The sequence below is a fragment of the Lactuca virosa genome, chromosome 7, assembly GCF_052849685.1.
Source record: "Lactuca virosa cultivar CGN04683 chromosome 7, Lactuca_virosa_CGN04683_v6, whole genome shotgun sequence".
Classification (NCBI taxonomy): domain Eukaryota; kingdom Viridiplantae; phylum Streptophyta; class Magnoliopsida; order Asterales; family Asteraceae; genus Lactuca; species Lactuca virosa.
The window spans coordinates 256,976,625-257,048,713 of NC_136432.1; the positions used below are offsets into that span (position 1 = coordinate 256,976,625).

The window sequence follows — 72,089 nt, forward strand, 5'->3', positions numbered from 1 at the left end:
GACCATAGATCCGAACAAATAATGGCATATATGGCAAACATATAACATTTAGCACATAAAAGCATTTTAGGCATCGTTCCTAAAATAAATTAGTGCTCGTGTCTAAAATATGGTAGACACTCATCTCACAATCATCACTTAGCATTCTAAGTTTAAGTCTAGAAATCCTACAATTTCTTAGTTTGCTTAAACTAATACTCTGATACCAACTGTGACATCCCCTAATTTCTCTGCCAGAAAAGACCGATTTAATTTATGCTTTTTAAAATAAAATTAAAGAAATCTTTTTAAAAGATGTTGCGGGATTGGTCCCCAATACAAAATATGATAAAAGTTTGTCAAAACCTTTCTTTAAGAAATATATAATTTCATTTCATATCAAAACCTCAGGATGTCATGTTCCGATACAGATCAAAAGCATAAACAAGACATTATAAGCCTTTCAACAGTTATTTACAACTACTGGCCTATAATCCAAAAATCTCTCATCGTCCTCCGACTATGCTCGGGGTCCACTACCTGTAACATACAAAGCTGAGTGGGTCAGGCTTGGGAGTCTGGTGAGCATATAGGGTTTTCAACCCACAGTAATAATAAACTTATTAAGTTCATCAATCAATAATAACCCTGATTACCCATTTCCCGTTATCCTCACTTTACGTCCCTAAACACTTATCACAAGGGACCTAGCCTAAAGAATATCATCGGGATGGACACTACTGCTAAGGGGTTTCTTCAGCCATACATGTCCTAAAGGCAACCATGAGGGGGATGGAGTACAGCAAATGAACACCCAAGTTCATTAACACCTACAGGTTACGTGCCTACCAGCGTTCCACTGGACTGTCTAGAAAAGTCTGTGGTCGTCATCCAAACTCCGCTAGATGACTGGATCACAATCACATCGAGGCCTGTCATCACTTTATTCCGTCACACACCAACTATCTACCCATGTTTTTCCCAACATATTTGTAGATAAAAATACATATACAGTTTAAAACTTGTATAAAACATCTATTTAACAGTCACCTCAATTAAACAATTAATATAATTACACGTAGCACGTATTTTATAGAAAATACTTCATATCTAGGTGTAAGATGAAGGTGACTATACACTCACATGATTTGATGATAATCGAGCAGCAATTCGTTTCCTAAAACGATCGTTTGTAATAAAACCGAAAGTTTTATTGAGAAATCGGGCTCTGCAAAGGTCGGGCTTCGAAACCGAAAAGATAAATTTTCCGGGCTTCTCGGGCACTTCGTGGCGTATTCCGGGGGTTATAATCGATACCGGGGCTTTGGGGGATGTTAGAATGAAGGAAATATGGAAAAAGGGGTGAAAATGGACAAATTTCCAAAAGTATCCGAGAAGGCTCGCAAGCCCTCTATTTATAGGGAGGTCCGAAGTCGGCTAAGGAATGGGGAGTCAGCAGCAAGGACACGCGGCAGCAGCTGGGCGAGGGTGCGCAGGTGGCTCGCACGTGGGCTGCGCATGCGAGGGGCTCGGTGTCGCCTCCTGATTGGACCGAGGTCTAGTCCGAGACTTCGGACGTGGCACCATATGCGAGACTCGGATGCATCATAGAAGACACGCGTCGGATCCTTAGTGGACCACTTCGGATGGCTCTCTGGTTCGGATGACTCAGCAATATTTCGGACACGTGGCATGATTTAAGCGAGGGTGACGTGGCCGAAGTCCACGTATGCGAAATTTCCCGGTTTTGACATTATTTCTCGATTTTCGCGCCAAAACTTCTAAAATCCATAACTTTCGCATACGAGCTCCGTTTTTTACGTTCTTTATATGCACGCGTAGGTAAAATTACGCTCTACAACTTTCTTTTAGACTTCGACTGCTAATTTTGACTTTCATTTTTATATTATTATTTTTAACAGACCGGGACAGGAAATCCGTTAAAAATTCATAACTTCTTCATCCGACGTCCGTTTTCGTCTGTCTTTTTACCGTTATGCTATTATTGACGAGACCTTCGATTCTCGTTTAGGTCATGTCGGCTAAAAATCACTCGATCTAAAATTCGAGTTTTTAGTTGTCTACTGCTAAGCTGAAACTTCGAAAAATCATAACTTCCTCATACGAAGTCAGATTTGGGCGTTCTTTTTATACCTACTCTCGGTTTAACGAACACTACGATTTTCGTTTAGATCACTAAGGCTAAAAAGTAGTTTATCAAAAACTCACTTTTTACGACATTCGGCACCGTGCCGGTTTTGTCGCGAAACTTCGACAGGTCATAACTTCTTCGTTATAACTCAGATTTTGGTATTCTTTATATATCTGTAATCCTTGTCACGCCCACTACAAGTTTCTTAATAGATATCGGCTTTATCTAATATTTATTTTTAACTCTCATTTTTATTCTTAATTAATTAAACCCTAATAATTAAGCATAAAACACATAATTCACATAATTCCTTTTCATTTCTTCAAAATGAGTTACAAAGGTTAACCTAGACTATAATGTCAATATTAATGCCTAGCCTAGAAACACGGGCGTTACAAAATCTTCCATAATGTGACCAAAGTCCTCGTGGTATGCACACCACTTAGACTTATCTTTCTAGGCGGTGGACTTTTCTCCCTTCCTTTGCCATCTCGCGTTGTCGCCAAGATCCTGCATAGAAAATATTAAACCTGAAACATCCACAGAAAAACAATAGTCAGTGATCTTGGGAAATTCTTCTTCATCGCCTTCATCTTTGAGGGCATTAACTCTATGATGATCAGGTTTGGATAATGGTTTGGACTTATAGGATCTTTGGACCGAGGATCCGTAGTTCTATCATAAGGCTTCATGCTAGGAGTTTGGAAGCACTTTGGGACTTCAGTATCAGATCTCACAGGAGCAAATCTCGAGATCATGTGGCTCGTGTAGGATACTTCTAGTATAGGTTGGACCACTTCGGGCACACGTAAGATCATCTTCCTTAACTACTAAAGTTCATTGGCCATGACCAGGCTCATTCCTGCATCAAGGTCCATAGAGTTAGTATTAAAAGTATTGTTATTCACGAAGTTATCAAACTCTTTGTTATTGGGGGTGATGAAGGTTTCGCCGGGATCATGGGTCATATGGGCTCGCTCGTTTGGAGTTGCACCCCAAGTAGGAGCAGGTGTGGATGTTGAGCATCCTATCTTCCTGCTGTTTCCTGGGGATCCTGTATTGTCAAAGTTCAGGATCTTGGGTTGCAAGATCGAGGGTGCTGCTTCTTGGGGTTTATGTATCTCCGCCCTCATTCTCTCTATTTCCTTTAATACTGGTATGTTGTCCTTATGATGTTGAGTAACTTGTCGTTCCAGTCTCTTCATCATAGCAAAGAGCTCGTTGTGGAAATCACTACAGGAGGATCCTAAAATCCTCGGGTAGCAACCGGAGAAGCGTTTTTCTTTGGTGCCTCGGAAGTCTTCATAGGAGCTCCGCTTAGAGGTAATGGAAGGTTTTTAGAGGAAATAGGAGGAATAGAGGAAGAGGATAAGGTTGGTTGGTAGACATGATTCTTGAACGATTGTGAACACCACGACCCCATGGTGGGCGCCAAATTGTTTTGGTCAAAAATTGATCGAATAATATTCAACCAAATTGTATGAAAGGTTGTGGTGTTTGAGGTAATGAAAGTATCGAGTATTGATCAAAGTGAGACAAGTGAGTTACAAGGAAAATCCTTGATCCTTTTTAGGATCTCTAGCATAAAACCTTGGGAGGTGATAATGATCACCTGCCTTGTTGTTTTTATTGATTTCAATGAGAAATTACATAAATTATGAAGATAATACGAGTACAAATGTAGTAATAGAGTTAATTGTGTCTATAGTGTGTGTATTACAGGTGTATTTATAGTCTAAACAAAATAACTATAAGTCTGATATTTCCGGGATCGTCTTCAATGAGAATATGCACGTTGTTTGACTTGGTATTCCCGGGTTTTAAGCTTGGTTGAAGAGATTCTTTGTTGAGAATAAGTCTCATATTGACCATTTCTACACATCTAAGAAAAAGAAATAGAAATATGACAGTTAAAAGTGCTAGGAGATAAAAATAACAATGGTTAGGATCCTGAGAAAGGTTCGGGATCCTGAAAGATCTTGAAGATCCGGGATCCTGAATAAGGTTGAGGATCTTGGCCCTAACACCTATATGGCACATCAGCTCCACCACATGTCTACCACCAAACCACTAGCCATTGGAAATGGTTACCACTCCTTTCTATTTTTTTTATTTTTTCTAAACATTAGAATAAATTAAAAAATAATTTTTAAACAAAAATATTAATTAAAAAACATTATATTAACTAAAAACACACAAACTTAAATCCTAAATTACTTAAAAACATTAAAAATTAAAACCTAAATTACTAAAAAAAACATAAAAAATATAGACTATACTACTCGTCGTCGTTGTCGTCCTCGTCATCGTCGGCCTCATTTTCATCATTAGCGTTCTTATTACCCTCGTCGTCGTCATTGTGTTGTTGGGATTGCCTTTGCTATATGTGTGTAGGGAAATTTAGGGTTTGTGGTGGAGATCTGGATACCAACTTGGATCGTGATATCACTTTCCGAACTGATATTTCTACCCTATGTCTGGGTTACAAGAAATTCAGCCTAGGATAATCCAAGAGGACACTTACGATTCTAGGTATAGAAATCGTAAGCCAATATGCTAGAGGATTCTGTGAAAGTATATTGAAAACGAGAGCTTAAGATCATCTCTCTCTTCTGAAAAGAAGAGTCGTTTATATAATAAACGATATTAGGGTTTCATTAGGGTTGGGCCGCTATGGGTTCCTTTGGAAACAAGTCAGGGTAATCCAGATTTTAATGAGGATTTAGGGTTACCAAAACTAACGAGTTTCGTTAGTTTTACTATAATCACCCTCAAGAATCGGAATAACCCCAGCCAGGGGCTCTGCCCCTTGGACCCCGCTAGGGGCGCTACCCCTAGACCCCGCCAAAGGGGCGCTGCCCCTTTGGAAACCCCGGACCCAGGGTCGCTGCCCCCGACTAGTCGTCGAACCGGCTACTAATTTGATCTTATACATGCGTGCACTCCGCACCAACCCGTACACATATTAGAAAACAAATTAAGAAGCCCCCCTTAGCTCACATTCTAATTCCAGTTACATAAAATGACATGGTGACACTAAAATCACCAACAATGTGTTAGTCAAATCATGGCGTAGATTGTGATGTGTTTCACTGCTTTGTATTTACAATAGTCTTGTGAAGTATGTCGGGTTGCCGACTTGTATTACTGCAAGTGGATTAAGTATGTCTTCCAGACTAGACATACAAATTGTCCTTTCCTCTTCTTTTTTTATCATGTTATGTAAAATAACACAATCTGCCAAAGCCTTCGTCAATTTTGTCATATCCCATGCTCGTGCCAGATGTTTGATTATGTGCCACCTTTTTTTAGGACAGTAGGACCCCAAACGCCCGTTCCACATTATTCATTGCCGATTCTTGTGCTAACTTAAACAATTTTTGTTTTTCATTGGCCGGATAGGAGTATGATTTGATAAAGGTAGCGTACTTTGGATATCACATCACCAAGGTAATACCCATAATTATATTGATGTTGATTCACAACGTATGACATGTTTGATGCTTTACCCTGCAAAATGTCGTTAAATAGCGGAGATGCTCCAAGCACATGCAGGTCGTTATTTGACCCCGCCATACTAAAGAATTCATGCCAAAACCATAGGTCCTATGAAACAACTGCCTCTAGTATAATAGTTGGCACGTAATGATCACCTCGCGTGAATTGACCTAGCCATGCATTGGGACAATTTTCTCAGTGCGTACAATCAAGGCTACCAAAAATTCCTGGAAAACCATGTTTGGCTTCATGTGCAGCATACAACTGTTCGACATCACTCCTAGTCGTATGTCGCAAGTATATGTCACCGTAAAGCTCTATAACATACTCACAAAAAAGATAGGTACATTCTCGACCCGTCCTCTAAGACATATTCAAATATTCATCCGATGTGTCTACGGCTATGTCGTATGTCAATTGTCTGAGAGCATTTGTGCATTTTTGTATTAAAACCACGTTTACCTCTAGCATCTCATCTCAATTGAAAAAACTCATAAATTTTTGCCAAATTTCTATCTATACGTAAAAAGAAATTTCTACTAATGCGAAAACGATCTTCAAATTTCGATAGATCGTATAAACTATCCGGGACAAAGTAATCACGTACCAAAAGTTCGTGTGTCATGATACGATCTCGATTAATCGAAATTCTACGCTTTTTCTCGACATTTGAACTTTCGCTTCTTTGATGCATCATGTCTTATGGCGCAGACAACGTATACAAAATCAACTCATCATCAGAGTCATCATCATCAGATGAAGAAGGAATTGGACCATAAAATTATTCATATTGCTTGAAAGTGTCTGTTTTGTTAGAAATATGTTAGTATATATATATATATATATATATATATATATATATATATATATATATACCATTCCTTCAGTTTAAACTACCACACAGACAAACAAACAACCTATATATTTAAATTGTGCACTCAACGATGCAATTGAAATTGTTGAATTAACCATGTGAAAGTAACCACATCCATACACAGTACGTAACCATGATAAAAAAAAAATAAAAGATATAGTCGTGAAATCTTGTACAATTACAATCACATAGCAAAAAAAAACACATAATATCCTCTAAGCATAGTAGTTTAAGCTTGCTTTCTTCTTAGCTTGAACTTGGATGATTCCTTCATTAAAGTCTTCATGGTTTACCTGCAACATAGAATAATATAATTTGGAATGAATTTTTATTTTCACTAAATAATAGAATAATAAAAAATTATCAAGGAATGGAATGTAGTACCTCAGTGGCATCACGACGAAGGGCTAGCATGCCTGCTTCAACACAAACAGCTTTCAACTGGGCCCCATTGAAATCATCTGTAGAGCGAGCCAGCTCTTCAAAGTTGACATCCGGGTGAACATTCATCTTTCGCGAGTGGATCTGCAAGATCCTCGCCCTCGCTTCCTCCGTTGGATGAGGAAACTCAATCTTACGATCCAACCGTCCAGATCGCATCAGAGCAGGATCTAAAATATCAGCCCGATTTGTTGCTGCTATCACCTACACTTTCTCATGTAGAGTAGAGTTATAACTAGACAATGATATGAAAAAAATAATAACAAAATTCTCTCCATTTTATAAACCAACCAAAAGCAAGATTTAACATACCTTGATCCGGTCATCACTGCTGAAACCATCTAACTGATTAAGTAATTCCAACATAGTTCGTTGCACCTCCCTATCTCCACTAACTTCACTGTAATGTTATATAATCACATAAAACTTGTATCAGAAAGACAAACTTTTTTGCATTTGCTTTTGCTATTTCTTGCATTTTTTTTGTACCATAAACAAAGTGGTATGCATACCTATCAAACCGTTTTGTACCAATAGCATCAATCTCATCAATAAAAATGATGCAAGGAGACTTCTCTTTAGCCAATTGAAACGCATCACGAACAAGTTTTGCACCATCACCAATAAACATCTAACCATAATAAAAAATTCCACAATTAGTATTTATTTATTTCCACAATAATTAAAAATATCAATATGAATAGTACCTGAACAAGCTGGGGCCCAGCTAGCTTCAAGAAAGTGGCATTGGTTTGTGCAGCACATGCACGTGCCATTAAAGTCTTTCCAGTTCCTGGAGGCCCATACAAAAGCACTCCTTTTGGTGGACGAACCCCTAATTTTTGGAACCTCTCTTTATGGGTCATTGGTAAAACGATAGCCTCAACTAGCTCTTGTATCTGTCACATTTTAATAAAAATTGTAATTTGGGTTGCAGTTATTGTAGATAAATAAAAAAAAAAGTAAAAAGTAAAAGCTTGCCTGTTTTTCAAGGCCTCCGATATCATTGTAATCTTCGGTTGGTTTTTCATCAACTTCCATGGCTTTGACTCTGGAATCATACTCAGATGGCAATGTATCCAATATTAAGTAACTATCTTTGTTTACACCAACTAAATCACCAGGTTTTAGCTTGTCTGGGTCCACTAGCCCAACCACAGGCAAGAAAATAGTCTGTAGGAGGAGGAGGAGATACAAATGTATGTAAAATAGTTGCTACAAATAGAAAGATTGATGGATATGATGATGATGATGATGTATTGTAGTGGGTTACCTGACGAGTGGATGTTTTTAGGACAACACATTTGCCCTTCCTTTGTGAGTCCAGGTCAATATTTGCACCATCTTCCTCAGCTTCATCCTCTGGGTTCATTTCCAGAATCTGAAGTACCACAGATGAACATATTAGTATAAAATCTAGGAACATAAAAATCTGACATGTAACTTCATCAGGTTTACATTATATATGAAGGCAAGTATTTCCAGATAATAATATATCTCTCTTAATCCAACAAGATCTAATTTAATTTCAAAATCAGCACAGAAAACAGAGTTCTTATCTTCGGGTTTGAGAGCTTCTTGTAGCATCTAGATAACCCTAATCTTCTACCATCAGAACTAACAAACTTAGGGTTTTGCATCTAGATGACTTTCCTTAAATTTTGAGAGCTTCTGGTAGCATCTAGATAACCCTAATCTTCTACCATCAGATGTAACAAACTTAGGGTTTTGCAACTAGATAACTTTCCTTAAGCACTCGTCAAAATAGCAAACCTACTTACTTAACAGAATCAAAGTAACAAAGTGGAAGATAAAAACAACGGAATATTAAGAGTACCTCAACGATATTTCCGACCAAGTAAGGAAGTTGCTTGTTAAGTTTGATCTTCTCCTGATTTTCCTTAATCTTCTCCTTAAACGAATCCAATTCGAGATTGGTTCTCTGCAATTCTTCCTGATAATTGCACCACAATAAACAATTTCAAATTTTAGAAAATGCTATACATTTATGGAATAACGAGAAAGAGATCCACGTCACAGAACCTTGAGGATCCGAATCTCGTTATCCAGAAGACGAGAAGCCCTCTGAATGTCTTCGGTTGACATAGATGCTAGCTGATCGTCTTCAAAGCTCGTGTCTTCTGCCATCGGCGTCGCCATCGTTAACTCAGGGAGAAAAAATAAAAGGAGGGCAGATGGGTTTTCTATAAAGCTTCCTTCTTGGAGAGAAAGCAAGCTACATATAGTCGGACTTCGGCCCCGAACCGAGTCAGATCGGTCGGGTCAAGAGCCTTTTAATTCGGGTAGAGTTAAATACACTAAATAAAAATATTAACCTTTCACTAAAAAATATTTTTATGGGTTAATGTGGCAAAATTATTATTTTCATATTTTTTTTGTTTTATCCCTCAGTTTTATATTTGCTCATTAATTGTCATTATTTAAATTTTGACTTTCTAAAAAAAGTTTGACAAACGATTTTTCAAGATAACATCATATGGATAGTTCAAAAAGATTGAATGAATGTAATATTCATTTACTTTTTTTTCTTTTGTGATAAAAAAAAAAAGAGGAACTTCGGTATTGTCGTATTTTAGCAAGAGAGTGTGTAAAATAAAAATATTATATGTGCATAATTATAGATGTTAGGGCTTAAGTGATTTTGTTAGACCGGAGGGTGTGGGATGGATGTTTCCCTCACTTTTTGTGGGCCACACCACCATTTCTTTCACTTTTCTTTTCTTCGCCTAAAACCCAAGAAATTGGTGGGAAGCTCCCCTCACTATTTTTTATATTTTTTTAAAAATATATTTCATACATATATTATACTCATTTTGTAGAGAATTAAAAACCATGAATTTTGATATATATTTTATATTTTTTTAGTAGGTATATAATTTTATAAATATTAAAAATGTTTTAAAAAAAAAGAAGAAAAAAAAGGTTGTCCAATAGAATGAGGAGAGAGAGTGCGGCACCCCCTCCCCCCACCCCTTTCCCGCGGGAAGCTCCCCTCAGCCACGGTGTGGTGTTCCAAAGTGAGGGAAGGTCTCCCGCTCCACTCCGTCCGGCCTTATGGGTGAATATGTGATGCAAGTGGCATTTGAAGGGTATATATGTCTAGTTTATTTCATATTTAGTACTCATAATCTAGTTGTAGCTTTAAGATGGGTAAAAAATGCAGTTCGTATAGCATTGTCGAACTAAATTTTGACAGTCTGTACATGTGTTTTATAAATCATAGAAAAAACATATGAACCTGAGGTTAGTGTCAATTGAAAGGTATAAGAGTATACTTTATTCCCTATTTAGAAATCATAAAAAGATTTTGAGTATAAAATGGATGTTTGATCTCTTGAAAGTGAAGATATACAGCCCAAAAGTTGTTGTCAAGCGACATTTTACAACTAAAATGGAGTATAATGAAGTATTGGGGTTGATTAAGGGGTTATATAGATGAACAAAACATGCATTAGCAGTTGAATTATTGAGGTTAAAGGTCTATCTTTTTGTTGACAACTTTGGGGGTAGACAAAAAAAAGTTAAGAAGTTTAAGACGTTTGGAGCTTATTTTACACAGATACCTCGATGTGAATAATATTTGATGTTATATTTAGGGTTATTGTCATTGTAGCCCAACAATCTTTAGTATAATGGTTTAAATGGTCTCTCATGGTTTTTTTTTTTGCCTTTAAAGGGTATCAGCTTGTATTTTATCGGTCATTTGGTATTTTTACCCCCATTAGAAGGTAACACTGCTTTGTCAAGTGCCAAGTAAGCAGATGAGTCAACAATATCCCCAAAATCTTGAAAACTTGCAACAACTACAATCAAACATGGTGTCACACTCCTCTATAAATCTATACCCACAAGTCGATCAATCAAACCCATATTCATATTCCTCATTTATATCATCAAATCTTTCCATTGTACTTCTTCGCATTTTCCGGTCAGGCTCCAACTTCATCTTCGTCTCCTTTCGACGGTCATCCAGTCTCCGAGATCTGAATCGGGGGCTTCTTGTAACCTAGCGATGATAGAGTGGCGTAGACTGCATCGATCTGAGCGAACAACATGTTATTGTAATGTAATTTGGTACCTGGATCAACGATTCCAACATTAGGTTGAAACATAACGAAATCAAGCGAAACTTGCTTCGGATCAGCTTTGTACGTGAAGAACGGATAAGCATTGATGAGGAATGGAGAACATGTTTTCAAGAGGAAATCTAAGATTGGAGCGATACATCCTTTCAGATCTTGTTGGAAATATCCCGTTGATGGTGGATACGAAGATTGAAGAATAACAACATAATGTGCAGTGGTAACAGTAACCTAACTGTCTAATTTCATATTGCCACACCCCCGTCCAAGGTGGAACATGTGGGGAATGCGACTAAGTTCATGGATCATAGATAAACTGAAAATATAACACAAGTACAACGATAAACAAAATAGCATTTGTATTTCATCATTAAGTTTGAATATAGGATTCTTACATATAATAATAGTACAATAATTGTCTTAAACAGGTAGTCAGATAACAAAAACTAGATAGCTAGGTCGTCTGCAATCCACGACTAATCTTCTATCTGAAAGCTTGTCTAATGATCGACTGAGAATACATGTAAGTTTGAGGGTCAACACAAAGGTTGGTGAGAGTCACATGTTTTCTTAAATAATAATACTTTTAATATGATCCAAAAAGTATTGCCTTTTTTGCAAGTAAAACCGTATTTGGAAATGTTTGATAAAGATAGAAATCTAAACTGTGGTTTCTAGCTATGAAATCTAGTTAAGGTTTAGAGTGACAAAGTCATACGGATAACGGATAAACAGATATATGGATATACGGATAAAGTTATCTGCCAAGGTTGTACTTAGCAACTGCAGATACGGATAAACGAATGAATAACAATTATATTTGATAAGCGTAAACATAAAAGTGTATGATACTTGTTTAAACAGTTGATAAAACTTAGGGTAGTGTACACAAGCACATATAAGAGCCTAAGTGTAACATTTCGTTTAAAATAAAATAAATAAAATAAAATAAGAAAATAAATAAGATAAACAAATAAATAAATAATAAACCCTGAAAACTCCGAGATGTATTTTATATTTTATTTTAGCCCTAAGCCGTATAAAATTAGCGGGGTGTACGCCTTGGGGGTGTTAAAAGTTATATTTTTGGATATTGAAGGTTAAATTGAAACATATGGACTTGGATTGAAAGGATTCTTGGAAGCAAGGGGCTATAGGGTAAATTATGGACTTAATTTGAAAGCGTTTTGGGATGGAGGGACTGGAATCGTCAAATGGCATGAAGTTTAAGTTATAGACGAGGACTTAAGCCTGTCACTCTCCTTGCATCTCACTCACCCGAAAAACCCTAAACCTACAACACACTCTTTCAGCCGCCACCCTTATACCCCCTCACTTCCACCCGCCGCCGTCACACTTATTGCCATTGCGAACCACCAAGAGAGTCGAGCACCACAGCTGTTGTTTCTGACGATAGCAAAGATCGACAAAGCGTGGCCGCCGCGACCTCTTCCTCTCCGGTAATGGCGCCATCCCTTCCCACTCCCATCGCTTTTCTGCTTATTCATCTCGCCATCGCCATCGCCGCTCCGGCGGTTGTCCCGTTGCTAAATCCTTCCATCAGTCGTATACCACCATGAGTGGGTGGCTGTGTGGTGTTCACGTTTGCGTGTGTGTGTGTGTGTGTGTTTTGCTACTGTAAAACCCTCTTCCCTTCTACACTTCTTCACTGAGATGCAACCGTTCGTCCGACTGTCGCCCTAACGACCTCCGACCACCGCCTGCCACCACAAGGGTGGCGGTGTTGTGTGTGTTTTTCGTGTGTGTGAGTGCATGTTTCAGTCTTGGTCGTGAGGTGTGCGTGTGTGCGTTTTTTACTGGCCGGAAAAGGAGAAGAACCACCATGGCCGCCAACCATGGTGGTTGTCGCCGTGTTGCCTTTTTCTGCCGCCACCAACCACCGTGTTGGGTGGCTGTGTGCATGAATTATGTGACAACTATCAATTCCGGATCAAGCAAAGTCAACGAGTCAACCAAGTCAACTCGACTAGTATTAGGATTTTAGGATAAGCGTTATGTTTCCTAACATTCCTAATGTACAACATACAAGTATTAATACAAACTACCGCTCTTTTCACCGATTATTGAATAAGAATTCTATTTGGGTTAACAAGTGAAATTCGAACATTTCAAGTATATATTATTATTTTTTTGGCAAAAATAATATTTATAACACAATGTGCTAACATCTTTGATGATATTGAGGTTTTTATAATAGTTTGAATTTTTATGATGCAAATTAAGTAATTATACATTATTTTACCACATATTTATAAAAAAAATAACACTCTTTTTATAAAAAGATGACAACATTTTATAAAATATAAAGAGTTGACTTTTGGTGTTAGTAGAAATCCATGACTAGACAAGTGTCGCCCTTTTCCCAAAAAAATATTTACCCAACATATATCCAAGCCATTACACAACATACATCCATGCATGCCCACCCCACCCCACCCCCATCCCCTTCCCTCTCTCTCTTTAACATCGGCCGAGAGGCCCTCCTCTCACCATCATCATCTTCATTTCATCTTCTTCTCTCAAGAAAAAGCTCCAATCTTCCATAGATTAATTCTTCCAAGTTGGTTCTTAAGTGTTTGGTAAGTATTTTCTTCATAATCTAGTGATTCTACATATTTATAACCTAGTTTCAATCCATTTACACACATTATCATGTGTTATTATCCATAGGATCTTCAAACCTTCAAGTGTTCTTCAAGTGTTATTAACTTGCATTATTCCATCTACAACCTTTATCCACTAAGAAAACACCCATAAGGTGAGTTCATACCCCATATTTTCGAGTTTTTCATGTTTTAGAGGGGGAATACAAGTAAAATGGTATAATAACACAAGTTATTATGCATGTTTCATATCTATGTTGTATATAAAGTATTATTTGCTTGAAATGAGTTTATTACTAGTTACTTGAACATTTATGTGTAGTATGTTAGTTTGAAATACAAAACTAAGAAAAATAAGTATAAACATGCTATATGTTCTTAAGAATAAGTTATAACCACAAAACTATAAAGACTAGGGTTTTTATGAATAAATATGGCTTTTCTAGTAAAAATGGTTATAACCTAGTTATTTCACCATTTTTGTGGGATATAAACCAAAATATGTTATTTGGGACATATGTCATGAAACTAGTCAAAAATATCAAAGATCTAGTTTTACAAAACGAAAAGTTAAAAATCTATCATTTTTTGTAAAAGTGGGTTTTCTAACATAAATGGTCATAACTAGGTTATGGCACCATTTTTGTGGGTTTTGACCAAAAATATGTTGTTTTAAACATATAAAGTTAACTTGACTTAAATATCTCAAGAAGGTAAAAATAAGTTTTACAAAGTTATATTCCACTATTCACCGGTTAATGTCGTTAAAAATGCCAAAAACTAGGAAAAATGGCTATGTCATACTAAATGTTCATATACTCGTGCTAGATGTAAATTATATGATATAATCTTTTTTAAAACATCTAACATGTTAATATATATATATATATATATATATATATATATATACATATATATATATATGTATATATATATACACACGGATATATATGGACACAACCAAACATTTATAATAAACTATAATGGGTATAGCTTATGGGTCATTAACACTACTTTATCATTTGGACAAAACAAATAATTATTTAAAGGTATAATTATTTTACACTATGTAACTACTATGGAAAGCTAATATTTCCACTTGCAAAAGGGGTTTTCATTATACTATACGTAAACCGATTAATACAATTTTGTGAGACATAGTCTTCACTGTACCTACCTGAGTACATACTAAAGTCCTGAATTATAACCAGAATCTCGTTAAGAGAGCGTGACACTTATGTATAGATCTATACGGGACTGAAAATCCCGCACCTAAGCTGTTAGCTATAGCTAGACCGGCTGGTCTAGGGTGACATTTGTCTAACATTCCGACGCCTGAAGAACGTCGCAGCAGGCCAACTAGTTTTAGCATGGTTATAATAACTCACATGGGGTATTAACAATACATTTGGTTTACGGGGCTAACATACTTTCAAATGGTTTTATATAAAAATAAAACTACATGATACTATTTACCAGTACAGTACTACTTACATTTTTGGTCTTAGGGTTTAAGAATTACAACTCATTTTCAACAGAAATATTGGATTTTCTGAAAGCGTACTCTATCATTTTACAAGGAAAAGTTACAGATTCTTCTCATACAAAACTCTTATGAACTCACCAACTTAATTGTTGACACTTTTTCAAAACTACTTGTATTCTCAGGAAATCGATAAACAGGTAGTCAAAAGATTTTGAGGATGGGGCGTCACAGCGTCACGTTAATTACTTTTGTCATATGTATTTGGTATTCAATCATACAATGTTTTGGATACAATGTAATCTTCTTGATTGTAACTATGATGGTTGTATGGATTTGATCACTATTATTCATTATGTTATGATATCGTACATGAAGTCATCCACCCCCCGGACGTTTCCGCCATCCTGGTTTGGGGGTGTGACAGATTGATATCATAGCATTGTTTATAGTGAACTAAGTATATCAAACCATGTAAGATATACAACTATAAATACAATGGGGCTAAAACATTCTGGCTAAAAAGTATACTTTTAAAATATAATGATATTTTTATAAAAGAATAAGTACATACATACATACTAGAATTGTGTCATAACAAGAACCATATAAAAGTATTAAGATAAGTTGGACACTACGATTAAGCCTAAATAGTTATGTAATCATATCTGGGATAAATATGGCCTAATCAACTATATTTATACGACATATGACTAACATGTGTTTGGGAATAGTCATGGTGGACAACGAATCAAAAACTTACCAACACCCCATACAAAGAAACTCTAAGAACCAAACATAAAGTTTAAAATATTATAGGAGTATTTTCTGATACTATAGAACCATGCACCCAGACTCTTTATATGTCTCTTATACTTTTATTCTTGCACAGACGTCATGGCAGGATTTCATTTACCGGGAGACCCATATTTCCCCAACCATGGGAACGGTGGTTGGATAGAGGAGGATCCTGAGGAGCAGATGGAGGAGGATCCTGAAGAGCTGATGGAGGATGATGAAGAGGCGGACGAGGAGGAGGACTCCAATGTGGAGTCCTAAGTCATCAACCCGCCCTATGTCATTTGCGTTCCTGCACACAGACTGGGTTTCCAGGGTCCGACAGCCCGATGGGAGGAGGACTTGCATAGGTGGAGCCGTGAGCAGGGCCAACGCCCTCCCTACGGCATGAGCCAGGACTTTTACGACCTCAGCCACAGGGGTCCAGCGGACAGGGCTCTCCCTATCGTGATTCATCATATCAAACGCCTCGGTGAGCAGGACAAAGCATCCACTAGCCAGATCTTGGATGTGGGTGCCACCGTCGAGGTCACTGTCGCCCGATTCCGACGACTAGACGAGGATCACGACCGGAGTCGCGGGATCATCGACAGCCTCCAGGAGGACCTCGCGACCGCTCGAGCTGGGACCAGGGAGTATAGAGACAAACACGCCGCCCTTGAGCAGAGGGTAATTGAGGTCGAGCGCCGAGCAGAGAGAGGGTTTACCAGCAGTGTACACCTTCACCCTCTGCTAGTTGACTTATGAGCCCTCCCCTCTAGGCTGACACACTTTTTAGTGATTGGGAGAACCCAAGTACTCTCTTTCGGATTCAGGAAAGAACTCTCATAGATCTTTTTTCCTTTTGGAAGGTTTTGACATCCATTTGCCATATTTCATAATCATGAAATGCAGCAATGGCTAACATAACCCTAATAGACTTGGAGGAGATACAGGCATTCATGGCTACATTCTGGGGACCACATGATACCACACGTCACGAGTAGCGCTTATACTACTCAATTTTTATTATAGATTAGGTTTTACGAGTAAGCGTTGGTGCTACTCCTGCTTGTATGTAGGTTCAACCCTACGAATAAGTGATTACACTATTCAAGGGGACGTTATGCTGTCAAAAATTTTCTTTATTTTGGTATATTGTAGACCTTCATAAAGGTCAGTTTTTCCAAAACCATGTACTAATATATGCTATTAATGAAATTGGCGTGCATTTTATTTCATTGGGTATTGCTATTAAAATTCATAAATTGTTATGCAATTGTTTACCTACTATAGTAGATTGCTATTTGTGAATTGTTTACAAGTTACAATAAAGGCGGGGCATAATATATACATAACTGAGACATTCCATTTCGATAATACCCGATTTACAACCATTATCAAGGACTTACCATCATTCCACCTTTAAAATTTATGGCAGAAGGATGCCACCACGAAGATTTATCAGATGTTTCGTCAACACATCGAAAAAACCACCCACAGATGGACTCCGCTGCCTTCCAAGCCGTTGTGGTAGCCGTCATGGCCCAAATCAGTACTAACAGCACAAACAGGAATGGAAACGGTGCCAACAGTTCTAATCATGGCGAAAGCCATGGACACCGAAAGGGATGCTGCTACAAGGATTTTTGCGAATTGCAAGCCCAATCCTTTTTATGGCACTGGAGGGGTCATTGCCTTAACCATATGGTTCGAGAAGACAGAATCGGTGTTCAAAATCTATACGTTCCCAGAGGAAAGCAAGGTCAAGTTCGCGGCCTGCACATTCGCTGACGGGGCCCTCTTATGTTGGAATGGACACGTCAAATCACTAACTCTCCCGGTGGCCAACTCTATGAGTTGGGAAGATCTAAAAATCATGATGTTGGAGGAATACAACTCGAGGGGCGAAGTTCAGAAGCTGGAACAAGAACTCTGGAACCTCACAATGATGGGCTCCGACATAACAACCTATACTGCCAAGTTCAACGACTTGGCGGTACTATGTCCCGGGATGGTTACCCCGAAAAGCAAAAAGGTGGAACGTTATATCTGGGGACTATCCCCCCAAATTCAAGGAATGGTGATAGCTGCAAACCCGTCCACATTTGACAGTGCCAAACGCTTGGTACAAAGGCTCATTGACCATGGAGTTCGTCAGGGCATTATGACCCCCATCCCCGAACAAACAAAAGGGGGAGACAACAAGAGGAAATTTTAGAACAAGAAGAAGGGCCAACTGACGCAAGAGCCCGCAAAGAAACAACAAACTGTGGCAGTCCATGCCGCTACTGTCCCTGCCGCCCCAACACCAATAAAACAACGGTTGTAACAAAAAGGGGCATACCGCCATGCAACAAGTGCAACTTCCATCACAATGGATCTTGTTGGGAAATTCATTACAACGGTTGTAACAAAAAGGGGCATACCACCCGTTTCTGTAGGGCGCCAGCCCAACAGGCCACCCAAGCCACAAATGTTGGGGTAAGCCAAGCATGCTACGGGTGCGGGGAAACGGGGAATTTCAAGAGGGAGTCCCCAAAATCCAATAACAGAAATGTTGGAGGCATGGGAAAAGTCCTAAAAATAGGACACGGAGAGGCGATGAAATACCCCGTGGTGGTTACCGATACGTTTCTCCTCAATAATACATATGCATGCATACTCTTCGATAGCAGTGCGGAGAGGAGTTCCGTGAGTCATAAATTTGAACATTTCCTCAAATAAAAACCTCAAACACTTAATGAAATATTTATCATAGAAATGGATAATGGGAAGACAGAAACCACAAACAACATATACATAGGATGCACTCTAACTCTAAACAATCATTCCTTCCAAATCGACCTAATGCCAGTTACAATAAGGAGCTTTGACGTTATTATTGGCATCGATTGGTTAAGTCCTCACCATGCTGATATCCTGTGTTACGAAAAGGTCGTTCGCCTTAACCTACCAAGTAGCGAAACTGTTGTCATCTATGGCGACAAACCCGATACGAATCTACGAATCATCTCTTGCATCAAGGCTCAAAAGTATCTACGCAAGGTGTACCACGCCTTTCTAGCCCACATTGTTGATGAGAAACAGGAAGTGAAAGACATCAAGTATATTCTAGAAGTTTGTAACTTTCCCGATGTATTCCCAGAAGACCTTCCGGGAGTACCACCCGTGCGCCAAGTCGAGTTCAGAATTGACTTGATTCCTGGAGCCACCCCCATAGAAAAATAACCATATCGATTAGCGTTGGCAGAAATGCAGGAATTGTCTAGTAAACTGAACGAACTACTGAGCAAAGGATTCATCAGACTAAGCTTCTCACCTTGGGGAGCACCGGTCTTGTTCGTAAAGAAGAAGGACGAATCATTCCACATGTGCATTGACAATCGTGAGTTGAACATGTTGGGTTTTAGTATAATACAACATCCTATGGTGCACATACAACCCTAAATACCTTGGATCTATGTTTTCACTAATTATACATGCAAAGGTGTTTCCAAGGTATTAAGCCTATAACTAGCATACAAAGATGTAAACTACACAAGATACTAGTTAGTGTAACATACCTTTTCATATGGCTGGAAGTCTTGATGCATTTGGCCTTAAGAGCTTAGCCCCAATAGTGTGGAAGCCTCAAATGAAGTCACAACACATCAAGGACAAAGGTAGGACTTGAGAGAGAATCTCCATGCACTCTAAAACCTTCATGACCTCCAAGAACATGCACACACACTAGGGTTGGCGGTTTTAGGTCATCATATATGTATTTATATGTGTTGAATTCTAAGAGTCATGGGTATAAACCAAACCCATACCCATGGGTTTTATGATCCATGTTCATATGGCCTAACTCTTTATGTATCCATACATAAACTTGGTCCAACATGGATCATAAGCCCAACACATATAAATATAACTAATTACCATAATTAGTCCCCATAGATTTAATTAGTATCTTTTGATCACTAAATTAATTCCAAATTAATTCTTGATCAACACTAATTAAAACATATGATTTCAAATTAATATATTAGAACTTATAATATATTAATAAATCATATATAACCTCTTCTCTCAAAAGTCTATCCTAACAAATTGTCCTGATGATATGCAACCCAAATGGATCATGCTACTATCGGGTCGAATACATACCGATAATAGTTATGGGCTTAGACATCTAATCCAACAGAACAAACTCACTATCAAGAACCGTTATCCCTTACCTCGAATCGATGACCTTTTCAATCAACTGCAAGGATCGAGCTACTTCTCAAAAAATGATCTAAGGTCGGGGTACCGTCAGCTGTGAGTCCATGAGGGAGATATCCCTAAAACGGCATTTAGAACTCGCTACGGTCGCTATGAGTTTGTAGTGATGCCCTTCAGGTTGAATAATACGCCCGCTGTGTTCATGGACCTGATGAACCGTGTATACCGACCTTACTTAGATAAATTCGTGATAGTATTCATCGATGACATACTCATCTATTCACGAAGTAAGGAAGAACATAGTCAGCACCTACGACAAGTCTTGGAGACGTTAAGGGTGGAGAAACTGTATGCGAAATTTTTGAAATGCGAATTCTGGATTTGAAGGGTGGACTTCTTGGGACACGTGGTCAGCGAGGAATGAATACATGTGGATCCCTCCAAAATCAAGGCAATTGAAAACTGGGCAGCACCAAGAACACCGACATAAATCCGCCAGTTTTTGGGTCTTGCAGGCTACTACCGAAGATTCATACATAATTTTTTCTAAAATCGCAAAGCCACTCACTACCTTGACTTAGAAAGGAGTAACCTTCAACTAGGAGGATAAAGAAGAAACTGCCTTCCAAAAGTTAAAACAAGCCATATGCAGTGCTTCAATCTTGTCTCTCCCAGAAGGGACGGAAGACTTTGTGGTCTACTACGATACGTCCAAGCAGGGCCTAGGTTGCATACTCATGCAACGAGGAAAGGTCATTGTCTATGCCTCGATACAACTTAAGACTCACGAAGTCAACTATACCATACATGACCTCGAATTAGGAGCAGTAGTATTTGCCCTAAAGATTTGGAGACAATACATTTATGGCACAAAGTGCACAATCTTCACTGATCATAAGAGTCTCCAGCACATTCTCAATCAAAATGAGCTCAACATGAGACAACGACGATGGGTAGAGCTACTAAATGACTACGAATGCGAAATTCATTATAATCCAGGCAAGGCCAACGCAGTAGCGGATTCCCTAAGTCGAAAAGAATACTCGGGCCGCCGAGTAAAATCATTGACCATGACCATCCATTCACACCTGTCTATGCAGATCAAAGAGGCACAACTTGAAGCCTTGAAACCTGAAAACGTCGCAAGTGAAGCCTTGCGGGGAATGGATAAAAACCTTGAGGTCAAGGGTGACGGGGCTTATTATCTCATGAATCGAATCTGGACACCGAAATTTGGAGGGTACAGAGATGTTGTCATGAACGAGGCTCACATGAACAAATACTCCGTTCATCCCGGTTCAGACAAGATGTATCTGCACCTCAAGAAACTTTAATGGTGGCCAAACATGAAGGTACAAATCGCTACCTATATGGGCAAGTTCCTAACTTGCGCCAAGGTCAAGGTAGAATACCAAAAGCCCTTGGGTTTGCTACAACAAGCGGATATACCCGAGTAGAAGTGGGAGCGGATAACCATGGGCTTCATAACCAAGTTACCCAAGACGACGGGTGGACTTGACACCATTTGGGTAATCGTCGATAGATTAACCAAATCCAAGCATTTCCTGCCAATAAAGGAGACTGACAAAATGGAGAAACTAACAAGGACGTACATCAAGGAGATTGTATGATTACATGGTGTGCCAATATTCATTATCTCTGACAGAGATAGTAGATTTACCTCACGGTTTTGGTAATCACTACAAAATTCCTTGGGAACCAGACTCAACATGAGTACAGCTTATCATCCTCAAACCGACGGGCAGAGCGAGAGAACCATTCAGACGCTGGAAGACATGTTGAGAGCTTGTGTGATAGACTTCGGTAAAGCCTGGGATGTCCATTTACCGCTCATCGAATTCTCATACAATAACAGTTATCACGCTAGCATTAAGGTTGCCCCATTCGAAGCCCTATATGGGCGCAAGTGCAGATAACCTCTGTGATGGGTTGAGGTGGGTGACACGCAGCTAGAAAGGGGACAAGTGCCTAATAGCACACTCACTAGACCTAAGATCATACGGGAAACTACAGAGAAGATCGTTCAGATCCGTGAACGACTAAAAGCATCCCGAGATCGACAAAAGAGCTATGCGGATAACCGATGCAAACCCTTGGAATTCCAGGTGGGTGACCGCGTGCTGTTAAAGGTCTCGCCCTGGAAGGGAATGATACGTTTTGGAAAACATGGGAAACTGAATCCAAGGTATATCGGGTCATTTGAGATCCTTGACAGGATCGGCCCGGTAGCTTACAAACTTCGACGATCGCAAGAACTCAGTAACGTACACCCCACCTTCCATGTGTCTAACTTGAAGAAGTGCTTGTCTGATGAGACTCTTGTCATTCCGCTTGACGAAATTGAAGTAAATGAGAACCTCCACATCGTCGAGGAACCTGTGGAAATCATGGACATGGAGGTCAAAAGAACGAAACAAAGTCGCATACCCATAGTGAAGGTCCATTAGAACGCCAAGCAAGGGCCTGAATTCACTTGGGAACGATAGGACCAAATGAACAGAAATACCCACATCTTTTCCCTAGCTCGTGAGAACCTACCCAAGGTGCAAATTTTGGGACGGAATTCCTTCTAACTGGGGGATGATGTGACAACTGTCAATTCGGGATCAAACAAAGTCAACGAGTCAACCAAGTCAACTCGACTAAAAGTCGAAAATATGTTGTCTGGGGGTCCAACTCGTCGAGTGTATGGACTCGTCGAGTCACTCCCTGGACTCGTCGAGTCAGCTGTCCAGACAGCAAAAAACTTCGATTTTCAGCCTTAAAAAGCAAGTATAACATGAAAACAACCCATGGCTCTGATACCACTGTTGGTTTTTAGTATAATACAACATCCTATGGTGCACATACAACCCTAAATACCTTGGATCTATGTTTTCACTAATTATACATGCAAAGGTGTTTCCAAGGTATTAAGCCTATAACTAGCATACAAAGATGTAAACTACACAAGATACTAGTTAGTGTAACATACCTTTTCATATGGCTGGAAGTCTTGATGCATTTGGCCTTAAGAGCTTAGCCCCAATAGTGTGGAAGCCTCAAATGAAGTCACAACACATCAAGGACAAAGGTAGGACTTGAGAGAGAATCCCCATACACTCTAAAACCTTCATGAACTCCAAGAACATGCACACACACTAGGGTTGGCGGTTTTAGGTCATCATATATGTATTTATATGTGTTGAATTCTAAGAGTCATGGGTATAACCCAAACCCATACCCATGGGTTTTATGATCCATGGTTCATATGACCCAACTCTTTATGTATCCATACATAAACTTGGTCCAACATGGATCATAAGCCCAACACATATAAATATAACTAATTACCATAATTAGTCCCCATAGATTTAATTAGTATCTTTTGATCACTAAATTAATTCCAAATTAATTCTTGATCAACACTAATTAAAACATATGATTTCATATTAATATATTAGAACTTATAATATATTAATAAATCATATATAACCTCTTCTCTCAAAAGTCCATCCTAACAAATTGTCCTGATGATATGCAACCCAAATGGACCATGCTACTATCGGGTCGAATACATACCGATAATAGTTATGGGCTTAGACATCTAATCCAACAGTCTCCCACTAGGATAAGTCTAAAACTATTATTGCGTATGACTCCAAGATCGCGACTAGAAATCGTAGCTCTTAAAAGCCGTTGTCGAACTCTGACCAAGTCAATGACATGTCCATTAGATAATGGATCATATATTCCTCCATTCTAGATATCATATGGACTGAGACATGGATTATAATCATTATCTCTGTCCATTTGTTGTTTCCCGATTTTTGATTTATGACGACTGACTAATTGAACAAATCAAATCAGTCTAGGCCCGACCGAGCACTTACGTTTGTCATCACTAATCATCGAGGGGCCCACAGATATCGCTTTTATCCCTCCAAGGGTAAAAGGAATGGATAAACTTCGACTCATATGCTTGTACTAACTACTTGTTGAATCATACACAAAGGCACGTTTTATAACATCAAGTTACTGATGCGTTTTCGTATAATCAATGTACAACCAACTCATAGTCAATAACTCATATCTCTAGGTTTGAAGAATATAAGATATTATCATCTCATGATCACTCGTGATAAAATCCATCAAGTGAGTCAAATGAGCGTGGGTTTAATCCAATACCCAGAAATTATGAGCACTCATGAATGTTGTAGCAACTCTTTGCTATGTCCAACACCTTAGACATCTACAACCAACTTCATGACAGTCTTGATTCATACCTACTTCCAACATATGACCGACTGTGGATAATTTGAATAACTTAGTCATTCGGAAAGAATAACCTAGCTATTTTGGAAGTCAAAACATGCAAAGTGAAACACAAGAATAATACTAATCACTCTATGGTCCCAATAACCTTTGAGAGTAAATAAAACACCTTTTATTTAAACACCATATTGATTACTCCTTATTCATTGTATAATGTTTCAAATAATCAACTTTATACTTGAATCAAAACAATAGTCATGACATGCTCCAAGCATACACGCTATGTTTGTCTATGATCCTTACTGTGTGAAATAGACCAATTGAACATGATTCCAATGATGCTCATCTCACAATCCCAAATCCTTATTGTAAATGTAAGAATTCCAAATTCCTGCCACTTACCAAAATCTGTTAGATTCTAAACTTATATGCATTGATCCCCTTGTAATGACTATGCACAAAGTCACAAAGACTTGCCAACAGACATTACAGAGTATTCCAATGGAGAGCAATTCCATGGAAACGAAGTCTCAAATTCAAAGTACATTGCTTTGAACATCCTTCTTGCATTAAGTTTTTCTAATCTTCCACAGATTTAATGGATAACTTCCACCTATGGAAACATTTGCATATTCCCATTTTGACTATCACTTCTGAACAAGAGTTGCCTATTTTCAAAATATGTCAATATGGTCCTTTCCAAAAATTTAACACTATACTTCCAATTGTCCATGAGCAACCAATCTTTGGAAACCTTTGATTGTCCTCGACAATTGCTTAATCATTTTAGTCATATCCAATTCTAGATCTTTTCCCCTCTTAATGCCTTAGGCATTCGGAAAATTTAGAAAGGATAAATATTATAGCACATGTAATCGATCCTATATCTGAAGCATACGGGACATGATTCATGATGTCTCATATAAAGACGTGATCATAGACCAATCTTTTGCTACAATATATTTTTTATTTGCCATGTTTTCAAAATTTGACTATGAAGAGGGATGCCGTAATCATAATCAAATTTTGAGAACGCAATATAGATAGAGAATTTCCTTATGTTGAACCATTCCAACATAAAATTCATATATATATATTCTTGACTAAAGATGATCAAAATCTCAATCTAAGCTTTTAGAATTGAAATGAAGTATAATTTCCTCTCCCTTAATTATAGCAAAACAACTTTTCCCAATTGAAACTTTTGTTTTCTATAATTAACACTTAACATAATAATCATGCTCCCACTTACATGATAATTATTAGCGTAACACTTATGCTCCCACTAGCTTTGACATGTATCCAGAAATCAGCTGGACTTCTAGAAATCAATACTTTATTGACTTTCTTACCAAAGTTCAGATTTCTGATACAAGATGCTTTGATGAAACTTTATCAAAATCATACACTTTTCCTTAGACAGCTCATATGAGTGTCTAAACAATTTTTAGAACTATGAAAAGGGATGTCGTAATCATAGTCTTAATTGTTTAGACCTTTGCCATTTCTCACAAGTCCATGTTAGCGTGCCGGTTAACCACACACGCTCCACTAACGACTTTAAGAATGCAAATATCACAATTGCTATCTACTTAAAATCTATTTAGTGAAAGCGTTTCCTCACCATCATTTTTATGAATCGAAGGGAAACCTTATGACACTTAGATTTTTTTTTATGGTGTATGTGTTCCTATCCATTTGAATTTGTCATAACCACAAGGGAAGGTTAGTGACAAATCCAAACTCATATGGACCAAACTTGTGCAATCTTAACTTCTGGCCACTTGGCAGCACAAGGGCCTACCATTGCTTCCAGGTTGTTATGCAAACAATTGAGAACTCACAGAACTCACATGCATAGTCAACTTTAACTGGAATGAGCATAGAAATAAGAATATGTCAACACGATAGGTTACAAGCCTCAAGTCGTGAGCTAGTGATAAATAATAGGTTTCACCCTTGATTAGTTTTTGAAACTTTCAAGACCTTTAAGACTCCCACTGTCCTCTTGACATATAAGATTCTCTTGTCAAGAACCATTCCTTGAAAAAACAAATATTCAAGAGTTAGTGCGGATTCTTATCAAGAAAAACACTTCACACAATTAGTCTTAGTTGGTCTTTGTCTTATCCAAGTCATCACAACTTGCCAATTTCAAATGTACAATAATAAGAACCATCTCATTCTACATTTGACAAGTGTTTTAAACCTTTCTTAAGATTTTGTCACTCAAATTACAATCTTGGAGTATTACTTTATGACTCAATTTTGGAACGAAGTATGATTCATCTTTTGATTTAACCATTTCAACAATTCACGATTCCTCTTCTTAGTCAAACAAATGCACTAAGATGCCCTTAGAGAATCAATTGTGATATGATTTCATAATCACTAAGATAATCATAAAACAAGATACTCAAGTACTCTCCCATCTTTTCAGATTGGAGAAACTTTTATCTTTCTGCCTAATTTGATTCTTCTCATTCATTCTGCCTTACATTGAAACTTTTCCAATGTTTCAGAATTACACTTAAACTTGTAATCATAACCATATTTACTAAACTTTAGTAAATCATGACGAATAGTCTTATCGTTCTATGTGGTGGACCTGACCAGAGCACACTCAAGTGTTCCCGATCCCCTAATCCTTCATTTGACTCACATATACATGTGCTCAAGGAATTAGTCTTAATTTTCTAAAGATGAAAATTATCATTCATCATACAATAAAAGTTGCATGATTCCAAGTTTCTATCCAACTGAAACTTGGGTGATGAGAATCTTTCCTTATTTGATAAATTATGACACTACCACAAACGAAAGAATCAAATACATTTTTCCAATATTGCTATCAATGGAATCATATAAACAACAATTTTTTTTCCTCACAAATACCATTGTAAGGATATTTAAAATAAATAAAATTAAAACTTTTTTCTTTTATTTTAAAACTTGCGGAAAAACTTATCCTTACAACGCAAATGCATATGAAGAACATGTTGTTATTTATTCCTAAGAAATCTATCACAACTCTTAAGCAACAGATCAAAATTCTGATCACCGAACCATGCGATCGAAATCCATCTTCGTGATCAGAATCAGCATATTCTTCCTTTAAGCTTCCTCTTTTCTTTGATTCTTAAAACATCAACATGTGTCTTAGTCACATCATGTAATACGAATCTCAGAATAGTAACTTAATAGAGTTATATAGCGGACTTTACCTGAAGAAGAGTCAAACCTTTTTGACTTTACCAACCTTATGATCTTTCAGGTAAACAGGGCAGCTTCACAACCAATGCCCCTTCCTTTGGCAATAGAAACATATGGACTCTTTGGGAATGGTACACGGGACTATCTCAGACTTATCCTTTCTCTTTACCATTTGGTCAACCGAGTTGACTATGGCCGATCTCTTTCCATTGGGAAGAGAAAGCTTTTCTGGATTTCCAAAGTTACCATTGTCAATGTCCATGGAAGTTTGTGAAGTCGATCTTCCAATCAAATTTGCTTTACCTGTGCTCCAAATCATTGCTGATTCAGAAGCATCAAGCAAATAGGTAAGATCATTAAGGGTCATGTCATGGTCCTAAAGGAACTCTCTATGTGACTTAGAAAGTGACTGAAGAACCCAGTCAACAACCAACTTCCTCAAGACCTTGACACCCAACTCTCCCGGCTTGTCAATAAGTGACTTCATCTTCAAGATGTGAGCATTCATAGACTTTGCTTGCCAATAGGGCTTGAGTGACCTTGAACTATTCAAGAACTTGTGGGTTAGGGAGAATAATTGGAGGAGATGGAGAAAACGTGTTCGAAGAGATTTGGGAAGATCATAGTTGTCTGAACTAGACATCTACAATGGGAGATATTCAAGTTAGTTGATTTAGGTCATTAATATAACACCCAATATGAAATATTAAGGCTAGGACCCAACACAATATTTTATAACTTGGAAGAGGGATGCCGTAATCCAAGCTATAAAATATTTGAAGGTAGGCGAATGACGATTCACCAATTTCCACCATGAAAAACGAAATAGGTATTAGGTTTTAATTGGTTTGAAACTCCTAGATCTTTTGAGATTCATTGAACTCTTCAATGGCATGTTTAAATCTCGATTGTGCCCTTCAAGTTTTGTGACTGGGATGCCGAGGATCACAAAACAAGGTAATTAACTTGGTACCCTTAATTTTATCACCTAATCGATGTGCCGGTTAACCACACGCGCTCCACCGATCTATAATAAACATTAAGTTACCCTTCACCACTCTTAATAGTCCATGTTAGTGTGCCGGTTAACCACACACGCTCCACTAACGACTTGGTAAGGTACAAAGTGTAAATTTCATGGGTTAGCACCAAATTCACATTTTCCTAAAGTAACTAAGATTGGGAATTTATAAAACATTTAGTTACTTTATAATAAACATTATACTTTTAATGAGAATTAAAGTCATTGTCCTACCCGTTCGGCTAACGACCCTCCACCAGTCAAGGAAGTGGTGGGTGAGAGTGGACACCCATTAAACTGTCATTTTATAGTCAGTAACCTTATACCCCCCTTATAGACCGGCTTCGTGAATGAGGCCTACTAACGGTAAGACGACATTGTTCTTATACATATATATATATATATATATATATATATATATATATATATATATATATATATATATACATATTAACCATTAATATTATAATAGTATAAGTGTTGAATTTTAAACTTTAAAATTCTAAGGGTCTAACTTGGAATTAAAGTATACATGGGGGGTAACTTTACAAATTCCAAAACTTGAGGGCGAGTTTTGAACAATTCAAAAACTTTTCAATTCCATAACATATGAGTTTAATGAAGGACTTAAAAAACTTTTAATGAAGAGACTCTTGAACATCCATAAATTGAGGACAAGTTATGGAGTTCATAAAACAATTTATGACAAAAGAACTCTTCCAATGTGTAACCTATGGTTTTTAATGAAAACTTAACACAAAACTTTTGGTTTTCCATAACTTGAGGACAAGTTATGGAATCCATTAAAAACACATTAAGATCATCAATTCAACTAACAAACATGTCAAGAAACTATGATATAGATTAAACTCATATGAACAAGATAATTCAAATCAATCAACTTTCATGTAATTAGCCTAACCATTAAACTAATACAAAACATGAATTTTATGACAATTATCTTTTGAATTGGATTAGAATGATCATTACCACATCAAAAACAGGTTTATAAGTTCAAAAACAGCTTAGGGTAATGATTCTAGTCCAATTCCAGCCTTAAAAGTCGAAAATATGTTGTCTGGGGGTCCAACTCGTCGAGTGCATGAACCAACTCGACGAGTTGGATGATTGTGTGCACTTTTTAGGCATGGACTCATCGAGTCAGCTGTCCAGACAGCAAAAAACTTCGATTTTCAGCCTTAAAAAGCAAGTATAACATGAAAACAACCCATGGCTCTGATACCACTGTTGGTTTTTAGTATAATACAACATCCTATGGTGCAAATACAACCCTAAATACCTTGGATATATGCTTTCACTAATTATACATGCAAAGGTATTTCCAAGGTATTAAGCCTATAACTAGCATACAAAGATGTAAACTACACAAGATACTAGTTAGTGTAACATACCTTTTCATATGGCTGGAAGTCTTGATGCATTTGGCCTTAAGAGCTTAGCCCCAATAGTGTGGAAGCCTCAAATGAAGTCACAACACATCAAGGACAAAGGTAGGACTTGAGAGAGAATCTCCATGCACTCTAAAACCTTCATGAACTCCAAGAACATGCACACACACTAGGGTTGGCGGTTTTAGGTCATCGTATATGTATTTATATGTGTTGAATTCTAAGAGTCATGGATATAACCCAAACCCATACCCATGGGTTTTATGATCCATGGTTCATATGGCCCAACTCTTTATGTATCCATACATAAACTTGGTCCAACATGGATCATAAGCCCAACACATATAAATATAACTAAGTACCATAATTAGTCCCCAAAGATTTAATTAGTATCTTTTGATCACTAAATTAATTCCAAATTAATTCTTGATCAACACTAATTAAAACATATGATTTCATATTAATATATTAGAACTTATAATATATTAATAAATCATATATAACCTCTTCTCTCAAAAGTCCATACTAACAAATTGTCCTGATGATATGCAACCCAAATGGACCATGCTACTATCGGGTCGAATACATACCGATAATAGTTATGGGCTTAGACATCTAATCCAACGGAACAAACTCACTATCAAGAACCGTTATCCCCTACCTAGAATCGACGACCTTTTCGATCAACTGCAAGGATCGAGCTACTTCTCAAAAAATGATCTAAGGTCGGGGTACCGTCAGCTGTGAGTCCAGGAGGGAGATATCCCTAAAACGACATTTAGAACTCGCTACGGTCGCTATGAGTTTGTAGTGATGCCCTTCAGGTTGACTAATACACCCGTTGTGTTCATGGACCTGATGAACCGTGTATACCGACCTTACTTAGATAAATTCGTGATAGTATTCATCGATGACATACTCATCTATTCACGAAGTAAGGAAGAACATAGTCAGCACCTACGACAAGTCTTGGAGACGTTAAGGGCGGAGAAACTGTATGCGAAATTTTTGAAATGCGAATTCTGGATTTGAAGGGTGGACTTCTTGGGACACGTGGTCAGCGAGGAATGAATACATGTGGATCCCTCCAAAATCAAGGCAATTGAAAACTGGGCAGCACCAAGAACACCGACATAAATCCGCCAGTTTTTGGGTCTTGCAGGCTACTACCGAAGATTCATACATAATTTTTCTAAAATCGCAAAGCCACTCACTACCTTGACTTAGAAAGGAGTAACCTTCAACTGGGAGGATAAAGAAGAAACTGCCTTCCAAACGTTAAAACAAGCCCTATGTAGTGCTCCAATCTTGTCTCTCCCAGAAGGGACGGAAGACTTTGTGGTCTACTACGGTGCGTCCAAGCAGGGCCTAGGTTGCATACTCATGCAACGAGGAAAGGTCATTGTCTATGCCTCGATACAACTTAAGACTCACGAAGTCAACTATACCACACATGACCTCGAATTAGGAGCATTAGTATTTGCCCTAAAGATTTGGAGACAATACCTTTATGGCACAAAGTGCACAATCTTCACTGATCATAAGAGTCTCCAGCACATTCTCAATCAAAATGAGCTCAACATGAGACAACGACGATGGGTAGAGCTACTAAATGACTACGAATGCGATATTCGTTATAATCCAGGCAAGGCCAACGTAGTAGCGGATTCCCTAAGTCGAAAAGAATACTCGGGCCGCCGAGTAAAATCATTGACCATGACCATCCATTCACACCTGTCCATGCAGATCAAAGAGGCACAACTTGAAGCCTTGAAACCTGAAAACGTCGCAAGTGAAGCCTTGTGGGGAATGGATAAAAACCTTGAGGTCAAGGGTGACGGGGCTTATTATCTCATGAATCGAATCTGGACACCGAAATTTGGAGGGTACAGAGATGTTGTCATGAATGAGGCTCATACGAACAAATACTCCATTCATCCTGGTTCAGACAAGATGTATCTGCACCTCAAGAAACTTTAATGGTGGCCAAACATGAAGGTAGAAATCGCTACCTATGTGGGCAAGTGCTTAACTTGCGCCAAGGTCAAGGTAGAATACCAAAAGCCCTTGGGTTTGCTACAACAACCAGATATACCCGAGTGGAAGTGGGAGCAGATAACCATGGGCTTCATAACCAAGTTACCCAAGACGATGGGTAGACTTGACACCATTTGGGTAATCGTCGATAGATTAACCAAATCCACGCATTTCCGGTCAATAAAGGAGACTGACAAAATGGAGAAACTAACAAGGACGTACATCAAGGAGATTGTACGGTTACATGGTGTGCCAATATTCATTATCTCTGACAGAGATAGTAGATTTACCTCACGGTTTTGGTAATCACTACAAAATTCCTTGGGAACCAGACTCAACATGAGTACAACTTATCATCCTCAAACCGACGGGCAGAGCGAGAGAACCATTCAGACACTGGAAGACATGTTGAGAGCTTGTGTGATAGACTTCGGTAAAGCCTGGGATGTCCATTTACCGCTCATCGAATTCTCATACAATAACAGTTATCACGCTAGCATTAAGGTTGCCCCATTCGAAGCCCTATATGGGCGCAAGTGCAGATCACCTCTGTGAGGGGATGAGGTGGGTGACACGCAGCTAGAAAGGGGACAAGTGCCTAATAGCACACTCACTAGTCCTAAGATCATACGGAAAACTACAGAGAAGATCGTTCAGATCCGTGAACGACTAAAAGCTGATGGGTTTTTGAGCATTCTAACACTTCCTAAGTGTGCATGCAACCCTAATAACCTTGAATCTATGTTTTCTCTATATACATGCAAATTTCTTTTTCAAGGTTATTTCCTAACTAGCATGGCATGGGGATTACATAAAACATAAAACTAGTAGAAATACATACCTTGTTGTTGCTTGGATTCCTTCAAGACTTTGTGAGCCTAGCACCCCAAATGTTGTGCCTCAAATGCTTCACACAACACCACAAGACTTGGAATAACTTGAGAGAATACTTCTAGCACTCAAATTTGGTTATGCCCTCTCTAGTAACACTATGTCCACTAGGTCCACTTTTTGCTAGCCATAGGGTTCCTTTTATAGTGTTGTCACAATTAGGGTTTACACATGAATGCCCTTAATTGTCATGACTCTTGATTTCCCATGACCCATGGATTTGTAACTCCCATGGACTATCCATGGAGCTCCATATGGTTACATCCATAACCCATAAACCATGGATCATTAATCCACCATAAAAGAATTGATGATTGTCATAATCAACCCTATATATTTAATTAGTCTCACTTTGATCACCAAATTAATACTAGATTAATACTTGATCAATACTAATTAAATAATACTATTATTAATATATTAGAACTTATAATATATTAATAATCATAAGTGCCTTATTCTCTCATTTAGTCTATCCAAGTATTGCAATGCCATGCAACCCAAATGGACCATGCCGGGTCGGGTCAAGTACATACCAAATAAAGTTATGGACTTAGACACTATATCCAACAGTCTCCCACTTGGATAAGTCTAATAACTATATTTGCGAATATGACTTCAAAATCCGACTAGCAATCGTAGCTCTTTCAAAGTCTCTCGGAACTGAGATGATGATGATACGCCATTTAAGATAAGTGATCATATAATCCTCTGTTCTCATGATATCAGCCGGACAAACACATGGAACATGGTCTTACTTATTGTCCAGCATTTGTTTCTCGATCTCTGATTTGTTTCGACATAGAACTAAATTGAACACATCAATTAGGTTCTGACCGGGCCCGGTACATAGGTCAAAACCAAATCATCGAGGGGCCCAGATATCGCTTCTATTTCTAGAAGGAACAGATAAACTTCGACTGATATGCTTGTACTAACTACTTGTTGAATTATTCACAAAGGCACGTTTTATAACATCGAGTTACCAATGCGTTTTCGTACAATCAATGAATAACCAACTCATAGTCAACAACTCATATCTCTAGGTTTGAAGATTTATATGATATTACCGTCTCACGATCACTTGAGATAAATTCCATGAAGTGATGCAAGTGAGCGTGGGTTGGATCCAATACTCAACCCTTATGAGTACTCATGAATGTTGTAGCAACCATTGCATTGTCCAAAGCACTTTTAGACAAATCATACAAGCCAAATTCATGACAGTCTTAAATCAATACTTACTTCCAAAGTTTGACTGACTGTGGATAGTTTGAATAATAACATAATTATTCTGGAAGTAAAAACATGCAAAATTGAAACATAGTAAACAATCAACACAAGATAGTAACACCTTACTCATAAATAAATAACAACTTTTATTTATCATCAAATGTCAATTACATTTTACAAGTTTCAGGAATCTAATTATTGAAACTAATATCATCCCTCAGCCCAATGCGCCTCGCATGCTGTAAATGCTTAACCCTGCTCAGTCCCTTCGTGAGGGGATCTGCCGGGTTCTCATTTGATGATACCCTCTTAGCCACGAGGAGTCCTTCTTCTATTCGATGTCTGATGAAATGGTATTTTTTGTCAATGTGCCTAGATCTCCCGTGATCTCTTGGTTCCTTAGCCAAAGCAACCGCACTTTCGTTGTCACAGAAAATTTCCATTGGCTCTTTTATAGCTGGTACAACTCCAAGGTCTCCGATGAAGTTCTTTAGCCATATCGCCTCCTTAGCTGCTTCACTTGCTGCTATGTACTCTGATTCACAAGTAGAATCAGCTACTGTCTCCTGCTTGGAACTTTTCCAAGTAATTGCCCCTCCATTTAGGATAAAGACCCAGCCCGACTGAGAGCGGAAATTATCCCTATCAGTCTGGAAGCTAGCATCGCTATACCCTTCCACTCTCAAGTCATCACTGCCTCCGAGGGTAAGGACCCAATCCTTAGTCCTCCGCAGATACTTGAGAATGTTCTTTACCGCTGTACAGTGTGCCTTGTCAGGGTTCCCTTGATATCTACTGACCATGCTCAAAGCAAAGGCCACATCAGGGCGAGTACAAGTCATAGCATACATGATCGAGCCCACAGCGGAAGCATATGGTATATGACTCATTTCAGCTATCTCAGCCTCTGTACTCGGACTCCGAGTCTTACTCAGCTTGGCATTACTCTGGATTGGTAATTCTCCTTTCTTGGAATCTTGCATATTGAACCTCTTCAGTACCTTATCCACATAAGTACTTTGACTAAGTCCAATTAGTCTCTTACTCCTATCTCTCAATATCCTTATCCCTAGGATATAGGCCGCTTCCCCAAGGTCCTTCATAGCGAAACACTTCCCAAGCCAGGACTTAACCTCCTGCAAGGCTGGGACGTCGTTTCCTATGAGAAGTATGTCATCCACATACAACACCAAGAAGCTAACTATGCTCCCACTAGCCCTGACATACACACAAGACTCATCCTCACTCCTAGAAAAGCCAAACTCTTTGACTTTCTCATCAAAGCAAAGATTCCATCTGCGAGATGCTTGTTTCAATCCATAAATGGATTTATCAAGCTTACACACTCTATTAGGGTATCTTATATCGACAAAACTCTCTGGTTGAGCCATGTAAACATCCTCAGCCAACTTTCCATTAAGGAAAGCGGTTTTGACATCCATTTGCCATATTTCATAATCATGAAATGCAGCTATGGCTAACAATACTCTAATAGACTTAATCTTAGCTACTGGTGAGAAGGTCTCATCATAGTCAACTCCCGGAGTTTGAGTAAAGCCCTTCGCAACCAGTCGCGCTTTATAAGTGTGTACCTTCCCATCCATGTCGGTCTTCTTCTTGAAGATCCATTTGCACCCAACTGTCTTACGACCTGGTACATTGTCAACCAAGTTCCAAACTTGATTGTCATACATGGACTGAATCTCGCTGTCCATAGCCTCCTTCCATTTGGCAGACTCAGGGCCTGCCATGGCTTCCCTGTAGTTATTAGGTTCATCCAAATCTATTAGTGTACTATCACTAATAAACATATCACCTTCAGTGGTGATGTGATAACCATAATAAAAATCAGGTGTGTTCCTCACCCTAGTGGAACGTCTTGGAGGTACAGACTCACCTATCGGATCAACAGGAGTTTCCTCCTCAGGTTGGTCGATAGCATTTGAGGTTCCTTCACCGCTTGACTCTTGAAGCTCTTCAAGGTCAATTTGCCTCCCACTGTCCCCTTGGCTTATCAATTCTCTCTCACGAAAGACTCCTCTTCTTGCTACAAAAACCACATTATCACTGGGTCTGCAGAAGAGGTAACCAAAGGATCTCTGTGGGTAGCCGATGAAAATACACCTCTCACTTCGAGGTTCAAGCTTATCATGAGTCTCACGCCTCACGAAAGCTTCACAACCCCAAATCTTGATGTGGTCCAAATTGGGAACTTTCCCAGTCCACATCTCGTGAGGTGTTTTGGCAACCTTTTTAGTAGGGACTAGATTAAGGATATGGGCGGCAGTCTCTAAGTCATACCCCCAGAAAGAGATTGGTAACGAAGCTCGACTCATCATGGAACGAACCATATCCAACAAGGTTCGATTGCGCCTCTCAGCTACACCATTCAACTGTGGTGTTCTGGGAGGTGTCAATTGTGAGACAATCCCACATTCCTTAAGATAGTCAAGGAACTCAATGCTAAGATACTCTCCTCCCCGATCGGATCGGAGCATCTTGATGTTCCTGCCCAATTGATTCTCCACTTCCTGCTTAAACTCTTTGAACTTTTCAAAGGTTTCTGACTTATGCTTGATCAAGTAAATATATCCATATCTACTGTAATCATCAGTAAAAGTCACATAATAGCGATTAGCATCCCTTGTAGCAACTCTGAAGGGCCCACACACATCCGTGTGTACAAGGTCCAACAAACCTTCACCCCTATCACAAGTACCTGTGAAGGGTGACTTTGTCATTTTTCCAAGTAAACAAGACTCGCAACTATCATCTGACTTGAGGTCAAATGATTCCAAGACTCCAGCCTTTTGGAGTTGGCCTATGCGCTTCTTGTTAACATGTCCAAGACGACAATGCCACAAGGATGCTTTATCCAAGCTATCTGAAGAATCAATATACAACACATTATTTCCTAGATTGTCTACAACATTCACGGCTTCATATACACCATCACAAGGTAATGCTTTAAAGTGAAATACATCATTGTAATAAACATTAACAGCACTATTTTTATTATCAAATGAAAATGAAAAACCTTGTTTGTACAAGCCATGAAAAGAAATAATATTTCTCGCCATTTCGGGCGAGTAACAACACTTATTCAAATATAACATTAACCCATTATTAAGCAATAAAGAATAAACTCCTATCTTGGTAACAGGTGATGCTTTCCTGTTGCCCATGACTAAGTTTATCTTCCCGTGCTCCACTTGCTCACTTCTTCTTAGTGCCTGCAAATCAGTACAAATGTGAATACCACAACCTGTATCAAGCACCCAAGAATTAGCATTAGATGAGTTATTAGACAATATTGTGTAAATACCTGCATGGGTGGGTTTAACCTTCCCATCCTTTAGATCTTGCAGATATTTGGGGCAGCTTCGCTTGAAGTGTACCTTATCCTGGCAATAGAAGCACTGTGCTTCCTTTGGGTTTGAAGAAGGAGTAATGGGACCTTTCTTTGTCCCACTTGAAGAGGAACCATCAAGAGTCTTACCCTTGGTACCCTTCGAAGGGCTTTTCCTCTTCTTACCCTTTCCCTGCCCAATAGCCAGAACAGGGGCTGTTGAAGGAGTAGAAGTAGCAACCGCTTTACCCTTAAGGCCATTTTCAGCTGTCCTTAAGAGTCCTTGAAGTTTGCTAAGTGTGACTTCCTCCTTGTTCATGTGATAAGTCATACGAAACTGATCATAACTTGGAGGTAAGGAATGGAGAATGATGTCAATCGCCATTTCCTCAGGAAAGTCAACATTTAGCTTCAGCAACCGGTCAACGAACCTTTGCATCTTCTGCAAGTGACCGGTGATGGGTTCACCATCCTTCATCCTTGCGGTTATCATGGAGGAGATGATTTCATACCTCTCCTGACGCGCACTCTGATGGTACCTTTCCATCAGATCCAGGTGCATCTCATAGGGGTAGAAATCTTCATAGGATTTTTGAAGTTCAGGAGTCATGGTGGCCATCATGATGCATGCTACTTTAGTAGCATCCTTTTCATGTGCAACAAACTCCGCAAACTCTTCAGGAGTAGCAGTGGCTTCACTCACAACCTTAAGCTCCCTATCGAGGACATATTCTTTGTCCTCATAGCGGGTAATCATTCTGATGTTTCTGATCCACTCATTGAAATTGGATCCATCAAAGATGACCTTACCACACAAGTTCATAAGGGAAAAGGAGCCTGTTGGGTTTGAGCCAGAAGCATTGTTGGAAGACATCTGAAAGGAAAGAAAGACAAGTTTCATTAGATTAGGAATCCTTAATAATTCACCCAAATGAAATATTAAGGATAGGACCCAACAAACTATTTATAGTTGGAAGAGGGATGCCGTAATCCATACTATAAAATATTTGAAGGTAGGTAAATGACGATTTACCAATTTCCACCATAAGAACGAAATATTTTATTATTAGGTTTTATTGGTTTTGAAACTCCTAGATCTTTTGAGATACATTGAACTTTTCAATGGCATGTTTGAATCTCGATTGTGCCCTCTCAAGTTTGTGACTGGGATGCCGAGGATCACAAACAAGGTGTGAATAACCATACAAATTGACTTGGTACCCTTAACAATATTACCTAATCGATGTGCCGGTTAACCACACACGCTCCACCGATCTATAATAAGGTCAAGTTACCCTTTGCCACTCTTACTAGTCCATGTTAGTGTGCCGGTTAACCACACACGCTCCACTAACGACTTGGTAAGGTACAAAGTGTAATTTTATGGGCTAGCACCAATTTCACATTTTCCTAAAGTAACTAAGATTAGGAATTTATAATGTATAGTTACTTTATAATTCATTATACTTTTAACAAGTATTTAAAGTCGTATCCTACCCGTTCGGCTAACGACCCTCCACCGATCAAGGAAGCGGTGGGTGAGAGTGGACACCCATTAAGTCACCATTTTATAGGCAACAACCTTATACCCCCTTATAGACCGGCTTCGTGAATGAGGCCTACTAACGGTAAGAATGACATATTCTTATACATATCTATATAATAAAATTATAATAATAGTATAAGTGTTGATTTTTAAACTTTTTAAAAATCTAAGGTTTAATTTGGAATTAAAGTATTAAAGTGTAAGACTTTTCAAATTCCAAAACTTGAGGGCAAGATTTGAAACTATTCCAAGTCTCTTCAATTTGTAACTTATGAGTTTTAATGGTTCATAAAATGAAGACTCTTCATTTTATGAAACCTCTTTAGTTCTTTAATCACAATTAAAGGAAGTGACTTTTGGTTATCCATAACTTGAGGACAAGTTATGGACACCATCATAGCCATTAAGATCATGAATTAAACACACATGGTGGTTACACATAATTCCTATGATCTTCTAAAAACTCATAAGAACACAAATTCATGTCAAGCAATTTCAAGAAATCATATAAACATATACAATACTTGAAAATTGATAAAAGTCATGTAAAATGGGTTAACATAATCATTATCATTTTGAAAAACAGATTTTACAAGTCCAAAACAGATTGGGATAATGATCTTAATCCATTTCCAGCAACAAAACTCGAAAAAACTGCCCAACACGCTCCTACTCGCCGAGTGCATTATTCTACTCGGCGAGTAGAATGAATTTGTTCATGGACTCGGCGAGTCCTCCCCATGGACTCGGCGAGTCCAGTCGTCAGAATGCAGAATTTTCGATTTTTAAGCAGTTTTGCATCAAGTATACAGAAAACAATCCTAGGCTCTGATACCACTGATGGGTTTTTGAGCATTCTAACACTTCCTAAGTGTACATGCAACCCTAATAACCTTGAATCTATGTTTTCTCTATATACATGCAAATTTCTTTTTCAAGGTTATTTCCTAACTAGCATGGCATGGGGATTACATAAAACATAAAACTAGTAGAAATACATACCTTGTTGTTGCTTGGATTCCTTCAAGACTTTGTGAGCCTAGCACCCTAAATGTTGTGCCTCAAATGCTTCACACAACACCACAAGACTTGGAATAACTTGAGAGAATACTTCTAGCACTCAAATTTGGTTATGCCCTCTCTAGTAACACTATGTCCACTAGGTCCACTTTTTGCTAGCCATAGGGTTCCTTTTATAGTGTTGTCACAATTAGGGTTTACACATGAATGCCCTTAATTGTCATGACTCTTGATTTCCCATGACCCATGGATTTGTAACTCCCATGGACTATCCATGGAGCTCCATATGGTTACATCCATAACCCATAAACCATGGATCATTAATCCACCATAAAAGAATTGATGATTGTCATAATCAACCCTATATATTTAATTAGTCTCACTTTGATCACCAAATTAATACTAGATTAATACTTGATCAATACTAATTAAATAATACTATTATTAATATATTAGAACTTATAATATATTAATAATCATAAGTGCCTTATTCTCTCATTTAGTCTATCCAAGTATTGCAATGCCATGCAACCCAAATGGACCATGCCGGGTCGGGTCAAGTACATACCAAATAAAGTTATGGACTTAGACACTATATCCAACAAAAGCATCCCAGGATCGACAAAAGAGCTATGCAGATAACCGACGCAAACCCTTGGAATTCCAGGTGGGTGACCGCGTGCTGTTAAAGGTCTCACCCTGGAAGGGAATGATACGTTTTTGAAAACGTGGGAAACTGAATCCAAGGTATATCGGGCCATTTGAGATCCTTGACAGGATCGACCCGGTAGCTTACAAACTTCGACTACCGTAAGAACTCAGTAACGTACACCCCACCTTCCATGTGTCCAACTTGAAGAAGTGCTTGTCTGATGAGACTCTCGTCATTCCGCTTGACGAAATTGAAGTAAATGAGAGCCTCCACATCGTCGAGGAACCTGTGGAAATCATGGACATGGATGTCAAAAGAACGAAACAAAGTCGCATACCCATAATGAAGCTCCGTTGGAACGCCAAGCAAGGGCCTAAATTCACTTGGGAACAGGAGGACCAATTGAACAGAAATACCCACATCTTTTCCCTAGCTCGTGAGAACCTACCCAAGGTGCAAATTTCGGGACGAAATTCCTTCTAACGGGGGGATGATGTGACAACTGTCAATTCGGGATCAAGCAAAGTCAACGAGTCAACCAAGTCAACTCGACTAATATTAGGATTTTAGGATAAGCACTATGTTTCCTAACATTCCTATTGTACAACATACAAGTATTTATACAAAGTACCGCTCTTTTCACCAATTATTGAATAAGAATTCTATTTGGGTTAACAAGTGAAATTCGAATATTTCAAGTATATATTATTATTTTTTTGGCAAAAATAATATTTATTACACAATGTGCTAACATCTTTGATGATATTGAGGTTTTTATAATAGTTTGAATTTTTATGATTCAAATTAAGTAATTATAAATTATTTTACCACAAATTTATAAAAAAGTAACACTCTTTTTATAAAAAGATGCCAACATTTTTATAAAATGTAAAGAGTTGACTTTTGGTGTTAGTAGAAATCCATGACTAGACTAGTGTCACCCTTTTCCCAACAAAATCTTTACCCAACATATATCCAAGCCATTACACAACATACATCCATCCATGCCCACCCCACCCCTACCCCCTTCCCTCTTTCTCTTTAACATCGGCCGAGAGGCCCTCCTCTCACCATCATCATCTTCATTTCATCTTCTTCTCTCAATAAAAAGCTCCAATCTTCCATAGATTAATTCTTCCAATTTGGTTCTTAAGTGTTTGGCAAGTATTTTCTTCATAATCTATTGATTCTACACATTTATAACCTAGTTTCAATCCATTTACACACATTATCATGTGTTATTATCCATAAGATCTTCACACCTTCAAGTGTTCTTGCCTTGGATTCTTCCATCTACAACCTTTATCCACCAAGAAAACACCCATAAGGTGAATTCATACCCCATATTTTCGAGATTTTCATGTTTTAGGGGGGGGGGGGGGGATACAAGTAAAATGGTATAATAACACAAGTTATTATGCATGTTTTATATCTATGTTGTATATAAAGTATTATTTGATTGAAATGAGTTTATTACGAGTTACTTGAACATTTATGTGTGGTATGTTAGTTTGAAATAAAAAACTAAGAAAAATAAGTATAAACATGCTATAAGTTCTTAAGAATAAGTTATAACCACAAAACTATAAAGACTGGGGTTTTTATGAACAAAATATGGCTTTTCTAGTAAAAATGGTTATAACCTAGTTATTTCACTATTTTTGTGGGATATAAACCAAAATATGTTATTTGAGACATATGTCATGAAACTAGTCAAAAATATCAAAGATTTAGTTTTACAAAAAGAAAACTTAAAAATCTATCATTTTATGTAAAAGTGGGTTTTCTAACAAAAATGGTCATAACTAGGTTATGGCACCATTTTTGTGGGTTTTGACCAAAAATATGTTGTTTTAAACATATAAGGTTAACTTTACTTAAATATCTCAAGAAGGTAAAAATAAGTTTTACAAAGTTATATTTCACTATTTACCGGTCGTTAAAAATGCCAAAAACTAGGAAAAATGGCTATGTCATACTAAATGTTCATATACTTGTGCTAGATGTAAATTATATGATATAATCTTTTTTAAAACATCTAACATTTGAATTTATATATATATATATATATATATATATATATATATATGTATGTATATATATATATATATATATATATATATATATATATATATGGACACAACGAAACATTTATAATAAACTATAATGAGTATAGCTTATGAGTCGTTAACACAACTTTATCATTTTGGACAAAACAAATAATTATTTAAAGGTATAATTATTTTACACTATGTAACTACTATGGAAAACTAATATTTCCACTTGCAAAAAAGGTTTTTCATTATACTATACGTAAACCGGTTAATACAATTTTGTGAGACATAGTCTTCACTGTACCTACCTGAGTACATACTAAAGTCCTGAATTATAACTAGAATCTCGGTAAGAGAGCGTGACACTTGTGTATAGATCTATACGGGACTGAAAATCCCGCACCTAAGCTTTTAGCTACAGCTAGACCGGCTGGTCTAGGGTGACATTTGTCTAACATTCCGACGCCTGAAGAATGTCGCAGCAGGCCAACTAGTTTTAGCATGGTTGTAATAACTCACATGGGGTATTAACAATACATTTGGTTTACGGGGCTAACATACTTTCAAATGGTTTTATATAAAAATAAAACTACATGATACTATTTACTAGTACATTACTACTTACATTTTTGGTCTTAGGGTTTAAGACTTACAACTCATTTTCAACGGAAATATTGAATTTTCTGAAAGCGCACTCTATCATTTTACAAGGAAAAGTTACAGATTCTTCTCATACAAAACTCTTATGAACTCACCAACTTAATTGTTGACACTTTTTCAAAACTACTTGTATTCTCAGGAAATCAGTAAACAGGTAGTCAAAAGATTTTGAGGATTGGGCGTCACAGCGTCACGTTAATTACTTTTGTCATATGTATTTGGCATTGAATCATACAATGTTTTGGATACAATGTAATCTTCGTAATTATAACTATGATGGTTGTATGGCTTTGATCACTATTATTCATTATGTTATGATACTGTACATGAAGTCATCCACCACCGTACGTTTCCGCAATCCTGGTTTGGGGGTGTGACAAATTAATGTGTGTACATGTGTGTTTTCTGCATAAAGTAATGTTTTGGGTGCTTGTTGTCGGATTTTGACTCGAAAACAACCATCACCGCCGTGAGGTGGTGGCTGCCGCCGTAGACCGCCGCCGATCACCATTGCCCGAGGTGGCAGTTGGTGGTGCCTAATTTATAAACACACACACACACACACACACACACATATATATATATATATATATATATATATATATATATATATATATAACTAATTATGTAACTTAGGAGTTGGAAACCCTAATTAGGGTTTAGAAAACCCTAATGACAAGAAACCCTAGTCTTGGAGTTGGTCGGGACCCGCATTAAAACTATTAATTAAACTTAAAATAATAATTAATGATCCTCTACAATTAACTGAATGCAATATTGGAATTAATGGATTAAGTCCTTAAAGGGTTAAGTGTGGAACACTAACCCTAGTTATCATTTTATGTGAAAAACCCTAGAATCGGGAAGCTCTATTTTGGACAATGACCGGGCACGTATTTGGGCTATTGATTGGATTATTATTACACCCGAGAATGACTAAGTCGAACCCTAATCAGTCATACCCTTAATTGATTAAGTCCTTAATGGGTTAAGTGTTCTCACTTAACCCTAATCGTCATTTTATGTGAAACTTTAATCGTCATTTCATGTGAGGTGGTCAATGTTGCAAGTGACCATGACCTGTGATCGGGTATTGACTCAAGCATCTTCCTGTAGGTAATTGGAAGCGAGTCAAAGTTGGTAGAGTTTTTTGTTGCTACAGTGATTAACTGCACGCATATCGAGGTGAGTCTCCTCACTGTTCTATGGGTCAAAGGCAACAATGTCGGCCCATTAGGTTTGTGTATTAGAGGAAGACCAGGGGGTGTCCCTTGGCAATCTGTATGCAAGACCAGAGTCTGAACTCTGGCAATTAATTGGTTAGTAATGGTAGAATTGTATGCTAGTTGTCTTTGTGATGCTTGCATGGAAGACCAGGAGGTGGCTCCTGGCACTTGTCTGTAAGACTCAGGGTTGTGGCCCCCGGCCTAGCAAGGGAGACCACGAGGCGGATCGTGGCATAATGGCAAGACTATGCTTGGCTTATAGCACTCCGATTGATTATGTTTTGTGTGATATGTATGGCTCATGATTATGTATGTTATGTAAGGCTCGTTTGATATGTATGTTATATGGTATTTGGGGAACTCACTAAGCTTCGTGCTTACAGTTTGTGGTTTTGGTTTCAGGTATTTCCAGTCCAGAAGCGTAGGGCCCGGCTTGATCGCAGTGCATACACTCGTGTTTTCCATAATATGTGATTTTGGGATTTAACTCTGATAATTGTGTTACTTAGAAATGTTTTTAAATGTTTGGATCAAGTTACATCTATGTTTTGAATATAATAAAATGAAATTTGTATCCTTGATTTTTGGGATGTTACACTAAGATACAAGTTCTATAACTTGTATAAATATATAAATCTATATTTTTTTTTGTATGTACGAGGTACATTGAAACTACCAAGTTGATAACCGTCTAAACAGTCATAGCACATTTGTAGACGGAAGGTATATGTTATTTTTATTAGTTGTATTATTTTAACAACATAACATATGTAAATAATGATGTCACCGGAGGGCAGGACCATTTTAGCATTTAAGCCGTTCTGAAATCCAACAACCTTATGCGGCCCTTCAAACCAGATTCCCCGTACCATAAGTAGTAGAGTAGTAAATAATACTTTTGTATGATTTATATCGCATAAAAATGATAACGTTGTTTGTATAAACAAAACATTTAGACACATGTATATATATATATATATATATATATATATATATATATATATATAATATAGTACAAGTAGTACATGTACCCCCCCCCCCCCCGAAAATATGTAAAAGTGTGACCGTAACACTCACCTTAAAGTGCGATTGACGATTTGTTATGAGAATGGATGCGAGAATGTCGGGATGTATTGTCGTGAGTGCGGTATCCCGAGATAATTTAGTTTCCTAATGAAATAATATCATAAATTAATATGTGAAATGATTGGGTATTTTTGACTAAGTATAACGACTTATCAATTTTTCTAAGTTTTATTATCTCAAAATTTTATTTAAATAATTAAATAAATTTTATCTAAAAAAATATTTATTTAAATAATTAAATAAATTTTATCTAAAAAATATTTATTTTAATGTTTTCCAAAATTGGTAAATAAATCCAAGATTAATTAAATTCAAAGTATAGTTAATATTTTGTAAAAAATAATAATTCAATATTTTATTTAATCTAAAATAGCTAACTAAATAAATAAATAAAGTATATAAAAATTTTATAAATAAATTTATATTAAAATTGGGTTAAATTGAAAGGATTTTCCAAACTGGGGGTATTTTTTGTAACTTTTTAACTTAAGTTTTATTAATTTAGGATTGGCTTTGAAAACAACTTTAATGGGGAGGGACTAAACCTGGGCAATGTCATAGATGGGGCCTGCATGTATCAAAATTGTATATAATTTTGATCAAGAACAAGTGACATCACCCTCCTGTTCGTCGAGTGTCTTACGCAAAGAAAAAAAAATAAAAACAAGTTGAATGGTCTGGTGATCTTCGGTAATTTACGATAGCAGCAACAACAACACAAAGGGAGGTGGCAAGATAAGGGACTTACGCAGAAGGAGGGCAGCAACAACGGTGGAGTGGGGGTGGTGGCAGTGTACCGTTGGTGATAGCAGGTGGCCGACAACCTCCTGCTGCCGGTTTTTCTAGCTTTTTCTGGTGAATTTGAAGGTTGGGGGAGGTAGAGAGGGCCTTTAGGGATCGAAACAGCAACAACCAAGGGATGGAGGTGGGTTTTCCTGGTGGTGGCAGTGGGGGTTTTGATGGTGACAGGAGGGTGGCCGTTGGTGGCTGCCCTCAATTTTCTTCCTTCTTTTGAACTGATAATGGTGGGGGGAGGGGGATGAGGGATTTTAATGACCATAAGGGGTTATAAGGGGGTGCTTTGGGTGGTAGAGGAGTGGTTTAGGGTGGTAAACCGGGAATGGAAGGTGGAGGATTTAGAGAGAGGTTTATGAGAGATTTTTGAGGAAGAGATGTTGGATGAAGATTTAGGTGTTGAATGGAGTTTTCCAAGCCTCCTTTTTATGGCTAAAACACACACACACAACCCACATGAGGACATACCTCGAACTCATTCTTGTACCTTTTGGTAAAGCTTGTACACAAAGAAGGAGAATGGCATGAGGACATACCTCGAACTCATTCTTGTACCTTTTGGTAAAGCTTGTACACAAAGAAGGAGAATGGTATGGGGAAAGAAAACATGGAAGGCAAGAGGAGAAGAAGGAATCAAATTTTTTTGAGTCTCTTAAGTCATATGTGGGCCCCACATGGGGTTATACCCCCCATTAAATGCCAAAAACACTCCAAACCGGGTGCATTGGGATCCGAAATTCGAGAAATTTTTTTGAAAGTACCGTTAGATAGAGTTTAATTCAAGGATTCCAGAACATCAAACATATTAATTTTTGGAGTTACGGAACTCCGGGAAATTACGTTTGAAGTTTTGCGTCTAAACGGCTCGCGATGTCTGTTTTTGCGACTTTCGTAAATACTTTTGAGAAAAATATTTTGAGTGTGAAATTAAATAATAGACTATAGTCTTATTCCAAAAACGTTCTCGTAAATCCCGTCGGCAATGCGTAAGTACCTCAATGGATCGATTCGGTTTTACGCGATTAAAGAAAAACAATGTTTTATTGTCTGTTTTCTTAAAACTGTCGTATATGTTGCATACAAACTCCGTTTTGAACGTTCTATATATTTTCGGAAATAGGGGAACCATTATATATATATATATATATATATATATATATATATATATATATATATATATATATATATATATATATATTCTCAAAACTGCTTAATGCAAAATTTCAGTTTTTCGAACGCATTAATTAGCGTTGTCGTTTAAGCGGTTTGATTCGGTTGACAGTTTACACATTTGGAAGTAAGGTATCATCTGACATCATATAATAATTAAAATAAATTTATTTATTTTACTTTAGATGCACTAAAACTCAATAAGTCAGATTATCACGAGATTCACAGTGAATTGGCTGACTATAATTTTTGCCCTAAATTTCAGGATGTCACACATATTCACAAGAGCAGTATGTACACTCTGCATCCCCGGACGCAAACATCCAGACAAAGAAGTATCATTGAATGTCAATACTTCATTCCCGATGGCAATGGAGATGATTTTAGTCGCCGGTAAGTAACACTGAACATTAGCCTTCACCTAAGCTTGAGCATTAGTTGGATCTGTCATCTTTGAAAGGTACTCATTACCTAACCCCACAATAAACTCAACCCCAGTGTTTACAAAAGCTTTAAGCACCTTAGGATCGACATCATAGAGCTTCACTCTGGTGGCACCAATGGCTTTTAGCAACAGAACCACATGCTCTGGTGAAGGAATATTGTTGGCGATCTGTCCATAGTTTATCCCTACCGAAGCCACTAACACATGTAATAAAAACCCTACACGAAACAATAACCAAAATCAACAAAATAGAATGGAAAATTGGGAGAAAACACAATAATTTAAAGATCACATTACCAGTAAATAGAGGAGCAAGTTTTGAATCTTCCATGGGTGAAAGAGGTAGAGAATATGGATGCGGTTTTGGTTATGTGTATGATTGAAAGGTAGGGAGAGTGACAACAGTAGTAGTAGCATAAGTGTTTGATTCTAGAACGTTTCTTCTTTATAATCAATCATCGTTGTAGGTTGAGGTCGAATATGCAAAACCTTGGCCAAGGTACGAGCCGATCTACTCTTTCTTCGGGTCACAGCTGATCGATTAACTAAATCCATCTGAAAGAAACAACCTGAAACTGTTTATAAGCCTATATCTCTATGTATAGAACTTCAGAAGCAAAACCAATAGGAAAAGATGTGAAGACGAAGCTGTGATTGTGTATCTGAGGGAATAGGCAAAGACCTTTGACTTTTGAAATTCAATGTGGGTTGAGGAAACTGATGAATAGGATGAGGGAAACCAACGTGGCATATGCAAAATGATGATTATTCAAATTTTTCCATAATGACCTTTTAAAACCTAAAAACACAAGTTCGTACCCTTCAAAGGCAAAAAAAATCATGAGGGACCATTTAAACCATTATACTAAAGATTGTCGGGCTACATTGACAAATGACAATAACACTTATATTCATTGTATACAAGTATACAATCTTTTAGAGTGATGTTCTAGGGCGTGTGAGGTGTCTAATACTCGAGAAAAAACAAAAGATGTGTCTAAATTCGAGAGAGACACAAAAGGTTTTTTAAGAATATATAAGTCATCATTAATATTTTAATGACGCACGAGATGTCTAAAGGCGCAAGATGTGTCTTCAAATCATTTAACGACATATGAGGTGTCAAGGGCACAAGATGTGCTCTTCGATCCATAAAGGGGACAAATCTAGAGATTTGGGTTATTAAATGTGACAACCGGAAAAAATTTCGTCAACAACTATCACTAGAGATTAGCATCGACAAATGGTAACAATAGAGTTTTTCATATTTCGGGCAAATATGATCAGATATGCTATGATTTTTAAGCAATAAAAAGCTTAATATAGTCAAAAATAAGTGATCAAAAGTTATATCGATATTAATAATAGTTAGTGTATTTGGAAAGTACACAATAACGTGATCCCAAGGATATAAATTTTGTAAAAATCTGACTCCGATTGGAGGAGTTGTGATTTTATAAAAAGTAAAAATCAATTGTGTTATTAACGTAATCAACATCAAAATAGTATAAAGAAATCGGTTGAGTTTTGGCTTAAGTCATTAAAAGGAAAATCATAATATTCTGAGATATAAGAACTCAGAAAGGAAAAAGGTCAAAAACGAAGTCCATATAAAGAAGATACGATTTTTAGAAAAATATAAAATATGGGTTAAAAATAAAAGTTAAAATTTGACAACGCAACCTTAAGGAAAGTTGTAGTACCAGTGGATAGCTACACAAATACATAAAGAGGGTAAGAAACAAGATTCATATAAGGAAGATATAAATGTTGAGGAATTAAGTTTGGAAGTTGTTTTGAAGTCGATTGTCGTGAAGTTTGAATCGATTTCACATCTGGAATCGAAAAGTCAAACAAAAGTCAAAATTGAGATGCAATTGAATTTTTTTTGGAACGAAAGCAAATGATGTGTAGTTGAAAATTGATGTTCACTGAGGCTCAAGTGATATTCGATATGAATTTCAATTGAAAGGTTTAACTCAATTTTGAGATTGATTTCGTTACGAAGGTTAATCGAGAAATTGTAATACCTGATAACGAACGCTTGAAAGTCAAAATCGAATCGAAAGTCTAATGACGATGGGAGAATGATATTTCGATTATGGTTTGCTTCGGGATCGACATCAGATATAGGAAGTGATGAAATCGACTTGTAGATGTCGATGCCTGTAATCTAATTTTGAAGGCCTTGGTCAATGTTGGTTTGTTGCTTGGTATCGACTGGGAAGCAAAATGGTTATGAAAAGCGAAGCATTAAGTCTTGTGTTTCGATGTCATGGAATCGTGATTTGAACTGAGAAGTGATGTCGATTTTGGGAGTCTAAGTTGATCTTAATTTCGAAGGGTTGTACATGGTTGTATGTTGGTAACGAAGGCATAAAATCATGATTTTGATGGTCGTTGATGTCGATGACATAGGTTGACTGATTTCGAAGGCTTTGAATTCAATTGGGAAGAATGACCGAGTTTAGATTTGGGAAGGGCTGTTAATGATGAAGATTCGAAGCCTTGTTGGGTGATGTTCAAAGGGTCGATGTGCGAAGGGTATGGTGTGTTGGAGTCGACATCGACAAGAAGATGGTCGAGTAACGAATCATAGATGCTCGAAACGGGTCTTAAGCTATTTTTGGCAAAACGGGTCCCTGTAGAATTCAGAAAGTGTCAATTTTTGCCCGGATTTTGGAAAATCTTTCAACTCTCACGCAAAAGTCGAAAATTTTCACAAATTGGAAATTTTTCAAGGCTTTTTCGTGATTGTTTTTCCATGTAAGTTTTTTGGTTTTTCATTTTTAGCACACATCAAGGGGGAGTTTTATGAAGATTAATCCTCGGGCGCTTCTCACCCTTAATGAGTTTTATAATCATTTTTTTATTATAAAAAGGGGGGGAATAAAGAGTGGGTATTCGAAGCTTCGGGTATTCATTTGCGGATTTGAAGACCGGTATCATTTCGAGAGGGAGTTTGGTCTTGATCGCGCGAGCTCGTTGGATATTGAAGCCAGGACATCCAATCCTAACTATGAGGGGGAGAATGTTAGGGTGCAAAGTCACGCTTGGATGTGGAGTGTTATGGCTTACCATCTTGTATGTGTAAAGAGGTTGAGTCTTTCCTATGATTAGGAAGTGAGTGACTCCCATTATGTAAAGAACCATTTTCAGAGCATTGGTTTTAGAGAGAGAAACTAGCATACCCATTTGTACTCTTTCTAATTCAACTAATGAGAGCTTAAAAGATTTATTTACTCCATGTGTTCATGATTTGTATGATGATTCACTAGATCTTTTCTTATTCTGCACATGTCATCATAATCAACACCACTACAATTAATTTTATAGAAAATTTCACGCCAAGTGCGCACCATGATCGACAAGCACATCTTTCACTCGGATTCGTCGAGATTGGAGAGACGTGGACCACCAGAAGTGTGACACGTGACAAGCCTTGGATGGAGCCACGAATTGTGTGCACGACACACATGAAGTGCACTACGTGCATATGCACTATAAATAGAGGTGCTCATCTTTCTCTGATCTATCTCTGAAATCCTCCCAATGGCGCGAAGCTTCAGATGCTGTAGCAAGGAAATCCATGGTCTCGCTACTAAGGTGATTTCACGACCCCATTTTACTATTTTCAAAGTTTTAAGGGGGGAATACATGATTATCAAACTGTTTTATCAAAATATATTTTCTATATGTCATAGTTACATTAAGCATGAAACCTTAGGATAATATACCCATAGATACCCTGCCTAATTCTAAGCTATGATATTATGCCTAAGAGTGATGATACCCGATAGTCTAGAAAAAGATTTTACCAAGATGTTATATTGGCTAATTTCCTAGGGTAACATAGTACTTAGAAGTAATGTTGTTCAATTATAGGGATATGCACTGTACCTAGTCGTTACTCTGCCCAAATATCACGTTTTCAAATCAACCATAATTAGGGTATATATATATATATATATATATATATATATATATATATATATATATAAAGATAATTATGAGATCTATAGATTATAATTATCAAATATAAAGTAAAGAAGTTATATAATAATAATTATAAGATTTATTAAAAAGGAATTAAAGAAAAGATAAAACACCTAACGTTAAATGTGTTAATGAGCTTTTATTATTCATCCAATAGTCTTGATTGAATTCGGCTACCCCGAACCTATAATCATTAATCTTGCGAGAGCCAGAAAGATATGTATAGATCTATACGGGGTTGACACCCCCACCTGCAAATTGTTAGCTACAATCCCGACATGATAAGTTTCTTTATATAAAGGTATTATTATTCGACATTCGATGAAGTGTCGTGTTGGGGAACACTACAAACAAAATGACATTTAGTGGCACAAAGTTTTAGTGGCATATTTATTATGTGCCACTATATTATGTCATTTAGTGTCATTTAAAATTTAATGCCACTAATGTAAATTTTTCTTAAAAAGATATTCAAAGCGTTTTCCAAACTTTTCAATTTCCATCGGTCTCCCGCCTCCACTTTCGTAACACTTGAATTTGGTATGTTCCCTTTCAACCCTTCTTATTTCTAAGCAATTCACTTTTGGTCATTGAGGTTAGTACGTGGGGAGTACCATAGGGTACGCTTAGCGTACTAGCTGAGAGGCTAGTACGCGGGGCGTACCATGTGTGTACGCTTAACGTACTAGTTGAGAAATTGGATTGCGTCTTCGGACCACGTACGCGGGGCGTACGCTTGTGTACGCATGGTGTATGGGGGATTAAGTGAAACCCTAATTTTAGGGTGTTGCACCCTACATAATCCATGTGATAGCCTCTTTTGGACATGTTTACTCAGCATCCTTACCCTTGAAACCCTAATTCCGTCCCTTAGCCTTGTGTGTTGCCTTTGGAGCTCTTGTGAAGCATTTTTGGTGTGTTTTGTGCATTTTGAATAGGAAGGAGAAGGTTGAAGACTCATCTTTTGGAGAAGAGCCTTCAGATCCAACTTTAGCATCTTCATTTCATGGCTTTTGAGGTATAAAGTTCAAAGCTTGTCACCTTATTTCATAGATCTATTCCTTGGCTTGCTTTTGGCTTCTTGGTCCCTTTTTGGTTGGTTTATGAGCTAAGGTCGTTTTTGGAGCTTATCCTTGTAGATCTAGACATATCAAGGGTTTCTTAAGCATAAAGGTGCAAACTTTATGTTGGTTTTGGTCTCATGCATGTGTTAAGTCATTTATTAAGCTCTTTTGAGCTCTAAAGCCCCATTAAGCCATGCATGCACATAAAGTTGGCAACTTTATGTGATAAACCACCTTAGGGAAGTCAGATCTAGGTTTTGGGTCGAAGTCTTAACCACGTAAGTGTTGAATGAAGAAAGTTGGCCAAACTGGGAGTACGCTGGGCGTACAAGCTGGTACGCTGCACGTACAAGCGCTATAGCGAGTACGCTTAGCGTACAAGCTGAGTACGCCCCACGTACTCAGCAATGGGCTTTTCGGTATTGGGCCTATTTTGAGCCTTAGGAGTCTAGGGCTTTATTTTAGGCCATCGGAATATTATTTTGGGCTAAGAATGTTTTTGGACCTCGGATTAAGGCCCATAAAGGGGTTTGGGCCCAATTTGGAAAATTGGGCCATATTTGGGCTTTGGGTGATTATTTTGGAATTTGGGCTTTTGGACAATTAACTTGGGCCTTGGCTTTGGGCCAAGTTGGGTAAAGGGTAAGAAGGTATTTTACCATAGTTTGGACTCTTAGTGTGAATTGGGATCCAATTATTAATTGGATGTTATTTGTGATTGATAACGTGGGGATTCTAGCGGGCCAGCAACCAGAGATTTATCTGTGAGATTCAGCAGTGTGAGGTGAGTTTCATCACTGTATTAAGTGGGTCGAAGACACCAATGTCGGCCCATGGTTTTGTTATGTTAAGATGCTAGATTTTTGTGTGACTCTTGCATGTGTTATGTGCTTGTACGCTTACCGGGCGGGGCCCAATGACCATTCTGTATGATATGTATCTTTGTGGTTATGGTCCATTCATTACTATACTTCCAACTACCAATATGGAAACATTTCCATATTTTCCATATGACAACTCATTTTTAATAGAATCATATCTAATCATAATAATGTCATTATGGTCCATTCATTACTATACTTCCAACTGCTCACAACCGACCAATCCTTAGCGAACCTTAGATTGTCCTTGACAATTGTTTAATTATTTTAGTCGAATCCGGTTCTGGTCCTTTTTCCCTCTTAATGCCCTAGGCATTTGGAAAATTTAGAACGTTCGAATATTACAGCATATGCGATCGATCCTATACCAAAAGCGTATGGGACACGATTCATAATGAAAAACGTGATACTTTACCAGTCTTCTGCTATAATATTTCCATATATAGAATTCCTTTATGTTGAATCTTTTCAACATAACATCCATATATGTCCTTTGACTAAATTGATTAAAATTTCTCGATCTAAGCTTTTAGATATTGAAACGAAGTATAATATTCTCTCCCTTAATTATAGCAAACAACTTTTCAACCCCTGCAACTTTGCAAACTGAAACTTTTGTTTTCTATAATTAATATTGCTAACTTGCAATACTTAAAATAATAATCATGCTCCCACTAACATGATAATTATTACTTTTACTAGCATAACACTTATGCTCCCATTAGCTTTGACATGTACTCAGAAAACAGCTGAACTTCTAGAAATCAATACTTATTGACTTCCAAAGTTCATGTTTCTAATACGATATGCTTTGATAAGCCTTCATCTAAGCTTCTCAAACTCACACACTTTTCCTTAGATAGCTCATATGTATGTCTAAACTAATTCAAAACTTATAGTAATAAGTCCTAAGTGTTTAAACTAATTGCCAAATCTCACAATTCGAACTATGAAGAGGGATGCCGTAATCATAATCGAATTCGAGAATGCAATTTATACAATCGCTATCTCCTTAAAATCTTCCTAGTGAAAGCGTTTCCTCACAATCATTTTCATGAAGGAGAGAAACCTTATGACACTTAGATTTTATGGTGTATGTGTTCCTATCCATGTGAATTTGTCATAACCATAATCATAAGATAATGTTTGTGACAAATCCAAACTCTTATGGACAGAACTTGTTCATTCTTAATTTCTTGCCATCAAGGGTCCCACCATTGCTTAGAAGTCTTTGAGCAACTCACCCCTACCTATCAATGTACTTTCCATTGATCAGGGTGCCTTGCCTCTATGAAATCAATTGAGAACTCATACAACTCACATGCATAGTTGACTAAACTGGAATGGCACAGAAACAAAAAAATATGTCAACACGATAGGTTATAAACCTCAAGTTGTGTGCTAGTGATTAACAATAGGTTTACCCTTGATTAGTTCTTGAAACTTTTCAAGATCATTTAGACTCCCACTGACCTCTTGACATATAAGTTTCTCTTGTCAAGAAACATTTCTTGACAAAAGAAATATTCAAGAGTTAGTGTAGGTCCTTATCAAGGAAAACACTACACGCAATTGGTCTTAGTTGGTCTTTGTCTTATCCAAGACATCACAACTTACCAATTTCAAACGTGCAAGATTAAGAAAAACATTTTCTTCCACTCCACATTTGATGAGTGTGTTAAAACTTCTTAAGATGTGTCACTCAAGTCACAATCTTGGAGTATGACTCTAAGACTTGATTTTGGAACGAAGTATGATTCACCTTTTGATTTAACCATTTCAACAATTTCTGATTCCTCTTCTTAGCCATACTAGTGTACTAAGGTGTCCTTAGAGGATCAATTGTGACATGGTTATATAATCACTAAGTTAATCATAAAACAGATACTTAAGTACTCTCCCATCTTTTCAGATTGGAGAAACTTTTATCTTTCTGCTTAATTGATTCTTCTTATTCGTTCTGCTATTCATTGAAAATTTTCCAATGATTGAGAATCATACTTAATCTTTTAAGTATAACCACATTTACTAATCTTTTAGCAAATTATGACGAATATTTTATCGTTCTTTGTGGTGGACTCGACCAGTGCACAACATTGTGTACCCGATCTCCTAGTCCTTCACTTGACTAACATATTTATGTGAACAAGGAATTAGTCTCAATTTACCAAATACGAAGATTCTCATTCATCACACAATACCAGTTGCATGATTCCAAGTTTCTGTCCAATTGAAACTTGGGCGATGAGAATCTTTCCTTATTTGGTAAATTTTTGACATTACCACAAAAAACATAACTAAGAATCAAATCCATTCACAATATTGCTAACAATAGAAACATTCAAACACCAATTTTCATAAAATCCATCGCAAGGAAACATAAATAAGACAAAATCAAAATTTATTTTATTGCGAAAAATCTTGTCCTTATAATGCGATTACAAATGAAAACTATATAAATATTATTTAGCAATCTATCCTAACTCTAAAGTAGCAGCTAAAAAATCCGATCTTTGAATCATGCGATCGAAATCCATTTCTTCATGACCAGATTCAACTCACTTTTTTCCTTTAAACTTCCTTTTTCTTCGATCCTACAAAACACCAAATGTAATCTTATCACATCATGTATTAAGAATCTAAAAGGAACTTAATAGAGTTAGATAGTGGATTTTACCTGAAGTAGAGTCATACATCTTGACTCTCCCATCTCTTAGATCTTTCAGGTAGTCAGGACAGCTTCGTGACCAATGCCCCTTCTCTTGGCAGTAGAAACACACAGATTCTTTGGGAATGACACAAGGGACTATTTCAGACTTAGCCTTTCTCTTGCGTGGAGAATACTTTTCTGGACTTCCAATGTTGCCATTTTCCATAGAAGGTTGAGACATTGATTTACCAGACAAATTTGCTTGACCAGTCCGCCAGATCATTTCTGATTCAGCAGCAACAAGCAAATAAGTCAAATCAATGAGGGTCACGTCTCGGTCCATCATATAGTACTCTCTAATGAACTCACTATATGAGTCAGGAAGTGATTGAAGAACCAAGTCAACAGCCAGCTTCCTTGAGACATCGACACCCAACATTCCCAATTTATCAATATGCAACTTCATATCCAAGACATGAGCACATACAGACTTTCCATCTTCGTGTTTGCTTGCCAATAGGGCTTGAGTGACCTTGAACTTTTCAAGTCTTTGAACATGTGGGTCAGGGAGAGTTATTGGATGAGGTGGAGGAAGTGAAGCATGATTTCCATTTCCACAATCCAATCGTGGAACACCATCTTCAAGTGGAAAACTTTTTCCAATTGATTCAGGAAGACCATAGTTGTCAGACTTTGACATCTACAAAACGGGAGAAATTCAAATTAGTTGATTGGGTCCTTAATAAAACACCCAAATGAGATATTAAGGCTAGGACCCAACACAATATTCTACAACTTGGAAGAGGGATGTCGTAATCCAAATTGCAGAACATTTTAAGGTAGGTAAATGACGATTTACCAATTTCCACCATGAAAAACGAAAATTGAAGGTTTAAGTTTTAAATGAATTGAAACTCCTAGATCCTTTGAGATTCATTGAACTTTTCAATGGCATGTTTAATCTCGATTATGCCCTTCATTTGTGACTGGGATGCCGAGGATCACAAATAAGGTGTGAATAACTATGTGAATGTACGTGGTGCCCTCAATGTTACAGTCACCTAATCGACGTGCCGGTTAACCACACACGCTCCATCGATCTATGACAAACATCGAGTCACCCTTTGCCACCAGTGCCAATACCAACTTCGTGTGCCGGTTAACCACACACGCTCCATTAATTGTCTCGGCAATGGTACAAAGTGTAATTCCATGGAATTGCATCAAATTCACTTTTTCCTAAAGTAACTAAGATTTGGGAATTTATAAAAGCGTTTAGTTACTTTGTACTTCATTATACTTATAATGGAAGGATGCGTCATATCCTACCCGTTCGGCTAACGACCCTCCACTAGTCAAGAGTGTGGTGGGTAAGAGTGGATACCCAATGCCCGTCATTTTATAGGCTGCTTCCTTAAACAACCCTTATAGACCAGCTTCGTGAATGAGGCCTACTAACGGTAAGACTGACTCTTTACCCATACATATATAATATTAGACCTTTAATTTCATATATAGTATAAGGGTGTATTTTATACTTTTAAAATACTAGGTGGTCTAATTTAATAAATTATACTTTTAATTTAATTAAATATAAACCAAATCATTATTGATTTATTAACTCTCTTTCAATTATACACTTAATTAACTTAATAAAACCATAATGGTGTAATTTGAACTTTTCAAAACTAGGGTTTCAGACTTTAATATTTCAAAATTAAACTTATAATCAAAATATTCAAATTCCAAAACTTGAGGGCAAGTTTTAAAACTTTTCAAAACTATCTAGATCAAATTACAACTAATTAAAATTAATCAAATAAATATCTAAATTTGACCTAATTTAATTTTCACGAGATAATCAAATCTTTATCTAATAAAACAAGTTATTATCTTAATTTTGACAATTATCTTTTATTTTGGTAAGGATAATTACACCAAATCAATAAAAATCGGATTTTATTAATAAAAAACGTTTTTGGTAATTATCCCACAGCAAAATAGCTCAAAAACCCAAAAAATTTGGCATCTGATACTCCGACTCGTCGAGCCAACATTGGACTCGTCAAGTTGCCTATGGACTCGGCAAGTTCACATATGGACTCGGCGAGTCCAGCCTCCAGATCCAAAAAATTTTGATTTCCAGCTTTGTATAATCATGTAAAGCATCAAATACATCAAACAAATAGCCTAGGCTCTGATACCACTGATAGGTTTTGAGCACTAGATCAATCCTATGGTGTACATGCAAACCCTAAAGCTTTGGATCTAATTTGTCTAATATACATGCAATAATCATCCAAAGCTCATAAACTCTATATCTAGCATATGATAAATGATATTAACATAAGAATAGGGTTTAGATCTTACCTTGATTGTTATATAGCAATAACAATCTCAAAACCTTCTTGATCTTGACTTCTGAAAGCTTAGTGCCTCAAATGTTGCACCTCTAATGGAGTCACAAACACCACTAGCAATAAGGATGAAGAAGAAGGAGAAGGAGGAGGCACAAAAACGTTCTAGGGTTCTCTCAAAGAGTTGGACACGTTTTTGGAGGCCTAAGGGTTCCTTTTATACTTAGGCTATTAGGGTTTTCAACCAGGAAACCCTAATCTAACTGCTTAGGCCCTAAGCAGCCCATGGACTCCCTCCTTAGAGGCCTTGGGCGAATTCTAATGGATTTCCCCATAGATTTCGTCCACTCCAACTTCTATGGAGTCCATTAGCCCAATTTATGCAATTATTTTATAATTACAGTATCAGTCCCCTTTATTTAGTTAATCTCTTTTAGCCACAAAATTAATTATCAATTAATTCTTGACTAATATTAATTAAACAATATAATTTCTCTTTTAATATATTATTCATATAATATATTAATAAATCATAATTAATCCTCTTTCTCCTTAATTCATCCTATCAGTTGCTATGGTGAAGGCAACCCAAAAGGACCATGCTCGTAATCAGGTCAAGTACATACCAAAATAGTTATGGGATTAGACACCTAATCCAACAAACCTAGGATGAGATCTAGTATTGGGAGCCTTATCTTGATGAGGGTTAATTGTATGAATATAAGGTGACTTGGTGGATTCAAGGCAATCCTTGAGGAAAGTATGGATAGATGTGGAAGGTAGTATGGGCCCGTACTACTGGAAGCAGAGGATCTGTACTCGAGTCAAGGAGAGTTGCGATGAAACCAGGAAGCTTGTAGAATTTGTGATCCCTCGATATATTTTGATGCTTATTCTGATGGTTTATATGGTATATTTTCAGTACGGTGACTCTGCGGGGCAGACCTGTTGGCAGTACTGGTGCTGGAGAGGGCTCAGGCTTAGGTTTTGGATTCGGACAGTTGGATGATCAAACGAAGGAGTTCATTTCGTCTGATATTACGCGTTGCATTCTTGAGCAGACTCCTTTGATCTTTGGTACGGTCAAGGAGGGCATCTTGGATATTTTGGATGAGCGGTTGAGTGCCTTTCGTTCTGAGATGGTGGCCTTGGTAAGGGTGAGTTCATTGACCTTCATGGAGTTTCGGGCATGTGGAGCTCCGGACTATCATGGGGCGAAGGACCCGATAGCGAGCAGGATATGGTTAGAGGATGTTTCTAACGCCTTCCGTACCAGCAGTTGCCCCGATGGGGTCAAAGGTTAGACTTGCATCTTGTCTTCTGAAGGACAGAGCACGAGATTGGTGGGAGGAGGTGGGATGCACAGTTGGTGACCAGGTTTTTGATACGATGATATGGGATGATTTTGTGACCAGGTTCAGGTCTGATTTTACACCGATGATCGAGGTGCATCAGTTGGCGCGAGAGTTTCAGGACCTCTGCCAGACTACTGAGACGGTGGCTGAGATCACCTTGATGTTTCGAGATAGGGCACTTTTAGTTCTGTAGTATGTGGAGGACGAGGAGATGAAGAAGGTGCGGTATCACTAGATGTTGAGGATAGATATTCGGCAGTTTGTGTGTGTGTGTGCGTGTGTGTGTGTGTGTTCTGATGGTTTGAGTGGTCTATTTTTAGTATGGTGGTCACTCGAGGAGGATATGGTAGTGGTTCTGGTACCGATGATAGTTCGGGTTCGGGCTCTAGGGCAGGACATATGGATGATCTGATGTGGGAGTTCTATTCATCAGAGATTACCCGTAGTATTCTTGAACAAACTCCTATGATCTTCGATATGATCAAAGAGGGTATCATGGAGATTTTGGATGATCGCTTGGGCGCTTTTCATTCTAAGCTGGTGGTGATGAAGGGAGCTCGCACTTTGACTTTCTGTGAGTTCCAGGCATGTGGGGCTATGGAGTTCTTCAGGAAGAAGGACTCGATTGTGAGCAGGTGTTGGTTAGAGGATGTCACAAACACCTTCCATACTAGTTGTTGCCCCGAGGGGGCAAATGTCAGACTTGCATCCTGTCTTCTAAAAGACAGAGCTCGAGATTGGTGTGAGGATGCTGGACACGCCTTGGGAGGTGAGGCGGTTGATTCGATGACTTGGGGGGATTTGTGACGAGGTTTCGGGCTGAGTTTGCACCTGTGATTGAGGTCCAGCAGTTGGCAAGGGAGTTTTAGGGCCTTCGCCAGACTACTGAGACCGTGGCAGAGATCACCGCTATGTTTCGTGAGATGGAGTTGTTGGTTTTGCAGTATGTGGCGGACGAGGAGATGAAGAAGGTGAGATACCACAAGATGTTGAGGAGCGATATCAGGCAGTTTGTAAGCAGATCCAGTTGCAAGACACTGGATGATATGGTGGCGTGATCCAGAGAGAGGGAAATTGACTTGGAGATGGAGAAAAGAGGAAGTCATATCAGGTTCAGGGTTCTGAGGGTTCGGGCAAGAGGCCCAAGGTTTTTTATTCGAGATCGAGGGGCCAACAGGTCTGGGGCCATTGTGGCAAGTGCAACAAGATGCGCGATGGAGCTTGCAGGGGAGGTGGTTCAAGCTTCTACAAGTGCGACAAAACTAGGCACTTTAATCGGGATTGCACAACCACCACCTATGGATCAAGTCTTATTTGCTTTCATTGCAATCAGAGGGGCTATAAAAAGGTCGATTGTCCAAGTTTAGCAGTGGCAGGACCAGTTGCAGCACCCGTTTCGGTGACCCTGCGAATTATAGATGTCCGTTCGGGCAAGGCGGAGGCGCCTGTTGTAAGGATCAGGGCATTTCAGCTGACAACCGAGGAGGCTCGTGCAGCACCTGATGTGGTGAAAAATATGTATCTTCTCCCTATCTATTATTTATGTTGGTTTTTCGTACTTATATCTGTGTGTTTTGTTTTTAGGATCGTTCCTTGTGAACGATATCTCTGCTTTGGTTTTGTTTGATTCAGAGGCTACCCGATCCTTTGTATCTCTTACGCTCAGCAAGAGGTTTGCCGATGCTCCAGGGGAGATGGATTGTCCATTAGACGTTGAGATTGTTGATGATCATCATGTGTGGGTATCGGGGGTTCATCAGGGATGTATATTGGAGTTGTTTAGTGAGCGGTACCCGATTGATTTGGTTCATATTCCTCTGCGTGAGAGCAAGGTTATTGTGGGGATGGATTGGTTGAGCCCCAATGGGGTTATTATTGATTGTGAGCATCAGATGGTGCGTATTCGGACCCCAAGTAGGGTAGAGTTAGTGATTTAGGGAGAGGGTGTTCAGCGTGGGTTGGCTCTATGTTCAGCAGCTAGGGCCAAACGATATCTTCGACAGGGTTGTTCTGGATTTGTTGCCTATGTGATGGATACCCGGGAGAAGGCTAAGGAATATGGACGATGTACCAATTGTTCGAGAGTACCCGGATGTGTTTCCGGAGGATTTTCCTGGAGTGCCTCCGGAGCAGCAGGTGGAGTTTTAGATTGACTTGGTTCCTGGTGCGGCTCCGATAGCCAAAGCACCTTATCGGTTAGAACCTCCAAATATGCAGGAGTTGTCTACACAACTACATGATCCATTAGACAAAGGATTTATGTGGCCGAGTAGTTCGCCATGGGGAGCACTGATCTTGTTCGTGAAGAAGAAGGATGGCTCGCATCGGATGTGTATCGGCTACTGGGAGCTGAATAAGCTAACGGTGAAGAACCGTTACCCACTCCTAAGAATTAACGATTTATTTTACCAACTTCAGGGTGCATCTTCGTTTTCCAAGATTGATCTGCGTTCAGGTTACCATCAGATGAGGATGAGAAAGGAGGATACACAGAAGACAGCCTTCCGAACTCGTTATGGTCATTATGAGTTCGTGGTGATGCCTTTCGAGCTCACTAATGCTCCAGCCGCATTCATGGATCTCATGAATCGCGTATTCGGTCTGATGCTATATCGATCGATGATTGTGTTTATTGATGACATCCTGGTCTATTCCAAGACCCAGGAGCAGCATGAGGAGCATCTGAGGGAGGTATTAGAGACTTTGAGGAGGGAGAGATTGTATGCAAAGTTCTCCAAGTGTGAGTTCTGGTTGCACGAGGTGCAGTTTTTAGGTCACCTTGTCAACCAGAATGGTATTCTGGTCGATATGGCCAAGGTCGAGGTGGTGATGAGGTGGGAAGTTCTGAGGTCTCCATCTGAGATTCGGAGATTCATTCAAGATTTCTCCAAGATAGCGGTTCCTTTAACCCGGTTGACGAAGAAGACCTTCACGTTTCGTTGGGGGCCTGAGCAGCAGGCAACTTTTGAGACTCTGAGGCGGAGATTGTGAGAGGCGCCGATTCTGACCCTGCCATAGGGTGTTGAGGATTTTGTGGTGTACTACGATGCATCAATCATGTGTTTGGGTGCAGTGTTGATGCAGCGGGGTCATATGATTGCTTACATTTCGAGGCAGCTGAAGCCTGATGAGGCGAATTATCCTACACATGATTTAGAGTTGGGGGCTGTAGTGTTCGCCCTCAAGATTTGGCGACATTAACTCTATGGGTTTTGTTGTACTATCTACACGGATCACAAGAGTCTGAGGTATTTGATAGATCATCCAAATCTTAATATGAGGCAACATAGATGGTTGGATGTGGTGAAGGATTATTATTGTGAGATCCTTTATCACCCGGGGAAGGCCAACTTGGTGGCCGGTGCTCTCAGCCGCAAGGCAGTCGCGACTCTGATCAAGGATGTGTGCTTGAGGATGACAGTGATTACCCCACTTCTAGAGCAGATTCAAAAGGCTTGGGATGAGGCGATGAAGGAAGAGCACCGGAAGAGTGAACACATATTGGGTTAGGTGGCTTCCTTTGATTATGATAGTCATGGATTATTGACTCTTCACCGGAGGGTGTGGGTTCCATATTGGGGTGGTGTACATCAAGTATTGATGGAGGAGGCGCACAAGTCGAGATTCTCTATTAATCCCATAGCGACAAAGATGTATAGGGATATCTGGCTTGACTATTGGTAGCCATGCATGAAGCGAGATGTGGCCTGGTATGTGGAGAGGTGCTTGACTTGCAGGAAATTCAAGGCCGAGCATCAGCGACCCCACGAAAAAATGGAGTCGTTGGAAGTTCCCGTTTGAAAATGGGAAGAGATTACGATGGATTTTATCATGAAGTTGCCTCGGACGGCGCGTGGAGTGGATTCAATATGGGCTATCGTAGATCGATTGACCAAGAGTGTGCATTTCATTCTGATTCAAGAGAGTATTTCGACGAAGAAGCTGGCCGATGTCTACATTCAGGAGGTGGTAGCGCGGCATTGGGTGCCGGTTTATATGGTCTCTGATAGGGATGTTCGGTTTACTTCCAGGTTTTGGAAGAGATTCCATGAGGAGTTGGGTACTCGTCTGCATTTCAACACGACTTTTCACCCACATAATGATGGTCAGAGTGAGCGGACTATTCAGACTTTAAAAGATATGTTGTAGGCATGTGTTCTGGATTTTGGCAGTAGTTGGGATACATATCTTCCTTTGGTGTAATTTTTGTATAACAACGGTTATCACGCTAGCTTGATTGGCCTCCTTTTGAGACGTTCCACGGGAGGAAGTGTAGGACCCTAATATGTTGGGGAGAGGTCGGTCAGTGGGTCATGGGGAGTACAAAGATGGTACTTAATATGACGGAGTTGATTCAACAGATCTGCAGCAGACTTCAGACGACATAGAGTCGACAAAAGAGCTATGCAGAAAGACGTCGATCAGATTTGGAGTTTCGGGTTGGAGATATGGTATTCTTGAAGGTGTCACCTTGGAAAGGTGTCATCCGATTCAGGAAGCGGGGTAAAATGGGCCCCGGGTATATTGGTCCTTTCAGAATTTTAGCCCAGGTGGGCAGAGTGGCGTATCGTTTGGATCTGCCAGAGGAGCTTAGTCAGATTAATAACACTTTTCAAAGTTGATGATTTTGTAGTGGTTTCATTGGAGGACATTCAGGTGGATGATCACCTAAATTATATAGAGAGACCAGTGGCGATCCTTGACAGGAGGACGAAGACTCTACGAAACAAGGTGGTAGATCTGGTGAACGTGCAATGGCAACACCGAAAGGGTTTTGAATGGACGTGGGAGCCTGAGGACGAGATGAGGGAGCATTACCCGGAGTTATTTGCGGCAGCGTACTTCGAGGGCGAAGTCTAATTCAAGTGGGGAAGAATTATAACCCCCGATTCAAGGTACTTTTCATTTTTACCTTAGTGTGTAAATAATTTGCAAATTTGGTCCTAATGGGTGTGAAGTGTAACTTTGAGGGAAGCGTGTGTATGTTGGGTGTACGTCGTCCGGGGACAAACCCTAATTTTTAGGGTTTGGACCCTATTTAAGCATCATTATGCCCCATAATCCCCTCATTTCTCAGCTTCCATTACCCTTTGAGCCTCATTTCGAAACCCTAACCCCTCTAGAGAAGATTTGACCCTCTTTGTGTGTGTTTTAGTGTATGTTGGTGAGTCTTGAGGAAGAAGAGTCTTGAAGAAGGAACTTTGACCAAGGGAGAGCTTATACATACAAATTCCACTCATTATTTCCAGCTTCATTGAGGTATAAAGCTTGGAACTTGCTCATTGTATGCTTAGATCTAATTCTATGGAGTTTTGTTCACTTTTTACTCCCATGAATGAGATCTAGTGGGATTCTTCCACACCAGAAGTTAGGAATTGCTTCTATTGATGTTTCTGAGGTCCCTAGTCCATAAAGTTAGCATCTTGATGGTTGAGGATCAACCATGCATGTGTTTACGTCCATTTGGTGAAAGTAGGATGCTAAATCTAGGGTTTGAGTTCATTTGAGCAATGCAAAGGCTCCAAGTTAGTAACTTTATGGATTAAGACGTTCCCCAAGGCTTGGATCTAAAGTTAGGATGTCTGGTTGTAAGCATTAAGTGCTTAATGGAAAAAAAATGCTTATTGGGTGCGTACGTTGAGCGTACACATTCGAGTCGCCGATCAAGCAAGCTGCCTATTATGTCAGACATACTTCTGGTACGCGCAACTTATTGGGCCTTGTTACGGGCTTTGTAGTTTAGGTTATATTTAGACTATTAGGGTTTTTGGCCTTGTTGGTCCACTAGCCTTTCTGAATTTGGGTCATTGTTAGGCTTTCTGACTTCTTATATTTGGGCTCATTTTGGGGCTTGGGTGTCCTTAAGGAATTGGGCCACTATTGAGCTTTTAGTTCCATTGAGTTTGGGCCTCGGTTATTGGGCCAAGTAAGGAAAGGGTAAAATGGTTTTTTACCCTGGGTGTTGATCAAATGAACTAGATTCTCGATTATGGTTTATGGCCCAATTATTAATTGGGGTTTTAGTTGATTGATTAGCGTGGGGATTCTTCGGTTCAACAACCCGAGCATCTATTTGACTAACAACAGAATGAGGTGAGTCTGCTCACTATACTATAGGACACTAGGATATGTTATGCGCTTGTAGTCTTTGTGACTCCTATTGTATGTGTTGTATGCATGTGTGTCTGTTTGCTATATGTATGTGGGGTGAAATGGACCCGGTACAGCCTTGTGCTGACATATAAATTGAAATAGACTCAAGGGTGAAATAGACCCGGTAAGGCATTGGGCCGATGCATGAGTTGAAATAGACTCGGGGGTGAAATAGATCCGACCCAACCTTGAGCTGGCAGATATGTATGGTATGCGGTATATTGGGGAACTCACTAACCTTTGTGCTTACGGTTTTCAGTTAATGTTTCAGGTACTTCCGAATCGAAGGGGAAGAGCTCGGGATGATCGCATCGCACACACCATGACTTTTCACTTACTTGACTTTAATGTGTTTTAGATGATTATGAATACATTATGATTTTCCTTTGGTTTTGATAAACACGTTTGGTTGATGTTTTATTTAATATGACAACAAAAATTTTTGGTTTTAAATGTTGGGACGTTACATAAGTAGCCCTTAGACTAAAAGTCAAACCATGTCAAAAAGTCAACAGCCAAGATCAACAGTCAAAGTCAACTCCAGTTGCCTTCCACTTCATGGCCAACCAACGGCCACGTCGTGGTCATTCAACTTAATCCCGATCAAAACCGCTTACCACATCGTGGAAGACATGCTACTACATTGTGGCAGAATCCAGACAACATAATGTCTACCATACCAGTCTATACATCGTTGCAAGCAAGTTGACACACCGTGGAAACTGTACAGAGACAACTTAATGGATTAAGCTCTTAACTCCTAATCCTAAGAGCTCCAAACCCCATATTTGAATCCCTACAAGGTCTTGATAGATAAATTTTCCAAATTTATCCATTAAGACACCCCAATAAGTCGAGATCTCTAATCCAAAATTCTTAATGATTGCATTAAAGGCATAAAAACCGAAATGATTCATGCAAGACCATTTTCCAACCAATACCATGGTCTAGAAGCCAAAATATAAACCCAAAGGCTCTGGAGTACACTTAAGCTCCAAGGACAAGAAGATTGGGACTAAAAAACTCATAAAAGACCTAGAACAAGATCTAGAGAAAGGAGCAAGGTTGAGACTTTATAGTTTATACATCCATAAGGTCTTAAATATGATGAACATGTTGGATCTAAGCTGGAACCAAGCTAACAAACCACAAGATGAGCTTCTCCTTCCTTCAAACTTCATAAAGATGTCTTCACACACTCAAAACACACACAAATATGTTAGGGTTTGGGATGGGGATCGATTTCAGAGGATGGAGGTTGTCAAATGAGGCAACCCTAGGAGTTAGTGCACTTAAATAAGGCACAAACAGGGTTTGCACCAAAATGGCCACTATGTCGTGGCACTACGCAGCTCCGCATTGTTAAACAGACAACTGCCACACCGTAGCGCCTTAGCCACCATGCCGTGGCCCACCCAAAACCTTCACAAATAATAACTAAAATAATTAACTTGAGAATATCATATTACTTATTCCAGAAAACATAGTCCATAATCCATTTTGTCAGTCCGAAAAGTACGATTATCAGATTCCGGACCCAATACCTACCGACCACCTCCAACTCCAGAATAAACATAACTACTTTGGATACGATAAAAAATTATAACGTAGTTAAAATGCCCGTTTATATGATTTAGATTACTTATTTCTTTTTATTATTATTATTAAATGCTTAATTTAGTATTATTATTTTTTTTAAGTAAAAGTTCGTTTGCGCTAGGTGAGACCAAATTACAAAAAGTCGTATCGTTGTTTGAACTCGCCATAGCAGCTGGAATTTGGAAACGAAAGGGAAAGTAGGTTTATCATAAAACCTCGGCAACACACCCCAAAAACCTAATAAGCGACAACAGTCCCACCCACAGGTACCGAGAATGGCGAGCGAAGAGGAAAGCGCAGTTAAGGAGCCTCTGGATCTGATTAGGCTCAGTCTTGATGAGCGTATCTACGTCAAGCTTCGTTCTGATCGCGAACTCCGTGGCAAGCTCCATGTATGCCTCTTTCACTTACACTCCAATTTAATTTTTGCTTCAAACTAATATCTTCCATCTCTGAGCGGATTTGGTTTACACTCAAAGTTAAATTAGGGTTTTGAACTTTTACACTTAGCAGTATTAGAATACTTTCGATTAATCTTTCTTCTGTTATTCCGATTTGAACAGTTTAATTGTCTACCGTGGAAATTCCTCATAGTTGCTTTTGAACCCTAATTTCCCAATTATCCTAATCACTTGTTGAGGATATTGTGAAAATACAAAATTTCTTGTCTTATTGTATAAGATAGAAATAAGCCCTAATTCTGCTGTTTGACATGGGGGTTTGGTCCTCTTAGACTTGTCAAATTCAGCAGTGATTTTGTATTTTTATTTGCATTATCATTTTTGTATGTAGATGTAGCACTTTCTTCCTTGTTTTATTTTTGCTATCTAGAGAGCTTTTTGAATGGTTTGTTTTATTCTTTGACTTTTAGGCTTACGATCAGCATTTGAACATGATTCTTGGTGATGTTGAAGAGATTGTTACAACTGTTGAAATTGATGATGAAACATATGAAGAGATTGTCCGGGTATGTTGTGAATTTTTTTATTTACTTTGAAAAACTGTACCCAATTATAGCAACTGGATAGAATTTTCAAGTGCAATGTCTTAATAAGAAAAAAAAAGCAGAAAGTTTTTTTCAGATTGAAAGGAAAATATGATGCTATGATAAACCAGTTAATAAAAGTATGTTGCTGTTTCTTGCAGAGCACAAGGCGGACTGTTCCATTTCTTTTTGTTAGAGGAGATGGTGTGATATTGGTGTCTCCTCCACTAAGAACTGCTTGAGGTCCTCTACAAATGGTGTCACATATATTTGGTCCTGTGATATCTCTCTCTCTCTCTCATTAGATTTGGGGACATTTGAAAGTTTTTACATTGTAATGTAATTGATGGTGGTTTTTGTGGATGGAAAGAGAATCAACAAACTTTCATTTGTGTTGCTTTAAGGGATGCAAGAAATAGCATTGTACTTTTATTATATTTTGAAAAATCTATCAAATTATGGCATTGAAATTTGCTTTTTATTTGGATAATATTGCAATAACAACTTTGTAATAGGAAAAAAAATGCTAATTATAATTGTGTTTAACCTTTGCTTTAACTATCATCCTTTACTAGATATGTTTGCGGTGTCTTTCGATTGAATGTCGTGTTTTTCATGAATATATTGATTGAAAAAAGTTTGAATATACTTATCACATTGATAATGCTCACATGATCATACAAAATCCTTTATCTTGCTGTTATAAATTTCCGTGTTCTCTTGTTCCATCTCAATCATCTATGTTAAATGATAAAATTGTTGAATTAAGAAGCAGATGCAGATTGTCAAAAAAAAACCTAAAGCTATCCGTGTCGCCTTTAACGATTCTTCCCATTGGCCTAAATCCAAAAACAGACTGTAAGATATCTGTTTTTAGCCCCTAAAAATAAATTCTATTCAGAATGTGTTTTTATTTTATTTTATTATTTCGGTTTTTTCTTTTTTGGCTATTTGTTGTAATACTAAAAAACAAAAACGTATACATGTTAAAATATTAAAACAACATAAAACCACCCAAAAAAATAGTAGAAATAATATCAAAAACAACATAATATATAATTTGGTATGTACAACAGAAATACCTCAAACCGATTAAAAATTACAAAGCAACACAAAGTTTAAAGAATATGCTAATTATTCTAACATCTACACAAACATACAATCATGTTTTCGATGTATATATATTATAAAAAAAATCCAAACCTCATCTCCTTTTTTGTCTTGAAAAACTAGGAGACCCGTAAACCCTGCTTGGAGAAGAGTCTACTGGGCCTCTAAACGAACCATAACCTGGTTTGGGCACTACAACCGGACCAGATTCCAATGGAAGCGACTCACCAAAACATGCTGTGTTGATCTCAGTCCTTTTTAGCTCTAATTGCAGTAGCTCACTGCTACATTGTTGGGCAAGTGCCTAACAACATAAACACAAAAACATAAATCAAATTTACTAAAAACATCCTCGATTTGTTTTGTTTTGTTTTATTACGCAAAACAAAATGCACTGTGTTTTGTGTGCATTTACAATTTTTTGTCCCACCCAAGAAGATGGAATGGAATGGAACAAGGTGTGCAAAAGACGAAAATGCCCTTCAGGCTGGCGTTCATTACACATGACGAGGTTGTTTCTGATTACGAGGAGGGTATTTTCGTCTTTTGCATAGAAAATTAGAGTCTCTTACGATTAGCTCATCTGGAGACACGGTCCCTTGTCTATCATCTGCAATCATATCATCACTTCCACGTGTTACACGGCGACGATGCTTTGGAGTATCATTGGGTTCGGAGGAACTTTCGGTGGCTTTTTCCAATAATACCCCTTGTAGTGATTTCAGAGATTCACTTGCATCCGGACTCAAATACTGGTTTAATATCGTCTCAAAGTATTCAAGCTGCATGCATAACCCATGTCAATTGTCAATATGGATTTTTATAAAAGAAAGAAATACATCCTATTTCTATTACTGCATTGTGATGTGATGTTTTTCTTATTAGGATGTGAGGATAGCTTTCTACTTAAATGGCATTGCTGTAATTGTGTAGGATTTTTGTGGATTTGTAAGAAGAAAAAGAATCATATAATCATAAATTTTACCTCAAGCATAAGCTGGCAGAACCCATTTGCATCCAATGTTCTTACATCCGTGTCTTTATGTTCATGAAAAAGGCTAAGTAATGTGTCAATTAAGCCTTCAATCAGAATCCTAAGTATCTTGTCAAGCAAAGGCTTACAACCAGCAGAAACCTGCAATCAAGTTTTAGGGTTTAGGGTTTAGAGTTTAGGGTTTTCAGGTTTAGGGTAAATACCTCTGCATGTACAGCTACAAGAGTGTGGAGTAACTCAACAGAAGCATCCCTTACACCCTGCAAAGTAAAGTTAAATGTAACATAAGCATAATACTTGGGGGACTAAACATGTAAATATAAGTCAAGTCCTCACTTTCACTGCAGGTGCTCCACCCCAGTGTACTCCAGCATCCAACAAATAGTTGACAGCAGCTGTTCTAACATGATTTGCCTGAGACAAAAAAAAAAAAAAAAAGAACCATGGTTTAGTTCCTTATAGCTTAAAGATGATTATACTTAAATAAAATCTATTAATTATTTAATTTAAGACTGATTTGTTGTATATACCTTTGCAATTGTATACTGTGAAAGAACTTTTTCTTCCAGCCCAGAGAAAGACCTAACCAAATCTCCCACATCATTGTCCTCATCATCTTTCTCCCTGAAATATAATTAATTCACCACATAATCATCAAACCTATTTCAATTATATATATGACTTATCAAACCACATCAAACAAAATTAAACGTACCTGGATTG

General features: G+C 38.2%; 3 protein-coding genes and 1 pseudogene across 4 annotated transcripts in view; 1 reads left to right on the forward strand and 3 right to left on the reverse strand.

Moving 5' to 3' along the window:
- Positions 1–6,551: 6,551 nt before the first annotated feature.
- LOC145124604 (26S proteasome regulatory subunit 6A homolog) lies at positions 6,552–9,164 on the reverse strand. Its single transcript, XM_079060015.1, has 9 exons — positions 8,988–9,164; positions 8,782–8,898; positions 8,218–8,325; positions 7,926–8,117; positions 7,652–7,843; positions 7,457–7,575; positions 7,257–7,344; positions 6,888–7,148; positions 6,552–6,796 (listed from the first exon to the last, which is right to left on the reverse strand). The coding sequence occupies exons 1-9, from the start codon at positions 9,102–9,104 to the stop codon at positions 6,719–6,721; spliced, it is 1,272 nt and encodes a 423-aa protein (XP_078916141.1). The 5' UTR covers positions 9,105–9,164; the 3' UTR covers positions 6,552–6,718.
- Positions 9,165–10,858: 1,694 nt separating this feature from the next.
- On the reverse strand, positions 10,859–48,553 carry LOC145127729 (glucan endo-1,3-beta-glucosidase 11-like; annotated as a pseudogene).
- Positions 48,554–68,428: 19,875 nt separating this feature from the next.
- On the forward strand, positions 68,429–69,745 carry LOC145123517 (sm-like protein LSM3B). The gene is made up of 3 exons (XM_079058726.1): positions 68,429–68,669; positions 69,149–69,244; positions 69,424–69,745. The coding sequence occupies exons 1-3, from the start codon at positions 68,553–68,555 to the stop codon at positions 69,502–69,504; spliced, it is 294 nt and encodes a 97-aa protein (XP_078914852.1). The 5' UTR covers positions 68,429–68,552; the 3' UTR covers positions 69,505–69,745.
- Positions 69,746–70,294: 549 nt separating this feature from the next.
- Positions 70,295–72,089, reverse strand: part of LOC145124026 (exocyst complex component SEC5A-like) — a 7,392-nt gene continuing 5,597 nt past the window's right edge. For both annotated transcript variants that reach the window (XM_079059238.1, XM_079059237.1), the window contains 7 exons: positions 72,082–72,089; positions 71,897–71,990; positions 71,703–71,780; positions 71,570–71,626; positions 71,358–71,507; positions 70,945–71,154; positions 70,295–70,676 (listed from right to left, as the gene is read on the reverse strand). The exon at positions 72,082–72,089 is cut by the window's right edge and continues 230 nt beyond it. In XM_079059238.1, coding sequence (XP_078915364.1) covers positions 70,467–70,676; positions 70,945–71,154; positions 71,358–71,507; positions 71,570–71,626; positions 71,703–71,780; positions 71,897–71,990; positions 72,082–72,089 — 807 coding nt within the window. In that variant the 3' untranslated portion in view covers positions 70,295–70,466. The remainder of the gene's footprint in view (positions 70,677–70,944; positions 71,155–71,357; positions 71,508–71,569; positions 71,627–71,702; positions 71,781–71,896; positions 71,991–72,081) is intronic.

Excerpts from the sequence above, each read along its gene's own strand:
- LOC145124604 (XM_079060015.1), bottom strand. The coding sequence starts at position 9,104 with ATGGCGACGCCGATGGCAGAAGACACGAGCTTTGAAGACGATCAGCTA. Across the intron at positions 8,118-8,217 it reads TAAAAACATCCACTCGTCAG|ACTATTTTCTTGCCTGTGGT; the intron begins GTAACCCACTAC and ends CTCCTCCTACAG. Across the intron at positions 7,576-7,651 it reads CTGGGCCCCAGCTTGTTCAG|ATGTTTATTGGTGATGGTGC; the intron begins GTACTATTCATA and ends TATTATGGTTAG.
- LOC145123517 (XM_079058726.1), top strand. The coding sequence starts at position 68,553 with ATGGCGAGCGAAGAGGAAAGCGCAGTTAAGGAGCCTCTGGATCTGATT. Across the intron at positions 68,670-69,148 it reads AACTCCGTGGCAAGCTCCAT|GCTTACGATCAGCATTTGAA; the intron begins GTATGCCTCTTT and ends TTTGACTTTTAG. Across the intron at positions 69,245-69,423 it reads CATATGAAGAGATTGTCCGG|AGCACAAGGCGGACTGTTCC; the intron begins GTATGTTGTGAA and ends TGTTTCTTGCAG.